Raw genomic sequence first — 72,089 nt, 5'->3', positions numbered from 1 at the left:
GGGTCATATGAGAATGCATGTGTGAGGTGGAGACTGGAAACTCTGTTCCTTATCACAGGGCTAGACAGAAAGGAGTGAGACTGTACTTAACAGATTTAGACGGTCAGTGAAGCCCAGCACCTGGACAGAGAGAAAGAAGGGAGGAGAGTCGTATCTCAGGTTACAGTGCAGCCAGCCCAGCCTGAATCTTCGAGATACAGAGGAAACCTGGACAGGTCAAGAGTGGTGGAGAAGGCAGACCGAACAGCTCTATTTATGATTCCAACAATGTATACGTTTCTTTGTATACCGATTTTTGGAATTGTCACATAGCAGAAAAAAAAGGCTAGATGTAGATGCAAAGATTTAAAATGAGTTTACTCATGCATAACTCTGATAAAAGCAGACCACCGGCTGCTTTTTAGTGTTTTATGTTGGAAACACATTTGTGCAGCGCTGCGCTATACCTGACACCTTCTGATCCCGTGGCTGATGATGGACTGCGAATCAGCCAGTTAATTTAGGCCAGATAAAAGCCTCTCATCTCCGCCGAGGTAGATTACTGTAATAGCAGCCTTTCTCATCTTTTGATCTTTTTTACTGCTGCGTCGGTTCATTTGCATGTGTCAGAGATACAGCTTTATTTAGGGCGCTTATTAATGGGAACAGGAGGGATTCTAGATACTAAAACCTGAGGCAGATTAGCACTGACCCCCCTGGATCTCACATGCTGTTTCTTCACATACATTTTTGAGCATATTATCTGTGTGTGCAGGTACACACTAACATCCTATAAAACTGTAAATACACACAAACACACATACATGAGTAAGGTGTACACAGACACATATCAATTAATAACGCTGTGTGTGCACAAACAGTATACAGAAAAGAACCCACAGCATATTTAGAGACACAGATGCAGACACACGACAAAACACACACTTAAGACAAACACAAATATTCCTTCATGCCTGCCCCTCACTGACAGCATGTTGGACTTCTAAGCGTTCTCTCAGGCCTCGGTCTGTCATCTTCCTGTCTCTCCTCGGCTGCTTCGCTCCAGCAGATATGGTCGATGTGGACGTGTACTTTGTCCAGATCATCCGTGAGATGAGATGAGAGGAAGTGGGAGGTATTGTTCTTCCTGTGGCGCTAAGCCCCTGGGCGATTACCCTGTCAGGAGGGAGAACTCAGCGCCGGCGCCGACTGCCACAAACCAACGCTAAATCCCAACTGATCGCAAAAGAGGCCGATTTTACACTTTAGATTCCTCCCATCTCTTAATGCGACCGATGAGGCAGAGGATCTTCGCCTCTCCCTCATCTTATCCGCCGCTGCTATCCTCCTCAGCCGGTGGCGTCAACCCCTAAGCTTGCGCTGCAGGGATAAGACTCAACGCCTTGTCAGGCCAGATCAATGTGATTTTACAATGCAGTCCGAGAGCGGGGCCCATATAGCCAAGCGTGGCAAAACAACAGCACATATCCCCATTCACATGCCCAAGCACTGCTCAAAAGTGACTCTTACCACCTCTGTGTATCTGGCTTGCTCAAATAAGATACCATAATCTAACAACAATGTTGTACACAAAACCTGCCAACTGCATCTCCTAAATCTGACTACCTCACACATACCTGCACTATCTCCACCCCTTTCCTCTCACAATCTTTCAGTTTATCACAGGGGTTGATCTCTCTGAATGCCTCATTGAACTCCTCCATCGGTTTATCTTATCTATTTTCTCAGAAACACTCCTTGGGACAGTTCTTCAAATTGTCAAGTCTTTTTTTCTTACAGTGATCACCAGAGGATACTTGCCCTGAAGATGACACTATCATGTGTGTGTGTGTGTGTGTGTGTGTGTGTGACAGAGGATGTTTATGTTATAGAGGAATTAATAACAGCATGGCAGTTATGATATGGCATAATGCAGTCAGTGATGCAGTCAATAACATTATAATTAGGGTTTGTATATTACATTTTATATTACATTTCCTTCTGTGAAAGACTAAAAAAGGAAAAGGTTTAACTGGAAAGAAGGCTCAGGGGCAGATAGACTGAAGGTGAAATGAGAAATAACAGAAATATTGTTCCCCATCAGAGCATCCAGCTGCATGATGACATTCTCCTCTCTGCCAAGTCCTCCGACCTATTTCCTGTTTGGGTTTGATTATCATATAGGCCGCGCTAGTATATCATTCCCTCCCTCTCTTCTCTTCTTCTCCCCTTTAGTTTTACGAGTGACAGTTGGGAATAAAGTAGAGCGTAAATCTCTGACAGTAATAAAGCTGCTCAGGCCAATGTTCCTTCCTAATACTGGTTCGTCTCTCCCTCATCACAAATTTGTACTTTTTACAAGACAAGCCCCGACTGCCTTTCATTGCTCCCACTAAGTCATCCTCAAGTGTCAGCTCTCAATCCAGGTTTAAGAGTATTGGGAGATCCACCGTCTAGCACAAATACATCCTAGAGAGTGTTAACACACATCACAAATACATATTCGGAGTGCGCTCACATGCTAGGCCCTACACACAAACACACTTCTAACAACTTTAGAGGCACACACACACACACACACACACACACACACACACACACACACACACACACACACACACACACTTTCCCTCTGCCTGACCACATTCCTGTAAAGGGCGATCATGAATCTTGGCCAGGAATCCGTGTCCTCTGCTGGTAAGGCAGCCCATGGCAGCACTCCTATCCCCATTAAAGTCATCCCTGGGTGGGCAGGAGAGCCCCACACCTCCCTAACCCATCCATCAGCCAGGAGGGAGTGCTCGCCTCTGCTCACTAGATCCTAAATCCATCTGCTAGCATGCAGCACCACACACACACACACACACACACACACACACACACACACACACAACCTAACCTGTCCGAGGCCCACAGGTGTCAAAACATGCACTAACTGCTCCAAACACAGCCAACAACCATCTAATTAGTCAACTGCTAGATAGTGCTGTCAAGTGATCAGCTATTCAGCTCCTGATGTATTACTTACAAATTCTTTTTCTACTCATCATGTATAGCAACTAGAAGGACATAATGTCATTAATTCTGGAGCTTTAGGAATAATCACAAGAGCAGCATGTGATTCATCTTATAAAGCAGTCCCAACACACATTGATCGCAAAGGTCCGATTCTTGGCCCAAAATGCCCAGGCATGCCTCTGCATTCAGAAGCAGTTTCTATTGACACCAAGAGACCTGGTGGGTCTCAGGGGACTGAAATAACTCCCCAAATCATTGCAGCATGTAATTCAAAGAAAACTGCAGTCAGATTGGTGCTACACTGACTCAAGACGCTTCTGGCTTCTGGAAATCTGGCTTAAGAAAAAGTACACAAAGGTGCCATTTCTATGTTAAAGTGAGCTACTTTAAGACACAACTTTTGCCATGAAAGCATCTGTCGCTCTAATTTTGCGGCATGTCCCGCACCGTCGCCATGCGCCAGCTTTCCTATGCCTTTTTTTTGGCGATTTGAATCGGCGTCGGCATCGGCTCAACAACCAATCCATCTGATTGACTAATCAACTGTAGTGAGGAAAGCAGAAACTGTGAGAGCGCACACAAGGCTCTTCTCATCTGATCAATCCAAAACACATAGAGCTGTCAAAACTGGGCAAAAATGACGTTCGAATGTTCCTTATAAAATTTTTTTGCACATTATGTCCATAAGATGGCAAACGTAATGCCGATACATAACTACTTGTGTAGGTATATTTATTTCAACATATACATGTCTTTTAAAAGATCTACATACCTTAACATTACAAAATAAACTAACGTCAGTAAACTAATGTTCTACCGTGAAATATAGCAACGTTTGTATCCGTTTTCCCTTTTTGATTAATGAAAAGAACATACGTGATAGTTGGCTGTCGGCTGTAGTCTTGGAAATATGTGAATGAGATCAGCTATACTGTAAATTTGGCTGTATTAAAACACACTATAAGTGATCACAGAGAGCAGGAGGGGACAAAATAGGTTTAACCAGCTGAGATTCAGCAGAGTAACAAGGCCATTTGGCCTGTCCTGACCAGATATTGGCTGTGATGCACATGTGTGCAGTTTGCCTATTGACTAAAGAGGAAGAAGAACACATTTAACCATTTTCCAATCATCGAGGTAGTTGTTGAAAATCTCAGTGAACGGCATTGGATCTCCCGTGACAATGCTTGTTCACTCTAGGAAACTAAAAATGGGAACCCATGATTCACAGGCTCTAAAAGAAGCCCTCAATCAACTGACAGACAGAGTAAATTACCCTAATTTCTGGCAGAAGCACCAAACATCAGTTTTGACAGTAAGTATTTCACTTATTTACAATTTTTCTGACGAGCCTCAAGAGCAAACAACATCCCACTAAAACCCCACAAAATCAACTCAGGGACTGAATTCTTTTAGTAAAAAATGGATCCCTGGAGTATAAGCTTGAAAAACACAGAGTCATTTGGATGGTCATTTCGCCAGTTAGAGCATGTTAGGTCAGACAAACACAGACCCTGAGGCTGACACAATGTCAGAGGCCAAAGACTGAGGGACTCAGTAGTGTGCAGGAAAACCCTCCCACATATAGTAAAAATGCAATCTGTAAACAATAGATTAGTTCAGTAACATGGGTTTTGTGGGGACATGGGTACCAAATGCACATATGAACACACACAGAATGTCAGCACTCCCCCAGTTGATCAGTCTGTTTCTCACAGGGGTGGGACTGTGGGAACCATTCTGTCACTTCCTGTGCCCGCGGGCCTCAGCCAATCGTCATCAGATAAGAGCCACAACTTAGCCAATCAGAGCTAGGCCCCAGCTTAACATGGTGGGGCAGGGGACGCGATAAGGACATAACTTGCCAGGGAAAATGTCTTGATCTCAATTGTACCCCCTTCAACCCAACCCTCTCCCCCCTTCCCACCAAAATAGTTGTTTGGAGACAAGGTTTCTTTTTGTCTTTTGCCCATAATTACGCTGCCTTTCATCTGCCCCCCTGTTCCCCTTGACCCCTACTCTGGGGTCAGTGGCCAGGATATCCCACTCTCTTCAGGCCAATAATGTGCCTTTTAGGGTGGATGAAGAGGGGCATTCATGCCAGGGCAGACAGGAGAGCAGCGAGGAGAGTAATCACTCCATCACACTCTGCCCCCGTCTGTCCCAGCTCCTGCCCAAACACCCAAACAGCTCGCCTCACTCCTTACATCAAAGACCTGGACCCGGACTGCAGCCTCAGCTTCAGCCCTGCGCAGCACAGAGAGCGACTGTGTCACCAGTCAGGGAAAAGCACAGTGGTTCACCAATGCAGTTGTTATCAACGTGGAAATCCCCTTGAGAGTTTTCAGAATAACATTTGATGATACGGTGAATGAGATTGCTTAGATTCAAAGAATTGAACTAACTCGACAATTTACGTGGAAGCACACTTATTCCACGCACATACTGAAAGCTAAAAACTTCAAACAGATCTTTAATAAATAGTGCCAGAGACCTGCACAATGACTCATTAAGGAAGTGTGTGAATCTTGGGGAATTTTCCATTAGTTAGACCTTGGGCAGTAACACAGACCTTACATACATTAGCATTGTTCCTGAGCAGCTCACAGATGGTGGGCTGGTTTATAAACTAGTCCCTGGATGCTGTCTGAGCAACACTAACTGCAGTCAGGTTATGTCAACATTGTGAATGTATTATAAAGTGGAGTACGCCAAAAGAGTGTCACAGCATATCTACAGCATGTCTATGTGTATCTGTCTGGTTTTACTTTACTGTAAAATGTTGAAGGGCCTCTCTTGACCCTGCATGCAAAGAACAATAAGCAAAGTGTGGGGCAGTATCTTAAAACATTCCTCAAAAAGAGTTCAAGAATGACTGGAATTCTGCCAAAATCTTCGGTCAAAATCCCTGCACCCTCACTGATACATAGACCAACTCTACTGAAATACAGAAAACTCAAATGTTAGCTCTTACAAGTACACTGCATGGAACCAATACTTGCTTTTCCTCATATTGTAAGAAATTGGAAATTTTCAATGTAGGAGATTCGTTTTAGGTTAGTTTTTCTTAGGTTATATTGTTAAAGTTATTTCAGTCAGAATTTGAAATAATTGAAATAAAACATAAAGGATCACTGCACTGAACAACATCAAGGCCATAATGCTGTGGCTTCATTAGCAGTGTGGCCTTGTGCAGCCACCGGCCTGAATAGACCTCAACCAGTCTGCCTGCAGCCTACCAGCCTTTAGAGTTTCACCGTGATCAATAGCTGGATTAATTGCTGAAAGGGCGGGGGGAGGAGGAGAGCAAGGAGAAGGAGGAGGTCGTCAGAGCCTCAGGCAGGGGAGGGTTTCAGAAGGTGGGGGTTAAGATGGTGCTGACAGGCAGGGAAAGCTGAAGGGATTTAAAAGGCAAGCAGAGGGGAGCTGGAGTTGGAGCAGTAAGAGCTGGAGAAGGAGCTTCAACCCTCCTCCACCCTACCCAACCCCAGGTCACCTGGCAGCGTGCAGGGCGGCGGGCCGTCAGATTAGGATCTGAGAGGGGGAGATAACGAGTTTATTGCCCCCTGGACGGGGCTGTTGGAGCCAGGGAAGGAGGAGAACAGGCCAAGCAGGCCGGGGTGGGAGGCTGAATGGTGGTGGTGGGCATTTGTGTTTGTTTTAACCTGGGGAGATAGATGCAGCCAGGCAGGGTCTTTATGCAAGAGCACCCCAGCAGGGCAGTAAAACACATAGGCAGCATGGTTAGAATAGCAGCAACACCACTCATCCAACAGTTAACAGTTACAGCAGCTCATCCATCACAGCCTCGACACACACACACACACACACACACACACACACACACACACACACACACACACACACACACACACACACACACACACACACTTGCATATGCGCATGTGCTTGGAGACACACACATGATTCAACATTATGTCTATGTTTTTCCATGGCTTAGTAAGTAGCTACACAAATTGATTGTCAAGTGCTCAGTGAACTGATATTGCAAATACTTATAACAGTTGCCATTTCCTCCACTGTCCCAATTTGTGTGGGTGTGAGTAAATTCATATCCAAACATATCCACTATGTGTACTTTCATGTTATCTCCTGAGTTATTGGAAATGGGATAAGCCTGAACCCATTACAAGCAAACACAGAATAATGTATGAAATCTATATGTATTTCACACAGCTGTGATCTTTGGTCACAGAATTCTGCGCACGTATTGGGAGCCTGTATTAGCTTTGGGTGTCTGGCCCAGGCGCTGGAGGAGAGATAAGGGGTGCGGATATGAGAAATATGAAAAATAGCACTGTGATAGGATGATCAGTGAGAATGAGCAATATGGGCTGCGGTGACAAATGGGACAGGGAGCCAAAGAGGAGACCAATGCAAAACGGCATTAAAGCCAAGGACAGAATGATTTTCCAAGAGGTGTGGAGATGAAACATACCTTCTTAGAATGAACAGGTCAATAATAACCTCCTGCTATCAGTCATTTAGTCATTTATTCTATTTCACATTTTTCAGTTTCAAGTGATCTTTGAGAAGCTGTTTGACACTGAAACAGAAACACACTCAGTAGCACAAGTGCTGCGATTTTGCTACATGGATTACAGTGTACATATTAAGAATTTTAACAGTCTACAATGTAATAAACTTCTCACAAAAGAGGAGTATAAGCTAAAACACTGGCAGCATCACAAAATACCTGCTTAAATTCTTGCTTCTTAATACATCTAATTTTTACAAAGATAAGATTACATATTAAACGTTATGTTTGGGTGTTTTTAGGGAACAATCCTACCAAACAATTGAAAATGGACAGATATCAGCAGCATCAAGAGATATAGGATGAATAGCAGATCCTCCTCCAACACACAAACCCCCACTTTCTCTTCAACACTATACACACACTCAAAGGGATTTTGTTGCCCTGTGGAGCGGCACGTGAGCAGCCCTCTGTCAGCTGTGTTTGCAGTGAGGCAGGCGAGGGGCACCCTGCACCTCCGAAAGAGAGTAGCGACCCAGGGAAATGGGGAAAAGGAGGGGTGCTCTGTGGAAAGGCCAAGGCCTGGAGTGGAGAGAAAAGAGCGTCCACAAAACAGCTTTCCTTCAGAGAGAGAGAGCGAGAGAGAGAGAGAGAGAGAGAGAGAGAGAGAGAGAGGGAGAGGAGGGGGCTGTTGGAACAATGCCCTTCAGCTGCAGGTGCAATGGCTAAGACCTTGTGTGTGTGTGTGTGTGTGTGTGTGTGTGTGTGTGTGTGTGGGGAGAGAGAGAGAGAGAGAGAGCGAGCGAGCACTTTCTTTTTTGTGTTAATTGAGCTGATCTGTTGTCTTTTCGCTGCAGCAAGTTTAACTCACAGCTGATTAACATGTGGCCTTTCGGAGCTCCTGTGTGTGCAGAGTGTGTGTGTGTGTGTGTGTATGTGTGTGTGTGTGCAGAATTACTGAGTGAGCTCCATTGCCAGTGTGAGTAGAGTAATGACACTGGCACAGGGTGTGTAGACACAGGCGAACAGAGAGTGTTAACTTCATTTGCACTTGTATGGAGCACAGGGCAATGGTTAACACATCTGAATAAAGGCTTTATGCGCTACATGTCGTGCAATTGGAAGTGCACAGAGACGTCACTCAGACACTAGATTAAATAGCATACTCAGAAGATTAAAGGCTTTATACCTAAGAACAGTGTAACAACAGGGCATTCAGCTCACCTACTGTATTTACCAACACAGAGTCATATTACTATTATAACAATGCATCACTTCCAACACCATCATTTCATGATGCAGAGGCTTTGCACCTTTTTTTACACAACTTGACTGACATAAAAACTTTATATTAGATGACAGTTATTGTGACCACTGGAGGTTAAACAAAAACACCTTGAGTATTGTTGAGTTTCACATCAAAACACTTTGGCGACTGAACTCATTAAGGTCGGGGGTCCTGACGCCAACGGTCTGTCCCTGACAGCAGCCCCATGGTGAGAGATCCTGATATTCAGACCCCAGCAGACTGGACAGCCCTGTTTGGACAACTGGTTCCTATCCTGCACTCACATGAGGCATTGCAGCCACAGGAGGACGGCCCTGCAGCCTGAGGGCACACCATTGCACACTGGTAGAAAGGTACCTATGTACCACCCACCAGCTTTAGAGGTGGTCCTCACCTACACACACAAGACCAGAATTTGTGTGCATAAACAGTGGGTACATGCATGTCAGCTGTAACTCACACACACATACACAGTTAACGCGCCTCAAAGTGAGAGCCCCAGGGCCATTGGCTGGGTGCTCAGACAGCCCCAGTGAGGCAGAAACACAGAAACATGTGTTAAGGCCTTAAAGAAGACACTCACTTCACAGAGGAGTGCGTCCCCTGTTCCTCCCCCATCCCACACCTCGGCCCATCCCTTTCATAGGAGATTATTGGGAGAGAGAGAGGAGCAGAGGGTAAAGATGGAGAACCGTGATATGAAAGAGAACGAGCGAGAAAGATGAAAACAGAAACAGAGAGATTTTGCTCTCCACCCCTCTCTGCAGATATTACTGCTTAATTAAAAGGGCAGCATGTGCTAAGTATTATTCCAGCTGAGATCTCTATCTTCAGCCTATGTAATAAGATCTTCAGCAGGCTTACAGCTAAATTTTCGAGCAAATTTCCTTCCTATTCTTTGCCCTTATTTCCTCTTGGCCTATGTGTGTTTTGTGCTGTCGCGGCAATCTTTTTGCGTGCCTACATTGTGAGTGTGTGTGTGCCTGAGCCAAGCGGGACTGTTTTGCATGTTAATTAATGTAATATTTTGTACACCACTCGGGAGCGTTTAAGTGTTCTCTTGAATGTGTTCCAATTAAGAAACATCCCTCAGGCACAATAATGGTTTGGACACACTGAAATGTTCCCATATTTTTACATATTTGGTAGACAATGAAGAACGTGAACAAAATGCGGTGTTTACATGCCGTGCAAGTGTTAAAAAGATGTTTGGTTTCTGCGGAGTCCTACAGAGTAGCCATTCTCCCTAACTGTCTGACCCACAGCCAACTCTCTTCGTCTCCATCTGCTCAATATCTCGACGATGATTCGCACCTGCTGCTAATGCTGCAAATCTAGAGATGGTGGCTGACTTAAGTGTCAGGCCGCATGCTTTTAAGTATAATAGTAATAGTAATAGTTCAACAACATTTTGAAGTATTATTAAAAAACCTGCCTTACACTGCTGAACTACAATATGCTGGAATACACCACAGATCTTGTCCATACAAAAATCACCTTCAAATCAGTTCATTTTATGAAGGAAAACATATAACACACACTCACATGTACACACACCGTAAGCATGATTGCCAAGTAATTTGTGTATCATGGCTACTGGAGGGGTAGCCGTCAGCCCCTTTTGCATTTTTCCAAAAGAGTGGCTTTGGACTCACATTCAATCATCTGGTAAATTAGTTTAATCCTGCAGCAAATCTGTCCCTCTCCTGGGACGTTTCCAGAGGTGTCAATCGGAGATAAGGCCTGTGTGACAATAAAGCTACCAAACCACGGGGCACTGCTCTTTAACTCTTCCATACATTCGAAGCTATTTGATTTATGGGAGCAGAAAGACAGTCATTTCCTTTTTCATTAAACTGTTAAAGTAAGGAAAGAAATGATGTGGACAGTCAGTGTGCTCGACAGAAGTGTTACCTTTACCAAATTAAGTAAGATTGCAAAGCTTCTGTATGCCAGATGAGGAAAAACACACTGTGCAAGACATGGAGAAAAGTAAGAACAAACCCTTTTAATTAGAATCACTGTAATACTCCTAAAATATACCATCGACACATGCAGTGGGACATGTATTTAGTAATTAGTTTATAGGGGCCTTGTGGTGCTTTAGGATCTTCTTTTCAATCTCTGGTGGTAGAGCCAAAATTCCATTTACAGTCCCATAGCGTGCTTTACTATTTTTTTTTATATTGAGTGTTAAGGGATCTTTAAACATTACCATCCACAGCAGCTGGACCAATAATATACAGACATTCATCAAAGGCATAAACAAGCATACTATCAAAACCTTAACACACACACACACACACACACACACACACACAGTATGTCTCTGTCTCACTTCATATTATGTAAAGCCTCTGCAGATCACTTCTGCCCTCTATTGACTTTGAATGGGACTGCAGCTGCAAAGATATTAAGTTATGGACAGTTGAATTAAACACAATCTAGAGATTACGTTTTTTTTTAGCATTGCTTTATAGAATCTAGAGAGTCAAAGTACTACGTCATTAGCTGCTTAATTAGTATTGGGAGCACTGTAAAAGAGGAACAGGAAGAGACAAATGGAAGTCCTCTGTTTGACTATTAATTATGACTTATAGCATATTTATTATTGCACAATTATGCTATTTAAAATAAACTGCAGTCACCCTTATTTGAATTTAATATTTTTTTATATTCAATATATGAGGGACAACCTCTACTAAAATAAAAACAATGCTGAAGACAGACAAGTCTGACAACAGATACTAAATATTGAATTCATATTATTTTAAATATAAAAGATAAGCACCTATTTAAAACTATAATTTAGCATAAATTCAAATTTCTAAAAACTATCAGGTATTACATTAATTACAATAAAATTTGAAATTTGGTAAACTCCATGACCAGCCCCGAATACACTTCAGTTTATCATCATCACAGCAATGACATTTTGATGTAGTAACTACAAATACTAGGAGAAAAATATTCAAGCGATCTATTAGCCACTGCATTTTTTGTTGTTCTTGTATTAAAAAACTAATTTCAGTAACTGAGTTTTCTTTTATTCTGTCACTACTGCTGCTGAATAATTAAAATGCGGATGCAATCAAAGAGTGTTTTGCGTTACTCTATACTAGCGCACATCTGCACAATAAAAACAGACTCTATTCAAACATGCGCTCTAAACCTATAAAAGTTTCCACAAACAGTGAGCAACTGTGAGAGAACTAATGCGTTGCTGAGTGGCATAATGGAGTGGAGGAGAGCCAGTGATTTAATGTGAGTCATTTTAACATTAAAACAAGTGGGACACAGAGGAAACGAAAAGAGCAAAAGTGGAAAGGAAACTTCAAAATGCTCTTTGAGGAAAATGAGATCACAGGCTGCAATTATATAATTCTTGTCAAGTGATGGTGGCGATAGCCTAAGAGGAATGCACACACACACACACACACACACACACACACACACACACACACACACAAATAAACTCTAGTGAGAATAGCCTCCTTGACTGCATTGGAAAGTTATGGGGGTCACTTGGGGGTCAGGTACAGGAAGAGAGAGTGTGTGTGTGTGTGTGTGTGTGTGTGTGTGTGTGTGTGTGTGTGTGTGTGTGTGTGTGTGTGTGTGTGTGTGTGTGCATGTGTACGTGTGTGTCAGGCCCTGAACACTGGGCCCCTGATAAAAGCACTTCTTCTGATTTCCTCCTTTGGTTCTTGTTTTTTGTCCATTTGGTCCCTCTCTTTCTAGTTATGATGAAAGTCAAAAAGCCAATCATTCCCAAGTGTTCCCTGATGCCAAGTGCAGATTTGAAGTGGGAGCATGACTTATGAAGTGTGTGTGTTGTATGTATGTATGTGTGTGTGTGTGTGTGTGTGTGTGTGTGTGTGTGTGTGTGTGTGCTTCAGTGTCTCAGGGCTTTGAGAAACAGTCAATCTTGATATGGCTCCTTCACATGGACTACAACACAACCGCATGAATACAAACATACCATATATAATGAATAGTCAGCTATAGGATGGTGCACTGCTTCCAGAGGAACGCTCAGAATGAACCAAGAATTCATACTGTGGCCTACATATCATGGAAGCACACATCTCCACATCTCCTAGTTTACAAAACCCATTTACAACACCGGGAGGGACTGGAACACAAAGGTTCCAGTCTGAGCCCTCGTCATCCACACACCCACACACACACACACACAGACTGGTGGTGGGGCCAGTGGGTCTGCTGCTAGGTTCCCAGGGAGCCTCACTGGTCTGATGGAGGCACTTTGTCTGAAGCCGGTGCAGACTACAGTCGACTCCAGAGGAGATGCCTATCAGCTACTGGCTATGCTAGGGCCTGGAGGAGAGAGGTAGTGTGGGTGAGAGAGAGAGGGAACTACAATACAAGATGCTGAATGAAAAAATAGTCAGCACCAACATAGAAATCAGAAAAAAAGTAACTGCTCACTTAAGACAGAAATACAAAATCCACACCAGCCTGAACTTTTGAAGGCCATATGAGGTTAAGACAACTCAGGAAATAAACATTTGGTATGAGTTGTGTATGCCAGATATTGACATCAGCGTTTTACTGCGACGGTCAAACGATTGGGATAAATCCCTCAACGGATGAATCAAGTTAAGGAGCCCAACTGCTCTCCATAGCAGATAACAGTAGCAGTGGAAGCCATAGGCAAGTGTTGACAGGCAGAGTGATGTATACTGAAACTGAGGGTGAGTCAGGTCGGTGACATACTTAAGGTCAACAAGGAGCGTGACCTCTCCAGGTGTGGCCTCCTCTTTCACCTCCAACACATCAGGCACTCCACACTTTCTTCATCCCTGTTTTTATCCTCCCAAATGATCTCTGACGGGTTTAAAATTACAAGTATTTACAATATAGAGTTAATCTTTCACTCTGACAGGTATTGTAAGGTGCTGAGCAATGATAGGGACAACAAAAAGCAGATACAAGGATAAATGCAAATCATTTCTGCCATATTTTTCTCTAATCTGTCTCTCTCATTACCGAGGCAGTGTGGGGTTATGGATTGGGTGGGTTAGCTGGTGTAGTGGTAGACAGATCTAATGTGTGCTGTCTGCTGCATGGCGACTTCTTAGTTAGAGTATAAGGGCGCAGAGTAGGGGGGGTGGGGTGGGAGGGGTTGGAGGGAGTCGCACCGTGACCCAAGGATCTCCACGGCCTCTGTCAGCGGAAAATTAGATTACAACAGTCAGACCAGAGGGGAACTGAAGAGGGGGCGTCAAGCAGTCTAAATATGGAGGGCTCAGTATGTCCATAATCACTTTATACAAGTTAGATGAACCAACAAACTTATCTCCTTCCTGCTGTCCAGATTGCCAATGCTGTTGTCAAGCGTATGTGTGTGTGTATGTATGTGACACAAATCCTCTGCAGTCATTGTACCTCTGCGGTGTCCTTTTACAGTGAACCAGACAAAAACAAGTTTACAGTGAAGCAGTGATATGTCTGAATGGATGGTTTTGACACGGTAGCAGCCAAAACAGGCCAATTCAAATGGTGCCATTCAGAATGTAGCCATTCTGAGAAACAGGCACAAAACATGAACTGGTACGTTTGCTTGGATTAACATAATGGAATGATCAACTCAAGGTGGAAAATCTATTTTCTTTCTTTTCTGAGATCTCAAAAGACTTACAAATGTTTTTTTCCCCCCACTAGGTTGGATTATAGGATACATACAATCATGTGGCTGCTTATGTGAAGAAAGACGATCAACTTTTGCTTTGAAAGGAATCAGTTAGATGTATAGTCTGTCAGGAGACAGAGAGTGAATAGGGGGGAAAAACAGGAAGGAGAAGTCTGGTGGGAAGACACTGGCAGCGACTGGAAGGTGGCAGCAGACGGCAGTGGTGACGAGAAAGGGAACAGAAAGAGCGGGAGGTTGGCTGATGGACAGAGACAGAGCAGAAAATTGAAGTACATGTAACATGACACAAATGGACAAAAGTGTTTAGCTAATGATTTATTATTAAACAGAGCAGGCAGCCCTCCCCAGCCCGATCCCCCAGCCTAGCCCAGGCTCCGGCCCTATTGTAGGGAGATGGAGAGGCAGATAAGCAGGGCTGTAATGGTAGTCAGATGGCAGGTGGGCCGGCCGAATCCGGGGTTAATCACTGCTAAGTGCTGTGGAGAGGGGAGTACACGGGGCCTGGCTGAAACACTGTATCCTGGGGGCCATTGGGAGGACAGGTAAGTCAGCCCAGGTAACTCACCTCGGTGGTTCAGAGAGACAGCTGGACTCTCACACTGGATGGCTAATGGTGTTAAGTCAAGAGAGTCGCCACAATGATATTACATCACAACACACTCCCCTCTGTCTTACTCTCTGTCTTGCTCTTTCAAACCATGTTAGGTTCTTTTGTATGTGATCCATCCTGCCTTATTGCTTGGAGCATTTCCGAGTAACACAAGTGATTTAATCTGTCTGAGAGGAAGGAGAGAACACTGTGTAACAGAGTAACAAAATAGAGAGGTCTGTAGACCTTTAAATGGAACTGTTCTAAAGCAAAACAAAACAACTTAAAGTAGTTTTTATTTCACAGGTGGATGAAATGTGTATAACATTTGGATTTAAAACATGATGATAATGAAAACCTGAGATTTCAAATACTGCCAGACCAAAACTGACATCACTATGAAAACCCATTTCATGTAGTCCCTCTTTAGTTTCAGTTCATTCACATTTTTACATGGAGTGCCCCCTATCTGTGGCTGTCTCAACACTCTGAGCTGCATTTGCCTGAAGCGGATATCAGACTACATGAAAAAAACAAGTGGCCTCTCCTGCAACAGCATGAAATGCAGGCCGCCGTGCATTTAAACAGGGGATGACAAACCCATAATGAAGGCAGTAATTGGAACAACATTTCAGGTCCAGGGTGAACGTATTGCTCTGGTTTCCCTGCTACCATCAGGTCCTTTTCCCAAATCATTTCCAAACGTCCTGCAAAGGAAAGGAACACAACTTTACAGAGCAGTGACTTCTGATGGGTCATTTCTGCTGGAGACTGCAGTCTGCGTGGAGGTGGGCCTTACTTAGCCCCTAACATGAAACAGGCTGCTACTCTGGGCTACATTCAGCTGGAGACATCGGAGGTTTTGGTGCACTGTTACTCCAACACACATGAGCTGGAAATAAAAGCTGCACAAAAAGAGCCTGCACTGCATGCAATCTGCCCTGCGATAACGGAGATGTGAGGAGGAATAAATGCACACATACAAGGACCTCCTCAATTTCCACTTTAACGCACACACAAACACCTTCATCTTAAAACACAACCATCAACCGTATAGCTAGCCTATTCCTCTGCCTGTTCCCATAAAATGGAGTCGTCGTAAACAACAGATGAAGTCATCTTGTTTTGAAGAAGCGAAGAGGAGAGGTCAAGTTGAACAGAGAGCCTTAGTTAAATCATCTACTTGTAGTAAACAGTTGAGAGGAACATCTATCAGCCAGGCACGTGCCGCTGACAGTATAATAATAAGGTAGCAAGAGCTGGAGCGTGCACTGAAAACAGATGAAGAGAGCCACTTCTCTCCAGAGACAGAGGGAGAGAGAAAGACGGAGAGTGAATGAGGAAAGAGAGGACAAATAGAAATTGAAAAGTAGCTCATCACCTTTTCCATCAGCATGGCGGGTGGTGGCGGTGTGACTGAACACAGTAACACTGTGGACCCTGTTCATAATCACAAGGTTACTGTTCATTGTTGGACGTGACCCGGAGGACATGAGTGACAAGGTGGGCAGCCGGACACTGTGCTACTTTGCGGATAATTACCTCATGACGACAAAGTGAATTTTGATGTACAGTCTCCCGTTGTAACGCTTTAATGACCTTAGAGCTGGTATCTATGCACGTCTGTGTATATGTTTGTGTAGAAAATGCCTGCGCACACTCAACACATGTACACAGACACTAAATAAGCGCACACACTCTCTCTCTCTCTCTCTCTCTCTCTCTCTCTCTCTCTCTCTCTCTCTCTCACACGCACACACTAGGCTTCAGCCAGCCAGTAGACTTGATGTCAATCAAGTGGGTGTCTAATTAAAAGTAACAGGAGGAAGCTGCTGGGGACAGCTATCGCTATCGGACTCACATTTTCATATGAATGGCCTTTTTTAATTAAACTGAACAGCTAATAAGCCTCAGTATCCAGACCATGTAGCAGTTTAACAGACAAAGAGCCACAAAGAAAACACACATACACACACATAGAAAAGAATGGGGGATGAGAGGTAAAGACAGAAGGATGAATAATGAAGAATCAGAAGCAGAGTGATGCATTGCCTTTGAACCTGTTGGCTCTCCTTTGTGTGTGGAGGCACTTTGCCAGCAGCTATTGTTGTCAACAAAGTTTATTTAGCGTCGTTGATGGTATTAAAGAACACAGTCCAACAGAATTTGCCTTTGCCATGAGACGGGGAGAAATGAAAGAGAGGTAAAAGAAAGAGCACAGAGCGCTATCGCTTCCTTAGATGAAAAGGAGAGTCTACAAACAATTTGGGCACATGTGTGCTAGTTATTCTGTCCCACAGCTAAGGATAATTATAAATGTATTCGACTTAGGGTGACTGGATCAAACATAAAACAGCAATACAACTAAACCAGCTGTCTTTATTTAAGCCAAGAAAGGCAAAACAATAGGAGTATTTTGCCAAGTGATTTGGGGTATCATACAATTAATTGAAAATGAAAAGTAAAATGTCACTGTAAAATCCAATCTAGTTCCATCAATGGATTTAGCAGCTATTGAAAAAAAGGAAAAGGATGACAACATAATTCAGTGACATGAATTTAATGCTTAGTGGCATGGTTATATGATCCTCAGAGTTGTTCTGCCACACTCTAACAATTACATTTAGCAGCTCCAACAAATAGCTTTGTTCATGAGCCAGACATAATTAATGTGTTGATCTTCTTCTATGTGAAATAAGCAAGCCACTCAAATCTGGTATTTCTGAAAAAATGACAGATTTTCTTCTTAACCATCCCTCCCTTCTCATATCAACAGTGTGTCGGCAAATGTACATAATCACACCAGGTTGCCAAGATGTGTGTGGAGAGAGAATGGGGACAAAAGCTAAATAAATGGGATGTATGATTCCCATACTGCAAAGATTTCTCTGTGGAAGAGATTATGGTTCCGTTCTAACAAACACGACAAATCTCCATTTTCCCAACCTTTTACAGCAGATAAAGGGGCTTGGATCCCTTTTCCACACTAAATCCCAGATCAACTTCTCCTTAGCTATTCAAACCACCCAGCAGGTTGTTTCTAAAAGGCTTGAAAGTGAGCCTAGAGATAGCCAGCTCTGGCATCTCAAATGAGCTCTCCACGCCGCTGTGATGTGCGCTCGACTCGCTAATTCGCCCCCTTTCTTACTCCTTCAGAAACTTTTAACATCATGACCCCGAGAAACATTTGCAAACTATAACAATAAAATTAACTTGTAATGAGCAAAATAATTGCACATCAAACGCTGCTCGATGGTGGAGCGCAAGCTTGTAAGAAAGGGCCCAATTTACAGATTACATGGCTCATGACTACCAAAGTTCAAAACACAGAGAAATTGGTTGTGAAGTGAGAAAAAAGGGTCCTTCCAAAACGACTCCGAAGCATACTTTAAACTTGTGTAATGGATACGCTGCGGGCAACTGGGCAAATTTACCATGCAAAGAATCTCCATTCTGCACGCAGCACTTCAAAGGCGAAAGGAACTGAGTTTCAGGGAGCCAGTGGGCACAGGGAAAGGGGGGGAATGAACTCGAGATGCACATTTGTCTCCTGGAGTGACAGAAATTGGCGGGGGGGTGTTCAAAATGAGAGATTTAGCTGATCTAGGGCAGAGTAGTAGTTCAGTCAACACCACAGTGCTTCCTCACTTTTCAAAAAACAGAAGAAAATCATAAAATAGAGAGGAGAAATGATGAGAAAGTGAAAATGGAAGGCAAGACGCACATCAAAACTCAGAGGGGACTGGAGACATTTTTTAAGAGCAACAGAAAGAAAGAGTGATAGATGGTACAAGCGACTAGGCCAAGTTGTTGTATTTTTCTCTATCAGGCAGCGGCCTTTTTTGTCGCGTTGGTAGAGGAAGTAGGGAAGATTACATAAAACTCAGATAACACGCTGGACTGTGGTGGACAGCTGATATCACATGCCAGGGAAAAATGTCTGATTTTCACTAAATAAAAACCCGGTGTGAAGGGCTAAAGCTACATGGTCCTCTTTCTGTTCAGCAACCAAATTAAGTAAATTGTAGTTGTTTTTTTTCATTCCTATAAAACTTCTGTATTTTGTACAGTTGTTGCTAAAGTTATTATCAGTTATAACTAAAATACTGAAACAAGGTCACAGAACTTTTATGCTAAAATGTTTAAAGGTCAAATAAAAAAACAAAACACAAATGTTCCTCAGACAAATCGCGTTGCTATTTACTTTGCTGTCTCAAAATGTTCAAAAGAGACATTTTCTTGGCCATGATGTTTTGTGCTCATTTCTCACACTGCCTCCGCTTTCACCCCTCACTCATTCTGCCTCTCCTCCCCGCTCTCTCCCTCACAAAGCAGTCTCCTTCTCCTGTTCTGGCGCCTTATCTGATGGGAGCTCCGCCACTGTTTGCATAAAACACTGTTTATAAGGGGTTGCATATGTTAAAACATTAAAACACACACACACACACACACACACACACACACCCACACACTATTGCTGCATGTGCACACGTACAAGTTGAGCTGTTCTGACCTTGCTAAAGCTGTGCAACTGACGTGCAGTGGATTTGTTTAAATAAGGCTTTTTCTTTAATATTGTCAAAGAAAAGGGTAATACACCACACCACAGACAGTTAACAGGATTATTAAGCTTTTACCCTAATACTTAAATAGTTTCAAGTTAACTGATTTACTAATTTATTTTACAAATAATATTACACTACCTCATGTTTGTTATTAATGTAGATGTACCTATGGGCTGAAATATGTGACACCAGAAACTGAATTTGAATCATTTATATTTGAATTTGAATTGCTAAACTTGAATAATTGCATTGAAAAACTGAATCTGAATAGTATAATTTGAAATTGAATTTATTCGTTGTCCAATAAAATTTGATCCTCACTGAAAATTCAACTCTCTATGTATTTTCACATTCAGTTTTCACAATTCAAATTCAAGTTACTGTGACAGACATCCAGGTAGTTGAAGGATGAAGGAAGAGCAATTGAGCGCACAGGACTCCTCTTCGGCCAATCAGCACCTACGTTTTGGAGCACAGTTCTCGCTCCCAAATCACCCACAATCCTATGCGCGCGGCTTTGCGCACATAGGATCACCGTTAATGTGTTACATCAATGTAAAGCTAAACGCTTTACAGTGCCCATATTATGAAAAAATCACTTTTTCTGGGATTTGGGGTGTTATTTTGTGTCTCTGGTGCTTCCACACACATACTAACTTTGAAAAATAACCATCCATGGTGTTTAGAGTGAGATACGGTTTCTGAATGTGTCCTGCCTTCAGTCTCCGGGTGAGCTGTTCAAAACTGGCACGGCTTGTGATGTCACAAGCCGAAATGAGCTGGCTAACCGCAACCATTAGCTCGTAGCGTTAGCATGCTAACGCTAATGCTAACGCTAGCATGCTACCTCGTTCTCAATAGCAAAGCACTGCTACAACACACACAAGTTCACCATAATCTACAAAAGAACTACTTACACGTGCGCCCTCATTTAGAAGTCTCCCAGCTAATCCTGCCTTGTAACTGACCGAAGTTGTAGAAACAGCCTTTCTTTTACTGTCTATGGAGCTAGCTAGCTGACATGATCTACATCTGAGCTACTGGGCATGTGCGGTGCAATCAAAGATAGTACAGAAGAAGAAGAAGAAAAGAGGTCTCACTCTGTAGCTAAAACAGAGACCAGCTGAAAAGAGGATCTGCAGCAGTGAGAGAGAGCACTGCAGTACAACAACAATATGGTGTTTTTTGAAAATTAAACCATGTAAACCTATTCTGGTACAACCTTAAAATACAATTATGAACCTGAAAATGAGCATAATATGGCTGCTTTAATGCTGGTACAAATTGCTATTAATAATTAGGTAGATACATCCCGAGCTAACGTTAGGCTAACTAAACCTATTATTTAACATTAGGCTGTTAGCTGGGTTGCTGTCTTTTGTGCCTTTTGTGTTTGTAAAGTTTAATGTCCGGTGGCATTTTCATCTCTTTTTATATGCCGTTACTGTATATGCGTAACGTTAGCAGAGATTTAGAAATTGGTGTGTTTATTAGTTGTAGCTGCAGGATGGGAGGTAAAGCTGCACCTTGTTAACTTCACTAGCAACGTTAAACGAAAGCTAAAATGTATGAGTAGTTTCCCATGTAAGAAGTATAACGTTCCGTAACGTTACGCATTCATAACGGTAAACATCTTTTTCTTGTGTTTGCTGTCTTTTAACAGGGACTAAGGAACAAACGGAGGCGGTCACTGAGGATGGAAAAGCCACAGCAGCAACTTGGCCCTGGTTTGCCAACATGGATGAGGCATTAGGGCAGTCTGCACCAGTCTGATTGCCCCAATCCAAGAGGACAATCCAAGGCCAAGTAGAGCAGAAGATCTTTGCTTTGATGATAGAAATTAAGACCGAACCCGACCGAACCTGTCGGGTCCCGTTGGGTTCAGTCTTAATTTCTATCATTTTACACGGGCTCGGGCCAGGCTCGGGCCAGGCTCGGGCCAGGCTCGGGCCAGGCTCGGGCTTGCGCTCCGGGTTGCGCAGTAAATGAGCGGTCAGGTGATGCGTTTGGATTAGCATGAAAATGAATGCTGAGGTGGTGAAACAGAGGCTGGCCTCTGCAGGACTTATTTTATTTCTGTGTTCCAAATTCCAAGTGGCCTATTGCCTACGTTAGTCATGAATAAATTATGTTAAAACATGTATAAATTCATTCTTGACAAAAGGCAAAAGACACACACATTTGAATACTGTCGGAGTTAGTCCTCCGGACCCGCTCGCGGTGTGAAGCACATGTCCGCGCTATTCTCCGACATGCACTCAATCACTGCTGATGAATCACAGCCTTTTGTACAGTCGGGCTGTAAATGGGTTTGGGCTTTTAAAAAGCTGTCAATCAAAACGTACTCAAATTCTGTCGGGCTCGGGCCTTGTCGGGCCAAACTTTTAAGGCCCGATTACAGCTCTAGGGCTAAGCACTGCACTAGCATCACCAGAAGGGAGAGATGAGGAGGAGGAGAGGGAAAGCAAAAGACAAGAGAGCAGAGAGACAGAGGCCAAAGAGAGATGTTGAATAGATTATTTGCTATATTAGAGATTGGCATTCAAAAAATAAATGCATTAAATTAACTGGTTTGTCTGTGTCTTTATGTTTTTGGGTGTGTATATAATATAAACTGTTTTTCAATGTCTATTTTTCCATCAAATTATGACCTGGACACAGGAAACTTCTAACTGAATAATTATATTCAGATGCTACCTGTTTTAATAACTTGTTAGGTATACAAGCTCTAAAAAGACATTAACGAAACGTGTATATTTATTATAACATTTATTCAAACATTACTATATACTGTACACAAGTATATTCAACATGAAGCGGCGATCAGACACAGCTGCCGATGATGGGGTTGCTTCCAGACTGCAGACAGAAGGAGAAAGCTTTAGGTTAGTCCAGTAGTTATCCAACCTGATTAGAATTGTATCACAAGTATATTTAAGCATACTGAAACATGAAGGTACTTCATGTAACTGTGTAGTGGTGTAGTTTCTTCATCATGGTCTTAACTGACAACTGTTGACCATTTAACACACTTGCACCTACCTTTACTGTGTTAGTGGGTGTTTATCAATGGTGTTGTTATTATGACTTTTCTTATGTTGGTTGTAGCCTTGTAGCTTGTGTGTTTACAAAACTATTTAACCTTTTCTCACTTGCAGTTTACTGCATATCATTCTGCCTGTGGTAGCTCATTAGCTGGTAGCGTTTACCTTGTAGTTGCTGATCATATTTTGCGCCGCATTTGTTTGAAAGCTAGAAGCTACTGGACAATTAGCTAATGTTACATGTATGCAGTAAACTACAAACTAATGAAAACTGTTAGCTACTGTAAGCTTAATGTAATTAACATTAATTAATGCAATTCTCCTTACCAGTAAGTATGAACTCCCACAAGTTTTTAATTTATTGACATGGGATAAATAAGAGAACACGACTATTGCTTACATTATAGCCTATCAGTGTCGGTAACGTTACATACCTTCGCACGTTGCGGGCAAAGTTGCCGACAGAATATTCTCCTCCTGCAAGCAGACTGACGCTGATTCACCTTCTCCATCTCAACAAAAAATTTAACAGCACAGTTCACAGTTCCACCTCCATTTCGTCCAGTGTTTTGAAATGCAGCGCAGAAGTGAAGGCGGGAAAACATTTTCAATGACGCAATCACGCAATGACGTGCACTTGCTAGCCTTGCTCCGAATCAGCACCTACGTTTTGGAGCACTGTGCTCCAAAACGTAGGTGCTGATTGGCCGAAGAGGAGTCCTGTGTATCTGCGCCACTGAACTCTATCTATCGATCTGCGCTCGATTGCTCTTCCTTCATCCTTCAACTACCCGGATGTCTGTCACAGTAACTTGAAATTGAATTTTGAGAACTGAATTTGAATTGTGAGAACTGAATGTGAAAATATATAGAGTTGAATTTTCAGTGAGGATCAAATTTTATTGGACTTCAGTTCCAAACGAATAAATTCAATTTCAAATTATACTATTACTATTATACTACTACGATTCAGTTTTTCAATGCAATGATTCAAATTAAACAATACAATTTCAAATGATGTGATTCAAATTCAGTTTTTCAATGCAAATATTCAAGTTTAGCAATTCAAATTCAAATATAAACGATTCAAATTCAGTTTCTGGTGTCACATATTTCAGCCCATAGTGTACTGTCAATATGACAAGATAAAAGAAACAGTACATTAAGTGTTATTACAGTTACAATAATGAGGACTTGTGCATCAACTTTTAAAGTCTGATAAGGCAAAAGAGAACCAAATGGGCCAAACACATTGTTTTGCCTAAAAAAAAGGAGTCAATAAATAGTTGTTTTTTTTTGTGGTGGTGAGCATGTTATTTAAACTAATGTATTTCAATGGGAAGCATCTTTTGTGATCACAGCATGATTACGGTAGCGAGTAGTATGAAATGCCAAAACTCTGCGCAGGGAGGTTGGTTGGGGTGGTGTATGGGTCAAACAAGACAGGACTTTTACCCCAGAGACCGGGGATCTTGTCTCGCATGTGGCGTTTCCTTTCCCTGTTGTTCTTTTCCTAAACCCAACCGTCCCGTTGTTGTTGCGCATCCCCCAGAGACCGCGGATCGTGTCCCGGCGTGTGACGTGTCCTGTCCCCGTTCTTCTTTTCCTAAACCCAACCTCCGTATAGATGCTTCCCATTACGTGCTGACCACCACGAAAATAATTACATAAACGTGTCCTTGTACACAAATCAATAGATTAAAAATAACGTGACCATTTCACGAACTGCCGTGAGACCGTGTTGGACAAACGCCCGTCACGTTTCTAAATCCCAAAGTGACATCTTCAAATTTCTTGTTTTGTCGAACCAACAGAGCAAAACCCCAATGTATGAATGTACAACAACAGAGGATAGCATTAAATCTTCATATTTGAGAATGTTTTGCCTTTTTGCTTGATGAACGTACTTAAGTTATTCCTTCGTCTTTAAAATAGTTCTTGATCATTTTCTCTTGATCAGCAGTAAATATAGGAGCAGTCTCAGAAGTCATGATTACTTACATTTCATAAACATTTTATTAAGTTTACTCTGCCCTTTTTGAGAAAGTAAAGGGCAGTGATAATTGCTGTGGCAGCAGCTCACACAAGCCATTAGTCTTTCCATCAGTCTCGCTTAATTTTTCCCCCCATTTGCCGTGTGAGTTGACCGCTATTGTGCTCATAAAAAATTCTGCCATTTATTTTCTCTGAAAATTAAGTTACTTCTGCAAATTTACACTAATTTACTAAACTCAGGCTGCAGCCATTCAAAAGGCCCTGCTGTTTGTTTAACATGCAACTTGAACTCTGTGACTTTTACGTCAACTCTTCCTCCACCCACGACCCATCGCCTCCCCTTCTCCACCCCTCTCTATTCTTAGATCCTCAAACATTGATCAATGGTCCATGTGGTTCAAGCCAGGGACACCTTTCCCTGTATCGGATTCAAATTATAAACCAGAGGGGATATGACTAGTGAGATACATCAAGATGTGGGTTCGATTAGTCAACCCCAGCTCTTCCTGAGGGGAGTTTTCCTCTCAGCTCACACCCCTAGAACATGACTCCTTAATATCCTAACTCCAAACAATGGCTGTCTATGCTTTGGTCAGTCAAATCAACGTGTCTTTTCCTGTGTGGACAGAGCCCTTTAAACTGAGCAGCCAGGGAGTACGGTTCCCAGAAAGTTGAGGAGTGAGAGTTGTGTAGAGATTGGAACGGGTGCTGTCAACAGAGACGAGCATTTTGCCCTGACACATGACCTGACTACTTCCGGGTCATGTCGTGATAGCCTTCCTGAAGGTTATTCGGAGTGCCAGCAGTGTTTCACATGACCTCAAACACATCACATTCCTCAGGGCTAATATCATGAAGCCTCTTTCCTTGCTCTCTTTCTCCCACACACACACTTTCACACCACTCACTTTTGCCCGCTCAAAGTCTGCTTATGTCACATCCAATCATTCAGTCAGTCTAACCACATAGACAGAGGGTCGATCATTTCTGTTTGATGTGTGAACATTAGACTGGGGTGGGGTTAGTGTCAATAGCTGAGTCATGGGGGTCAATGGAGACGATGGCGAGTGCAGGGGTCTTAAACGCAACGCGCTTTCTTCGGCCACGCGTGACAGATTATTATTATCATCATTAGAGCTGAGGGTACGCAGCGATGAGCTCATGATGAGATGATGGTGCTCATTTGTCATGTCTATGAGGGGGAATAACATATCCACTCAACAAAAGTATAAAATGCATCAGGCTGTAAACATATTCTGTGTTTATAGTGAATTATTTTCTTTGACAGATAAAAGTTGAGTTTTCAAAGATGCAAGATTCTTGGCTATGCAGCGAAACCGGTAGTTTCCTGTTAACAGGTGAAGGCTGGATAAAATGGATTCAATCTTCCATCGTGGTATATGAAATTTTGTATTACAAAAGTGATATATATATATATATATATATATATATATATATATATATATATATATATATATATATATATATATATATATATATATATATATATACACACACACACACACACACACACACACATAGTTCTTACACACAGTACAGTAGTAACTTATCTGGAAATTAAATTAAGAAACAGTTTATAGTTAAACCAAACGGATGGGAATGTCTAATTTTGGATAATTCAATGAATTACATGAAAAGCAGGATACTTTTAACATTGATGCAAAATTCCTGTAAATCCATATATTGCCATAAAGATGTCTTGCTAATTGATTTTCAACATTGTCTGCAGTGGTCACTCAAATAAATCTAGAAATACAAAATAATAAAAATGTATATTGCTTTGTTTATTTAAAGAGCTGAAACGATTAAGCGATTAATCCATTAGTAGATCAACAGAAGATCAATTGTAAACAATTTGCGGTTTGTTTTCAATCATCAGAAACTCTTTTGGGTTTTGGACTCTGGATAAACCATGTAGGGCTCCTGGAAACCATAATGGACCATTTTCCCTATTTTGTGACATTTTGTTGACAAAATGATGAATCAATTAATCAAGAAGAAAATCTGCAGATTAATCGATAATTCAAATAATTGTTATTTGTGGTACTATTGAGAAACAAGATGCCAAGTGTTTTACAGAAGACATACAACCAAGAACAAAATAAAAAATAAATTAAAAACATGGATAAAATGAAATACAATTATAAAACATGACAAGTATGAATTAAAAAAGCAAAGAAATACAGGCTGAACAACAATTTAATAAGTCAAAAATAATATATTTCTATAAAGGATTTAGAGATTGTTTTTAAAGATTACCTTTTAGGGCATTTTTAGCCTTTATTTTTGACAGGACAGCTGAAGACATGAAAGGGGAGAGAGAGGGGGGGAATGACATGCAGCAAAGGGCCGCAGGTCGGAGTCTAACCCGGGCCCGCTGCGTCGAGGAGTAAACCTCTATATTTGGGTGCCCACCCTACCAACAGAGCTATCTGGGCGCCCAGGATTTAGAGATTTAAAAAATATCTTACGTAGATTAGATAGATTTTTTTATAGTTTCAAACATTTTGTATTTTAGTCTGCGTCCAGACTCGCACAGAGCCTTTAAACCTCTGAGTGAACCCAGACTCAGTGCTCAACTTTCAGCGGATACACGGGGAGTAGCATCTGGATCCATTAGGGCAGGCTGGGGGTATTCCAATGGTGCACCGATGTCATGTGATGGGTTCTCACAGCTCAGACACTCTGCTTCCCTAAAGCTACAACAGGAAGCAGAATTTAGGGACAGACTAATGGACAATCATTATGCTTTCTGGCTCCGTTCACTCTCATTTGTTCTACTAGTGTGAGAACATAGAGCCTCTAGCCCCCTGGCACAAAAAGGCAGTGGTATCTGCACTTTGTTCATTATGCTGTACAAGTGATAGCCCATTTTCCCATTTGTTGGCTTTTATTCATTTTAATTCATCCTCTAGTTGAGCCATTTCCCCGGCCGCTCTGCTCTGCTCAGTCTCCAGGTCTCTACTCAATCTCTTAAATCCCCTTTGATTGGTGGAACTGAATGAAACACTGAATAAATAAAAAAACAAAGTTTCCTCTGAACTAAACCATCATTAAATGTCACTGTCTTCAAAGCAAAAATCCTCATCCATTCCCCCTGTCTTCTCTGTTTTTTTTTAAATGTGAACATGTAGAGGTGGCATTAATGGAGGCAGCTAATCAAAGCACAGGGCAACTTTAATTTTCTGTTCTCTTTCAAAATTAGATAACCCAATATTGTTTGTTAAAATCGCTGACAGCATTCTATCCTCCTGTCTCAGCACCTGTCCAGTCTGACTCAAATGGACCAGAATGGAGAAAAGAAAGGACGGGGTACAGGCAATATGGCTACAATTGTTAAAGTATGCTTGAGAGACAGCCAAAAGAGACAGACCCACCAAACTGGGCCAAAAGAGAGCTCGCTGAATGGTGTGTGTATTTAGGGGGCAGCAAGGATGGGAGATGTCAACATTTTTTCTTCAGAGTGCCCATCTCCATTTGCATAATTTCCATTCCCCACGAGCAACAAAGAAAGGAAGGAGATGCTCAAACAAAAACCAAATTGACAAGGGAACAATGGTGGCCTGAAGGGTCATTTTAAGGGGGCTAAAATTCCCTAAATCATGGTTTAATATTTTGTCAGGCTAGTTTTGGAAAATGCTATTTTGCCAGCGCTCAGTCAGACTGCTTTGTCTGATTTGACACACAAAATACATTAAACCTGCATGTTCTTACATAATCCAAAAAAGAAATAAAAAGAAAACAATGCCTTTCATTTCACCTGTCAGTATCCGTTGCCTTTGCTGAAACCAAAAATGAGCAGCAGCAACAGATGAAAGGCAGAGAGGATGGTGGACAAATCAATGATTAATGCTCATCCCTCCAAAGTTGAGTTTGAGATGCATAATTCACCAAAGACCACAACCCCCATGTCACATCAAAAGAGTGTAAAAAAAGACAACAGGCCGAGGAACTACAGCTCAGATGAACAGCTGCATAAAAAGCACACACGTTCGCCAAAGGTTTGGCTTAACTGGAAAAGTTTGCAAATTAGGTCAATATATAAAGAGGGGTAATGAAAAAAATGCAGATAGTTGTGGTTGCTGTATTAAGAGTTTGGTGAAAGCTTTGATGGTTAAAGGGACCCACACAGCTGGAAAAGGGGCAGGTGTAGGGAGTGAGAGGACTGATGTGAGGGTGAATGAGCAGACAAAGATGGATGATGGATGGTGTTGATACAGGAGGCAGCAGCCCTGCTTTATCTAGGCAGCACAAGCCAGACCTGCCGGGGTGATGGGTGGGCTGTCAGCCCTTTGTTTATGGACCACTGCCCATCTCCCATCTCCTATGTACCCCAAAAGCCTAGATCACTCAAAAATAGCTACTACCTCACCGCTCTTGGTCTTTCCATCTCTGACTGTCTTCCTTTTTCATTTTCATTTTGTCTTTCCAAGTTTGTTTCACATGTACAGTAGAATGAACTATAAAAGTGTAAATTCAATATTCATACTTTGGCTGGCAACTGTGAAAAAAATATATTACATTAATTGTAAAATTTTAACTGTTGATAATGAAATACGTCTTTGAGACATTTAAGTCCACGGAGGAGGAAAGAGAAGACCGAGAGAGGAGGGGAAGACGTGAACCTAATCCAACCATATCCCCACGAGTTGCACGCTTCCAATTAATGACTGGTTGGTTTATCAGTCTCCGACGGGTGATTGCTGTTTTTAATCATTTTCTTTCTCTACACGGTTTCTTCCACTCTATCAGTTCTTCCCACTCTTATCATCTAACCCCTCCTCACGCTGTCTCGCTTCCCACCCCTTCTCTGTTCAGCACTGCCTCTGTTTCATCATGTTTCTCATGGAGCCCAACTCTCACGCTGTGTCCAGCATTAGAGCTTGGTCCGTATGTTAAATAAAAACATTGACGTGTGAGTTTAAAATCTGCCTATTGTTGTTCTTCGACCACCTTCCACAATGAATTATCCGGCTCCACATCCCATCGGAATTAAAACTCCGAACCAATTGTGTGATCTAGCCTAAATAACAGAGACACTAAAGTCAATTCAAATAGTGGGACAGAGATCCATGCATTGACCCACAGTATTGAAAGTTAGATTAAGTTTGAGTCTTTGGCTCAGGACAACAGAGGGTATGTTTAGGCCTTTTCTCCTGACTCATCCAGGAACCAAGCTGTAGTCCTCTGACAAAAATCAACAACCACCTTCTCTTTCACCTGCCTTTGTTAGTGTGATTGATTTGGAGACCTGAAATGTGCCTGTCACGTTGATCAATCTGTCCACTGGACTGGATGGGGGGGTTCTCCCCCAGCCTGTTGGCATAGTAATAAATAGGGGGTGACGGGCTGTTGACAGAGCAGCAGTTATGGCTTCTTTAATTTGCCCGACACCTCACACTGACAGAGACTCATAACAAGGTGACACAGCGTTGTAATGGTTACGCTCAGTCACCTCTTTATCGGGCGGAGAGAGAAAGCAGAGGTGAAAGTGTGGTGTGGATTTTTTGGGTCTGTGTGTGTGTGTGTGTGTGTGTGTGTGTGTGTGTGTGTGTGTGTGTGCGTGCGTGTGTGTGTGTGTGTGTGTGTGTGTGTAGAGGCTCACTGATTCGAGGTTGCCTCTCCTCCCTCTGGTCAAGGTGTTATTGAGAGGAGGGCTGTTATCTCTGTCCATGACGCTGCCTCACTAACGGGAGTACACCATCCCTACCAATCCCGGCGAGCCGAGCAGCATGTCCGGGTGGGTCGTTGCTAGCCACATCCTCCTGGGTGGGCTATAACTCATCTCAAGACGGGGATAGAGCCTTATCTCAGTCCCTCTCCACAGGCCTGCTCCAAACCTCCTCTGTCTTAGGGAAAATATTTTCTAGTGCTCCTGTGTGTGAGTTATAGTACGGGTTAAGGTGACTGAATAGGCCTGTCTGTTTGGGTTGTCTTAGTGAATTTATGTCTGTGTGCGCAGAGGAATGTGTACTTTTATACAGTATGTGTAGTTCTGTGTAACTGAAATGTATTCACCATGCAAACAAGTTGTGTGTGTGCTCATCTTAATGTATCCTATCCCATAAGGTGAAACACTATTGTCATAACTTATTTTATCACGTGAAGGGCATCGTTACAGTTGCATCTGAGGGTTGCCCCCCGCCTCCCTCCACAAGCACATACGCCCCCTCCCACCCACCTTCCCCATCCACGCCTCCTCTCTCTGTCATCTCAGCCTATCAATCAAAAATGTATTAAGTCCGGAGTCGGGGCCGATCAAAGGCAGAATTCCTGGGAGGAGAGCAGATAAGGCCTATCTCATTAATAAGTGCTTTACCATCGTAGGAGCCCACGCGCCTCGCCACACCCTGCCTGCCTCCCTTTGATATCTAATTATCCATCCGTTTCATTCTGTCAGGGAGGGAGGAGAGGGACGACTCACAGTGTCTTCACAACCAAATACTGTTACGCATGTGTGTCTGTGTGTATCAGGATCTGGGCAAGGGGCTGCACCAAAACATCATGACATGCTGCAAATCCAAATGTTCAGAGAGTGGCACATGTAAACAAATGCAAATAAGATGTTCTTGCAAAGGCAACTGGGCCCACGTTTGTATGGCACCCCTCCTGAAAAGCTGTCATGCATATACAGTAGTGTGAGCCTGAGATGGAGAGAGGGATCTATTTTAAAGAGTGTAACACTAAAAGCTAACTGCTGCTGAGACTCGGAGGGGGCTTACAAATCTACCCTTTAACAATCTGTAGGAGCAATGAGCTCTAAGAGTGCAGACGGATAAGATAGTAGTGTGTGAGGAAAGAAACAAGATATTAAAACATCAGGGTAAGATATTGGGGAAAGGGGACAACGGAAGGAGTGCAAGGGTTAAGAGGATTTTTAAGAAAGGCTGGCTAAAGACTGGTGAACAAAAGAAGAAGAAGAAATGAAGAAGGAAGGGAGAAGCAGAGAAATGAGAGAATGGGAAATGGGAGAGAGAGAAAGAGCAGGGCATTCTTTTCCCTTCTCTCCTTGGTTTTCTGTAAGAGTAGCTCAGAAAGATAAGGCTAAAAGGTCCGTCAGTCTGTTGTGGAACAATCCGTTCTGTGTCTCTCCCCTCTTTCTCTCTCTCTCTCTCAAGATACTGTCTTTCTCTCTGTCTAATGGCACAACTCCGATTTCTAGCGATGCCTCTTGTGATATGGCTCATCTCTGGTGGCATGGTTTACTGACATCACTTGTCCAATACAATATACTCTCATCCCATGAAGAGCAAACCAGCCGCAAGTCTAACGCAACAGAAAAATTCTGTGAACACTTTGGGCTAGTTCTCTTTATTAAAGAACAAACTTTTAACATAGCTAATATTCAAACTAGTGTCATTTATTTATATGAAGAAAGACTATTCAAAGCAACAATAAAGGGCTGAAATTATGTCTTCATTTAACTGAGCCGTTCAAAACCCTCGTCCCTAATCGCTCAAAGCAGAGCTCGGAGACAAACACAAACTAAGGAGGATTTAGAAGAACAAAACCGACACAAAACACAGGCCCACGTGCCTAACAAAGACTCCAAAGTCTGCCTCCCCATCCCATGTCCTCTTTTAAAAAGAGACCTTCATCTCTTGGTGTTCCTGTTATGAAGAGACTTTCTTCAAGAGGAGAGAGGAGGTGTGTCAAAGACATGGGTCACAATGTTTACAAAGACGACTTTAAACCCAATCATAGCATCCCCCTGCTTTTAGTTCCTGTTTCATGGGATTAAAATTAAATGAAAATAAAAAACAAATTAATTTATGGCTGAATAACATATTTTTCTGTTTTAAATGGATGGGTTTAAAGCGTGAAAGGGAATCTACAAAGGCAATAATTACAGTCGAAGAAGCAAATTAGTTTCTTAGACTTTACATTTTATTATGTATTTCTAAAGGAAATTTTGATGTAAATCCAGCAAACAATGCAATCATCGAATATTATTCAGAAAGACTTAAAGTCTCAGTTCTGAAGTTAAGACACCAGTTAATCAGTAAATAATCAGCTGTGAATTCTCTCTCCCTCTCTGGCGCTGACCTGTTGTGAAGTTGCCTGAGGGTTTAAATAACTGTCTGGTGCCAGGCTGCCTCACCCCAAGGCCTTGTGGGAGATGAAGAAGAGGTCAGCAGAGGAGGGAGGGAGTATGTGTGTGTGTGTGTGTGTGTGTGTGTGTGTGTGTGTGTGTGTGCGCGCGTGTGCGTGCGTGTGCGTAGCCTGTACAGGCAGATACATGGAAAGGCAGGGAAGTGGGAAAAGAGTGTCAATGGAAAGACATGGGAATAGGTGGAAATAGAGATGAGCAATCATGGGACCTAGATGGCTACACAACAGAGCCACACCAGGAGCAGAAAATCATGTGATAAAGATGCCAAATTGACCATATTCAAGCCAATGGCAGATTCACAATAACAAAGCTTATTTTAATCAAATTTGGACACCACCCATATTGGCACCTTCTCAAATTTAAAGCTAAGCAAATTTAGGTGCCATATTTTTTACAGCAACTTAAAAAGTAGTTATGATGATGATGATTACATAACAACACACACGAACAGGACCACAGCTAAAACAGCCTTTCCCCCAACCTCTACACTTAGCTAGTACCTTTCTCTTGAAGCACTACTGTGTGTGAGAGAACACATCAGACCCACGAGCACGTAAAAGAGAGGTCAACCCGCTGGAGTGAACCTCTGCCTGGGTGGCACTGCCTACACCCCCAGATGAACTGGTCTGGTTGTGATTTGGTTCTGCGGACGCAAAGACACAGCAGATTCTTCCTTCATTTGCTTTTTTGTTCCCAGGATGCCTTGGCTAACGTGGGTTAGCACGGGGTGACAGAGAGGTCAAGGGGGCTCCAGTCGACTGTGGCCTGAGGGAGAATACTGGGGAGGGATAGCAGAGTGGTGGTTGAGAGAGAGGGGGGCTATCCCTCAGGAGCCTGGCCCCTCCCAAATAAAAACAAACAAACAGAATGGTCCTCTGATCTAATCTGGCTGGACTAAAGCCCTCCAAACAGACTGCCTGGAGCAGCTACTACACAGCGGCATGTCCTGCCCTTACAGCAATTTAGAAGTACTGTAACTAGAATAACTTCATTTTACAGGATATTTCCATCGAGAGTAAAAATGGATTGAAACTCATTTACATGAATACTTTGGATGCATTAGGGGCTAGTTACAATATTCTCTGCTTTTAACTGGAGATTAATGCTCACTTCTAAAGATTGAAGACACGGGGCAGGTTCAACTTCTTTACAGATGTTACAACAACTATTACTGTAAGTACTGTTTATATTTACTGACTGCGGGGAAACTAAGCAGTTTTTCTAAGGCTACTGCCTGGGAAAGCCAACATGTTTGGCTCTTTGAATACTCACCCTAAACATTCCTTCTGTTTTTGTGTTTTGAAGCTTTGCTATGGTTTTAGACAGTAGACTAAACTTCTCAGTGGCTAACTGTTACCCCAACACAATGCTAAACAAATTCCTCTTCCTCAGTAGTGCACCCACCAATTGCAGCGCAGCGTTCTGTCAGCTGACCAGCGAGAGAAGATGAGGGTGAGATTAGCCCAATCAGGGGTCAGGCTGAGGTTATCACAACCACTCCAAAACTAAAACAGATGGAGAACGGAGTGCAGCACGACTCAACATCTACTGTCGGACGCGTATCTTTAGGCCATGTATTCTCCTGCTCCAATGGACTGGAAGAATGTCAGACGTAGACATAGTTTTAGTTTTGAATTCTGGGTCAAGTTGCTTAAACAAAATAGAGTGTGGATCAGCAAGTCTGAGGTGTATGATAAGAACACATGATAAGACTGGTAACTCATACAGTGGTTAATGCTCTCTGTCCCTCTGAGGCACGAAAACAACAAAAGATGCTAAATAAAGCCCACACACTACCAATCTTTAAATGTTTCTTTCTGTATGTTCATGGTCACACAGATACCTTTTTAGATAATTGTACTGACATTTATTATCACAGACACCTAAAACAATTTACTTTTGAATAACACTGAGATCACCACCTTTTTGAGTCCACATTCTGGTCCTAAATATGTAAAATACTGTACACACAAACAGACGTGAAGCAAGACAAGACTTTTATTTAAAAGTATTTTTTGTGGTTGTCAGGGTTTTTAATAATCACAGATATCCATATTTTCATGTTTTAGTAGAATAGACCTGTCATTACTCTTTTACTGTTTTTATATGTTTTTATATGTCCTGTAAGGATTATTTATTGTATGCACCCAGTGGAGTAGCGCTCCTAATTTCGCTGTATTGTAAAGTACAATGACAATAAAGGCTTTCAATTCAATTCAATTCAATTCAATTCAATTCAATTCAATTCAATTCAATACTCTTATTTTCTCTTGCTTTCTTGTGACAATGCAGACCTGTCTTAAACTGGCCTCTTGGGAGTACAAATAAAAACGTGTCTAGTTTGCCCCAAACATCTTTCTTGTTGCCTGTCAGTCTGCTCTGGCTTTTTCCCCAGTTTGTTTATTTTTGCATAATTGTTTGCTTGTTTTCTCCATTATCTCTCCATCTGAAGTTCAACTCCCTGCAGTGATGCACATAAGGCCCCTCTCAGTCTATTTCTTGTTCTTTCTCTCACCAACTCCTTGCACCTAGATGAGATGACAAGAGGACCCAAGACTTTTGTCATGATGGAAAAACAAATACAAAACAGACGAGATAAAATGCTAGAAATATGTACAACATCTTATCACAGATCCTAATCGTTTCCGTGTACGAGTGGAGGGTGGCCGTGAAGAGAGCCAATGCACGTGAGGGAGTGAAAGAGGAACTTGAGAATATCCTCCCTGTGCGTTTGGCCTGCGCCTGACTTCAGAGCTAAGCCCTCTCTCAAGAGAAGGTCAACACCAGGTTCAACTTTTCACCTCGGCAGCCTGAGAGAACACACTAAATACCAAGGATTACGCCATGGTGCGCTGAAATATCGCCTGGCATACCTCAGAACAGACCTGCACATTTCAAAACCACAAAATGCAATAATGCATTTTCGATGTAAATTGTAAATTCAATTTTGGTGAAACACATTAACTCACAAAGTCAGAAGAACATCAAAAGCAACACCAAAGCCCAATGTCAACTACAGTGGCGGGGAGTCCATGACCCTTAATATAACTTTTGGGCACCATGTCTAGTGGAACAATGTGTGTGTGTGTGTGTGTGTGTGTGTGTGTGTGTGTGTGCGTGTCTTTATATACAAGTTTGTGTGGGTATGGCGATGTCAGCGTCGGTCAGGTGTAACTAAACAGACAGACACGACAGACAGACAGGCAGACGGCCGGCTGGCGTCAGCGGCCACACGCCTGTCACGACACACCACACGCCAAAGAGCCGCATACCGCAGCACCCACACTGCGTACACACAATGAGTGCTCAGTCCCTCGCATCACGCACCAGCGGCAGCAGCAATGTGAAATATTCACACAGGAACAACAGGTAGAGAGCCGGGCAGGGGAGGGGTGAGACCTATGAGGTGAGGACGGAGGAAAGGGTTTAAGAAAGTGGGGTTGAAACGGAGGACGTGACATGGAATAATAACTTGTGACAAACTTCAGACAAATGTGTCACAAACACAGCTGTTTGAGAGCGGGCATTTTTGCATTTTCAAGTTTTGCATACTACAAGAACAAACTTCTCCTGGGACAGCTGTTTCAGAATGCAACATTTATTTTGAGATTTACTTACTAAATAGCTGTCAAAAATTCTATAGTGAAGAAGATGTCCTCGGAAATAAACAGCGTTCGTTTTAGAAGGATTTTACAACTATTCTTACTTTCAACTGATTGAATGACTAATGCAATAATCCTCAATAATCATAAGATGGAAACAATTCATCTGTTGCACTATTAGTAGTTAGTTTTTCAATTGTGAATTAATCAACTATTTGTTTGAAATAATTGAGTCATCATTTATGAATCACATTTGCTGCTCTTCTCTCTTTTGCAGGATTTTAAATTGAACGTCTTTGGATGTTGACTGTTGGTTAGACAAAATAATCAGTTTCACAATGTCACTCTGGGAACTTATGATGGCTGTTTTTCACAATTTTCTGACATTAAACAACAAACAATAAATAGATTAATTAAAAAAAAAAAACAATCCTTAGTTGCAGTGCTAATCACAACTTTAATTCAGTCACTTCTACTACACAAACTATTGCAGTAGTTTCTATGTGGAACTTTCTAAGTAAACTATTGCTCTTTAAAATATAACTTCAACACACACAATACACAAACATAATGTTCCTGTGCTTTATACAGACTGAAAAACTACAAAGATCCTTGGAAAAAAAACATTATTTATCTCACAGTAGTCAACCCTGACTATGGGACCTGAGCTGAGCAGCACTACAGATGTTTTACAGCTCTCTCCCGCCCTCTAGTGGAGTAGGAGGAGACCTACATTACCTCCCTGCCTTTGCTGCACAACCTCCTTATCAAAACAAAAAACACTTTTCCACTGGCTTTTTTCTGCAGTGGGAAAAGTTGCAATTGACATTCAGTCCAGGGACAAATGACTCTGCAGTAGGCGCGGGTATTTATCGGCTCTGGATCCGATCGGCAGTGATGGAAACAGGACATCCGGGTAGATACGCTAACCAAGTTTTAAAGAGTGATTGCAGTCTCCTGCGAACCATACTCATATATTCTGGTCTTGCCCTAAATTAACAACCTTATGGACGAGGAATTTTTGGCACCATAAGCAGAGCCTATGACCACATTATCCCCCCTAACCCTTTGTCAGCCATTTTTGGCATTTCCCCTGACGCTGACCTCCCTGTTGCACTGAGGCGGGCCCTGGCGTTTACATCTCTGCTAGCCCGGAGACTGATCTTGTTCAACTGGACGCTATCCCGCCCCCCCCCCCACTAGAGCCCGACCAATAAAGGATTTTTAAGGCCGATATCGATACAAATATTTGGTGATTAAAAAATCTGATATTCCGATATATCGGCCGATATATATTAAAAAAACAAATCCAGAAACGCGTAACAAAAACATAAACAGATTTCCCTAACATTAGTTATTTGAAGTTATTTATAAGTCCTCACTAAATTAATATGATAATGCAGTTTAAAAATAAACTTGTTTGTTTTATTGTCACAACAGAACATTAAAGTTCTGATAAATAAAATGTATAAAAATACAAACTTAAGATATAAAACTTGGGTTAAACACGAGTGTTGCCAAAAGGGACGTTGTAGAGCGCCCTCTGGTGGACAAACTACACAACGCCAACACTCAGAACATGGTCGAAGGGTGTTTCGTCCGTTTTTATTTTATTTTTTAAATATTCATTTATCGGCCATTATAAATGCCGATACCAATAGTTTGGAAAATGCCTAATATCGGCCCGCCGATATATCTGTCGGGCTCTACCCCCTACACACGACCGTTGGATTAAAGAGGTGCTCGACAACTTGAAGCTTGAGAAGCTCAGATCTTCACTGAAAGGCTCTATCTCGACATTCCTAGAGACACGGAACCCTTTCCTAGAACTCGACTCCGTCAGTGTATCCCCTGACGCGGAGGACTGAGCTCCTTCTGGACTGCTCCACTTGACGCCAAAAAATAGACAGGCTAACTTGTCTCCTGGTAATGGGAAAGGAGTCTATTTGCTATTTTAAGCAGGTTTACCTGTGTTTATATAAAAAAAAACTGCATATACACGCTACTTTTGATGGAAAAGGGTACAAAGTATGTCTGACCTGATGTTTCTAACCTTGTGGGGATCTGGGGGATGAAGAGCAAAGAAATTAATGTCAGCCATGTGTGTAGAAGTCGCTTGAGCATTTTCTGCAACCAGGGCCTAATGGAGTACAGTGGGGCCCTCTTTAGCTATTGCCGACACCCTGAGCCCCGCACATCTGGTGTTAATCAGCAAAGCTTGCACAAACACACACATACAAAGAGACAGACACACACAAGCAAACACTTATGCAAAGATCCCCTTAAATAAATCCCTCTCAACTCCTGAACTTCCGACATGACTGGGGTCAACACACTTGCCCTGGATCTATTAGTACACACACCAGAGCCATGTAATAAGAGAGCTGGTGAGTTGTTACAGTACAGTTAACACACAAACACACACACACACTATTTTAGACTCTGCATAGGGGCAAGTACAGCACATAACTAACCATGCATGCAACACACACACACATCTAACTATAAAGGAAGGAATCTCTGTAAGTGAATTTTGAAAGTGGACGCCCCGAACGGGCACTGCAATAGTACATTCAAATGAGGGATATAAAAGGGGGACAGAGACAGAGAAAATGTGTGCTATCACACCAGTCACTACACTACAGTCAGAGTGACTATAGTCGCGCTTTGCCAGTCCGTCCTCCAAAGCGCGCTGCAGGAGAGTCTGGCTACTCCACATAGCATTCGGGGATGGGATGAAAACGTGCTCTGGTTTATTGGCATTTCTTTGAACCAATCGCAATTGTCTTGGGCGGTGCTAAGCACTGGAGAAAAGCCGCGGTGCCGCTGCAAAATAGGCTCGGAAGGAACTTGTTTTGGTGGAACGTGTGTACGTTTAAAAGTTGTTTTAGTCATGCAACAGAAAACTCAGATTGGACAGATAGTCTAGCTAGCTGTCTGGATTTACCCTGCAGAGATCTGAGAAAAGGTTAATCATAGTCCTCATAAATCAACCGGAGTTTAAAATGCCAACACAAAGGAAGCCCAAGGCAACGGATATCCGGCCTAAATGAGTGAAATCCGGCGGATTTTCCGGCAGCAACGGCGCAATCCCGGAAGTGGAACGTCAAGGATATAGACTAGAGTGACTATAGTGCAGACTGAATGACCTGATAGCTGACAAGGTAGAGCTCAACCATTTCCAAAGGCAGGCGATAGGGGTTACATTTTTACCCTTGCTAAAAATGCATCCACTAAACAATAAAGCTGTGCACAACAAAAACAAACACACACCACACCTAGGGCTGCACGATATAAGAAACATATCTAATTGTGATTATTTTGACTAATATTGCAATTGCGATATGATTCACAATATTTCATTGAAAAATATATTAAAATGACCATGGTGTGATTAGACCTCTGCTCAGGTTGAAGGTGATCCGGAGTTTGAAAAGAAGATAAAAAAAGAAGAATCAGGAAGATCTTGATAATCAATTTCACAGAAGACATTTTGACAAATCACAGTAGGAAAAGCACAGTCAAGTATAAAAAATAACATTTATGAGGGCTGAACTCTAGCTGCAGCTCTAGTATTGTGCATGCTGTCACACTGGGACACTTGAATAGCACAGAGCCATTGTTAATGTTATTAGTAACACCTGTGATCATCTTAATGTGACAACTTATAATGTCTGCTGTGAAAAAGGTCTACTGTACAAGCCCATGCAGTCCAGAATGGACAACTAAAGGGCGTTCAGGGCCTTTAAGTAAAAGCTTTCTATTAAAACACATTAGCAGATGTGTTACTTGTTGTTAAATTTACAATGAGTGCCACCTTTTTATCCTAATATCTTTTGGGAAAACAATATATTTTTGAAGCACAACACCCACATGAAATTCATTGAAAGAGAAACACACCCGTTTCCTTTCCTGACTAACTACTTGCATGTAGCTGTGCCAGGAGTACATGCGAGTACAGTACATAATGGTCAAATGTGTCTTAATTTTGGATTATCTGTCAATAATGATTTTTCCACTTTCAATAATTTGTTAAGCATACATGTAAATGAAGGATTAAAGACCAAAATGCAAATGGCATTACTAAAGTAATAGTATAGTAACTATAAACTTACAACAGCTGAAATACAGTATAGCCTGCCCCATACTGTATAGTACTATACTGTTTATGTATAGGTTAGTGAGCTCTTGGTGAGCACATCGAAGAGCACTTGGAAAAATATCATACCTCCGTCCGCAGGTTTATTCGATACCTCTCCTCAGGTAAGGACCACAGAATGTAAAAAAAAGACAAAAAAAAGAAGAAGGTGAGGACAGGTGCGGTTCAATCTTCTCATTACCATGAAGGGCTACACATACTGTACAGAGATGTTTGTGTTGGCAAAGTCATTTTTAATATTACCCCAACTACAGTGAGTGAGACAATCTAAACAAATGGTTAGGTTAATTTAAATGTCAGTCCTACGTTGTTTTATAAATTCAAAACATTAACATTAGCTAACTTGAATTGACGTTAACGTTAGCTAGTTAGTTAACGTTAGTTTTGAGTAATGTTAGCGGCTTAGCGCTGCTGTACAAACTCATCGGTTAGTCGTCCTTGTTGTCTTTTCGTTAGTAAAAGTGAAATACACTGTTTGAAAATACTTATACTAATAAAGCAAAAATCTCACCTTTGTGTGCTTTGTTAATTTCCGAGTGCACCGGCGTTTTCTTTACCTTCTTTACCGTCTTCTTTGGCGGAGCAGCAAGCCGTAATGACCTCACTGCTGCCCCCTGTGGCCATACACTATTCACAAGTTCCTCTCTACAACATGCCCAACAACTGCCGGTAATTGTAAAAATGTACAGCTGGGAGATAGATGACACTGTTGTTTTTACAGTGACCCAGCTCCAAACTCAGCTCACCACCTGTGCTGAGTCCCTCATGCTCCTCCATAGATCCAAGGAGACCAACTTCCATGTCTGCGAGAAAGGGCCGGTGCAAGAGAAACAGGACAGTGTGTTCAGGCTCTGTGCCTCCTGCCCTCAAAGCTGCTTCAGGGGGTCTCCAGCCATTAAGTCTCAAGCAAGCAGCTTGGGCTCTTGGGCTTAATGAAGTAGTACTCTGACTTCAAATTAAAACTTTTTCCAGTTATACTGAATTGATCAGTTTCCTAAAAGCTACGGCAATCAAAGGCAAACTGGTGTACATATGTATTTATTGTAGTCACATACAGAACCAATGTCAGTTATTGTTTAAAAAAATCAAGAACATAATATAATGTAGACTTTCAATTTCAAGTCTAAATTTTATTACCTGTAAAAAAAAATTAAAAATAAACATTTAAATGGCTGCGTTGGTTTGGACTTATGTAATTCTATGACCTACCATATTTTTATCTTTTTATCTATTACTAAGACTTCGTTCTGACTTTCAGAAACCGCACACATTGTCAGTAACATTGTCATTTTTAGTAAGTAATGTCCAGTTATGTTTTACAATCATAACTTATTATTTTGTTGTTTGTTTCAGCATGCGTGTAATTTTTAAATGAAGACACACTGTGACTCAGTTTAATCTGCTCTCTCACCATAGTAATGTGGCTCCAGTACATTGCAAGATTTAAAAAGCAGCCTTAAAAAGCCCTGACACAATGTAGTCTGAGCCCCCTTCCATCGATGAGGCCAGCAGGGAATAATTTCCCCATTCATTACATCCCTGCTGAAGTACTTCTGCCAGTGTCTGTGAAAGAGATACAAAATAAAACAATGATGAGGGTGTATAAGCAAGAAAGAAATGCTCTTTCACCTTGTATGCGTTGTGTGTGTGTGTGTGTGTGTGTGTGTGTGTGTGTGTGTGTGTGTGTGTGTGTGTGTGTGTGTGTGTTTGTGTTTAAAGTTTATGAGGCATGTGCACCTGGTCACGTTAAGTGTTTGTCCCTTCACATACATGGTGGCATCTAATTTTTTCCTGTACCTCACCTGGACGCAGATCTGTCACCTCAAACACAACCCCATGGTAGAACTTTTTCAAAATTAGGAATCAGCAAACATAGCTACTCAATCTATGCATCGTTATATGAAACATTCTCGCCGTTTTCTACCTGGTAGACCATGAACCGAAGTAGACAAGTGGTGGCTGTCCAGGGTGTAGAAACCCAGGTAGTCTTGTTGGTCGAGACGTCTCTTCCAAACCTTTGTGTGTCTAATGAGCATAAATGTAACCGAGTGCCTCAGCATCACTGTCAGGCTGCAGTTCTTAGTTAAGCTGAAGTCCATACCGGAAGAGAGACAAAGAAGTTGTGACCAATTAGCTTACAGCAAAGTTCAGATTATTCTGTTTCTTTGTGATTCACAGAAGCCATGTGAAGCAAGTGAAGATGTATTTGTCAATGTAATTTAAGTATAGTTGAACTCAGTTTTCAGTGTAGGTTTGATAGTTTACATTTGGTTTTGACCTGTAGTTTTTACTGATCCTATTTTTTGTTTATTAAGATGAAGTATTATTGGTATACAAGTTTGTTTTATATCACTACAGCTGCTTCATTGTGTGATAAACACAAGAAATTTAAAATTATTTTTGAAAATGTACATTCATTTTTAAAAAGCATTTTTTATCCTGACACGACCAAACTACCTAAATATATAATTCCTTTTATCATTTCAGTTTAAAACAAGGCAGTGTTACTCACTTGGTTTCTTTAATAGAAGCTGTATCAGACCACAGCAGCTTGACTTGCTTGCCATCATGGAAGACTGAGATGTCCTGAGTGCTCACCTACCTCCATTCTCACCCCCAGCTTTTGGTGAATGATACCCAAACGGCCAAAGTAGGTGTTGATGTTACCATCTGGAACAACTTTCTTCTTGCCAATAATTTGGCCGTTCACCACAAAGCCTGGAAATAATGACAGGTTTGAGTTTGTTGTCCCTTCTCACGTTTCTCACAAAAAAGAATCCTGTGCTTGTTTTTAGAACAACTGAAAACTCAGGGATGAGCTGATTTTGGGTCTCCGACCAGGTTGAAAATTGTTCTTGGTTTGTCGTTGATGTTGGTGCACAGAGCGTCATCTCTGTCTGGTATCTCTATCATGAAATGAGGATCTCTGTCCACTGCTCAAGCATCAACAACTCAAGTTTGTTATTTTGATGTTTAAATATGATTGGCAGCAACTAACACTATTACATTCCTTAGTGCAGCAGTGTAGAGCCTACCCTGATGTCTTCAGTATTAAATACTTGATACATATGTGGTGGATAAAATAACATTTGCTGTGATCGGTGTGTGAATGTGCATCAATGTTTATCTGATGAGCAGGTGGCACCATGTATAGGCCCCAGTGTATGAATGTGTGTGTGTATATAATGTGAATGGTGACTGTAGTGTAGAGCACTTTGAGTGGTCGCTAAGACTCTAGAAAAGCGCAATATAAATGCTGTCCATTTACCATTTAACATAGAAAATGTTCACTAAATATGAAGCTATATAAAGGAAAAAGCACCTTAAATATCACAATTAATACATTGTACCTTTTTGTTTAATCCATACAAAAATCGTAAAATGACAATTCACGGTTTTACGTGGTGTTGAGCGCGGTGTTATGAGCGCGGTGTTATGAGCACGGTGTTATGAGCACGGTGTTATGAGGTGCTTCCTGGTACTTCCTCCTTTTTTAGACCCTGCCCTGCTTTCAGTATTAACCTAAGTAGCACAGGATGTATGTAGGCTATAGTAGGTTTATAAAGCAGTGCATCCATGTCTCTTTCTTGTTTGACAAATTGTAAAATGTATTTAAATTGGATTTCTAGTCATCTGAATTAAGTGCACAAAAAAAGGCATAAAAGTTGGTAGCACTTGTTTTCCTCTTACCTCCACTGTCTTTTAGTTTCTTGATGTAGGCAATGGCTTTAGTCACATTTTCCTTTGTTGCTTTGGTAAGAGAGTCCTTCCAGGTGATAATTTTACTATCAAACAGGATGAGAGCAAAGTGGTCTTCTTTGTTCTTTCAGAATGGCGACCATTGCATCCCGAGTTTGCAAAGGTTCCCAAATCCACATGAAGATGTATACACAGTGATGCATACAGTATGAAGCTTATCTTCACAAAAAGTATTTTATCTGTGCAATCTTTCTTCCACTCACTGATCCGCTCCTGTCAATCACAAATACCACGTTCTTTGGGACTCTGGCCAGGTCAGGTGGAGCAAAAAAGTGCACAAAGTATCAGTTGACAATCTGAGAGGAAATACAGCATTTGATTAAGACTAGTAGTGAAATAGTTACACAAGGACACTGCTATGCTTACCTTCAAACGGCTAGGGAAGTAAAACTAGGTTTACGTTTTCATCTTAAAGTTAATTCGACAATCTTGTTAGCTATTTCCCAGAGCATATTTGAGTTAGGAATTAATGTAAAAAGAGGCAGTGCTCCTGCAGGTTAATCTCACGACATATGCTTTAGGTAACATTACTGAGTTTTATATGCTGCTGCAACCATCAATTTCCCTGCGAGGCACAAATACACTTGTCAAAGGTAGAGAAAGACATGATCTATGCTTACTGTCAAAAGTATTGAGTTTTGACTGACATGCTGAAGTTAGTGATGAAGGCGGTCTTGGGCAGCTCCACTTCAAAGGAGATTTCCTGGGAAAAGTTTGCTTTGTTCAGAGCCTTGGAGGTCATGACGGTGTGTGCGAAACGAGAAGTCACAGTGCAGTCCACTTTCACACTGTACACCATCTGAAAGGATGTTACATTATGTCTCATAAGATTGTTACCTGAAACCTGTCTGTCTGCCTGCCTGCCTGCTCCATTCCTGTTTCCCGTGGACCCTCATTTAATTATGTTCAGACTTGCCATCCATGCCAGTAAGCCTTTGTATTTTCATTTTTGCCAATAAATCACCGAACCCTTCCTGTCTGCCTAGTCTGTCTGTTTGGGTTCTCCTCCCCTTGTTGCCAGAATTCACCAAATGTGACAAGAAGAGGAAAACTTGGCATGCCTGTTGAGAAAAATGCTTTTTGAAAGCCATCAACATAAAAAAAATCTAAATCAAAAACATTATATTATAGAAAGACCACTAGCTTGGGGCGACCAGCTCACCCAGTAAGAGCGTGCGCCCCATTTAGGCTGAGGCCTTTGTAGCGGCCCGGGTTCGAATCTGACTTGCGGCCCTTTGCTGCTTGTCATCCCCCATCTCTCTCCCATATTTCCTGTCTACCCACTGTCACTCTGAGATAAAGGGGAAAAGCCCCCAAAAATAATCTTAAAAAGAAAGACCAGTAGCCACGAGAACTGGCAGCTTATTGTATTGTTGTCTCTCTACTCAATTGGGGCTCAGATGTCATGAGAAATGTCCCCAAATTATTCATTCGGTCACAAAACTGAGAGAGGTCACTGTTGTGTAAACACAAGGCAAGATGAAACTTTTAAAGGACGGAATAAAATGCAGATGGACAAATCATTTCCAGCATGTTTATTGTCTCCAGCAAAGCAAAGGGGAGACAAACACATGCCAATGGACACCGCAGGGGGAAGAGTGGAACAAGTGACATCTGTAAGCAATGAGGTTTTTTAGGAAATGTGGACTTACTTTGCAAACAGTAACAATACCACTACTGTGAAACAGACGCTACCAGTACCTTGGTCTCGTGTGTATTGGATTATATCCAGGTTTCATAATTAATTTCCCAATGATACATTAACATGACTGTATAAATTCCTTGTTGTTAGGAGAGGTCCTACCTCTGTTTTGATTTTACAATATATATCAATATCAAAATTGAGTCTGTGCTTCGTTTCTGTAGAATTAAAAGAGACAAAAATATGTAGTTTATTTTCACAACCAAAACTGTCCTTTTGAGTTTTGTAGCAGGGTGAAATGAACATAGCATAGTACTTTAAGTGAGTAATAAGTATTTTAAGCTGAGTACCTATATTGACCTGGGGCCCATAGCTTCTTTGGTCTCCTAGAACACAACATAGTATGCCTGGTTATTGAGAAAGGTACAGCAGGATTGGAGAGAGATGTGCAACAAATGAATGATGATGTGCCATCAGGCCCATCACTACACTTTGTTTGTTTGATGTTTCCCTGAATGTTTCTCATTAGTTCCAGTGTGGCATGATAAACCCAGATTTTCAAACAATTTTGTACCAGCACTCTATCAGTAGTCCCTATCTGAAGCATCCATGCTTATGATTATGATCTTCATCATTTTCATTAAAGCAACATTGCATAACCATTTTACCTTAAAGTAACAGCTTCAAAATCATTTAGACACTGACTTGTAATAGGGAGAATAGTGCATCTGTCATTCCCACTCTGTGCCCAGATTGCCTGTTCTCGCACCATGTAGTCTCGTATTGCAAAACCTTCCTCCTAAGCGCTGCGGAGGAGTGTCTGGCTAGTCCACACAACATTCCAGGATGGGAAATAAAACATGCTCTGGTTTATTGGCATTTCTTTAAACCAATTACAATCGTCTTGGGCGGGACTAAGTGCCGGACAAAGCAACAGTGCCTCTGCAAAATAGCCTCGGGAAGGAACATGTGCTTGTTCAAAAGTTGTTTTAGTCGTACAACGGAAAACTCAGATTGGACAGATAGTTTAGCTAGCTGTCTGGATTTACCCTGCAGAGATCTGAGGACTTTGGTCACCCTATGCTAACTGCAACATTAGCTAGTAAGCTCAGTTAAGCAAGGTTTATGGCTGTTGTGTTCCCGGTGCGAGGATCGCGAGCCAAAAAAATTACTTCATCACATCTTTCACATCCCACGTGAAGGCTTTGTGGCGAGTTGCTGGCACCTCTAAATTGTTGTAACTCTGTGCACGCTGCACATTACATTTCAACATGGTTGGCTGGAAAGACTGGCCTAGCAAGTTCACCTGTACAAGCATCTGTATTATTTTTATGTAGAGAACACAGGGAGTTAAATGGCCTCAAATCCGTGGAAAGAGAGAGCCTCCACACTGGGAAAAGAAGAGGCATTTTGCTTGGGTGTGGAAAAACATGAGACAGTGTTGGTAACATTGAGATGCGAACAGTAATTTTGACTTGGAGGTAAGCAGCAGTAACGTTAAGAATTGGAGTAGTAGACAAATGTAATGTTTGGAGGTACGTTGGTGTTGACCATGGATGTGTTTACCACTGTTGCCAGGCAGCCAGCTTTCCTTTACTTCTGCTTTCTACTTCTTCTCTACTACTTCTTGCTTATTCACTAATTATTTTGTTCGTACGCCCCCTGGCATTTTGTAGAATACTGCAACGGACAATGTGTTGAGCATAAACAGCTCTTTGCATGCACATAGCTTGTGCGCCGTCTGCAGAGGCTCGCGTCACAGTGTCACGTGTGAGTATAACCAAAGCTTTAGCCGTGTTGCCAGGACTGGAAGCTCAGGGTATTGCACAGAAGTATAATTTATAATCTAATCAGTTTAATAAGTCTAATCAGAGCATCCTAGCGTGGTGCGTTTCACGAAGGCCAAGCCAGCTTGAGAGGTGCGACTAGGTCGAGCCAGGCTGAAGGAATTCGGATAGATGCGCGTTCACGGCTTTCTTTAACAGACCGCTGGGTTGATCACAGATTTACTGATGCTGAAAAGGAGAATACGCATTGTGCATATACTTTACACAGAGTGAGCAGCAGCTTCTTATGGAAGTATGAAAACTTGAAACACATTACGGTATTTGTAAAAAATGAAACAGCGAGAGAAAGCGTGGCAGACAATCGCAGACCGACTAAATGCGTAAGCAGCAAGCAGCAAAAATATACATTTACTGACCACTGTTCTGAATTGAAACTATCATAATCATACCATTCAAGGAGTTAGGCTAAGTATTTGCACAAATGAACAGTTGTACTATTTGCCTTAAAAGTGAGCAGAAGACAGCCTAATGTTACGCAGGAAATTTACCATGAAGATCAATTACAACCACTAATCTACAATGCTAGACTATGATGCGTACATACCTCTCCCTCTCTCTCATATGGGCTAAATATAAATTACCTAATAACGTTAACTTCCACTGCTCGCTTTTCAGGCAAAGTGTACAACAGTTCATTTGTGAAAATAATTAGCCTAACTCCTTGAATGGTTTCATTTAAGAGAAGTAGTTTGTAAATGTATATTTTTGGATAGGCCGATATCATCCAGTCAGTCCGCTTCTGCCATGTTTTCTCTCACTGTATAGTTTGCTTCTTTTCATATTATATGCTTTGCTTCCTAGTAGACCTATGTATGGACATAGATAAGACACTGAAGAAATTAGACTCTGAAATTTAGAAACTATAAAGATAATTAAGTGATGAATGTAATGCACACTATAAACATGACTGTAACACAGAGTAGGGCTATTTCCCCCCAGCAAAATATAAGGTCAAAAACCATTGAGGTGTCCTCTCCCTGTTTCATGAACGTAGGCTACTGTATGTACAGTACTATATATATATATATATATATATATATATATATATATAGTTACTGGTCCAGTGAACTAAGACTATAATTGTATAAGGATGGTACAATTAGGATAGTTTTTTACAATTGGACAATCCTCCCAAATTATAGTCCCAGTTTACTGGAGATAACACAAATTGAAGAATATGCCAAATAAAATGCACATGGAAGGGGAACATACATGATCATTTGTTAAAGAATACAAAAGTAAATAAATCAACTAAAATAATTAAAGGTGTATTGGTCTGCCATTGTTAGAACTACTAAAACGTGTATAGTACTTTATATATTATCCTTCATCACTGACTTCATTTAAAACACTGTTTTTGCTGTAATATACAGTATTCATCAAACTTCTAACAACTATATGTGAACAGCAGTTTTCATACAGCAATATAATAGTAACAACTGTCACATGAATAATTATATAAATAATGGTCACAACTTTAAATAATAACGGTGCTTAACTGAACAGCAATATGCACTTGTTGTATTTTAATGCAGGCTAATAAAAATAAGGTCAAACCACTGCTGAGTGAACAGAAAAGGCCCCAGGATCCATTAATTCTGACTGTTAGCCTGGTCAAGAGCAGGCTAGCTGCACAGAATAAATCTCCATTGTAACTTAGGTGCCTCTGCTTTTGTGCAACCAAGTCAAGGCTAAATGCATCCAGGATAACTGATAAAGCGAGGCTTGACCTAGTCTAATTGTGCATCCTGGCTTGATGCATTTCATGAAGGCCAAACCAGGCTGAGGAGGAGCGACTAGTTTGAGCCAGGCTGAAGTCATTCAGATAGATGCACGTTCACCGCTTTCTTTAACAGACCACTGGGTCAATCACAGATTTACTGATGCTGAAATGGAGAATACGCATTGTGCATATAGCCTACTTTACACAGAGTGAGCAGCAGCTTCTTATGGAAGTTTGATGAAGTGAAATACATTATTTGTAAGAAACACAGCCGCTGTGATGAAACAGCGAGAACAAACGTTGCAAACAATCGCAGACCGACTGAATGTGTAAGTAGCCTAAAAATAGACATTATGTGATTATAACATTCAAGGAGTTAGGCTACTAAGTAATTTGCACACATTAACAATTGTATATTTTGGATTAAAAGTGAGCAGAATGGTTTCAGTTAAGAGAAGTGGTTCTTAAATGTATATGTATGTATGTCATTCAGTCCGTTCGCTATTGTCTGCCACGCAATTTCTCGCTGTTTTATTATAGCGAGTTTGCTTCTTCCTAAATGTGCTTTGCTTCCTCGTATATATGGACATAATAGATAATTAAGTGATAAACTCAATGCACACTGTAAACATGACTGTAACACAGTGTATTTACACTGACGACCGTGGCTGAGAGGAGGCTGCTGTCCAAGCTTGGATAGAGGAGTTAGGACAATTCCAAGGGCCCATGACTGACAGGGGCCCCAAAAAATAGGTAAAAACTAATATAAAATTATTAAACCATCATCATTCAGTATATATATTTCAAATATAATAATAAAATGAATGATCTCTTTGTTTTTTCTTGTTTTTGGCAGTAAAAGTATATCCCCATTGACCAAAAAGTAAACATCCATATAGCCCGACCACCCCCCTGTATCTGCATGAAATGGTTTGGTCCTGCCATAGCGCATTCAGACTCAGTGACGGTTGTTGTCGGTACACGATCCGTTCTGCCTGCACGATCCGTTCTGCACATGCGCAAGATAATACTGTTTTACGTATCCATACGACCTGCACGATCTGTTCCACGCTAGCCTATGGCTAGCCTCCACCGGGAAGCTAACGTTAGTTTAGCTAACAGCTAATTCGGCTAACCGCTAGCTGACAGCTAGATTCAGTCTAAAATAACGTTAACTCAAACTTAATGGGAAAAGCAGGCTACAGCTAAATTAAGACTTCACAGTAATAACAATACAGACAAGTATTGAGTGATTGTATTTTAAATGAGCACAAGTAAAGTAGAACTGACGTAACAGCTGTTATATATGTTAGGTGTTTGTTATATATGTCAACGTTTATTTTCAAGTTTTATTTTGAGGGTCTTTTAAAGTTATTACATGCTGTCTCAGCTAGCAGTTAGCCGAATTAGCTGTTAGCTAAACTAACGTTAGCTTGGCTGTCGACCGGAAGCGTGGAACAGATCGTGCAGTGTCGTAAATTCTCGTACAACCGCGCATGCGCTAACATTTTGCGCATGTGCAGAACGGATCGTGCAGGCAGAACGGATCGTGTACCGACAGTTGTCACTGCCCGATGTGAGTTGAGTGCCGATGTGAGTCGCGCATGCGTCACTTTGCGACAAGTAGCCTACAAGATGCTAACGGCTTTTTGAGCTAACGCACAGTCTATGAGCTAACGTTAGCAATCAAGCAATCATAGATAGCTAAAACATTTTGGAAATGACTGCTGCTGCTGGCTACAAGCTAGCAATCAAACACAATAAAGGCTGTCACTTAATGGCGTTTTGAGCTAACGTTAGCAATCAAACAGTCATAGATAGCTAAAACGTTTTTGAAATGACTGCTAGCTAAAAGTTAATCAAACACAACAAAGGCTGTCACTTGAATGGCATTTTGAGCTAACGTTAGCAACCAAACCGTCATAGATAGCTACAACGTTTTTGAAATGATTACCATCTTCTGTTATTGTATGTAAAGAGAAACGTTTATTATTTTATAGATTTCACAAATTTCAGTATGACAAACAGTTAAATCTGAGCATGCGCGACTCACATCTGCACTCGACTCACATCGGGAAGTGACAACGGTGTTTAGTTGCAGCGAAGAATTTCTAATATGGGAAGAAGTTCCACTCTCTCGTTACTTCCGGCTTCTGAACTGGTTGCAGTTCCACCAGAGTTCCATATAGGGGGCGCTCACAGGCCAGTGCAGAATGAATGGGACTCTATGGAGCTATACCCCTCAAAAACACTTTTCTCAGGATATCATTTTTTGTCTAGTAATTTGAATGTTGCATTTGAAAGGGGAAGCTAAGAAAATACACACTGCTGGGTGTTAGATTTTTTTTAAAGTGGCTTTTTTGTTCTAAAAAGCCTTTTAAAATGTCAATGACGTCATCAGATATAAGGCCAGAGATTCTGCTTTACGGCGAGCTCTGAGTCACTTCCTTTGTTCTCTCGAGGCATCGACAACACAGCAGACAGGTTAGACTCTCCCTGTCAATACACGTGCTAGAAAGTGGTTTGCTAATGTTTTAAAGACCACGCCGAAATATTCACTCTGGCATTCTGGTTCTGCTTCGGATGCCGTCAAGCGGGATCTCCGATCGTAATCAGTCCTTCACTGACCAATCAGCATTCATTAGCAGAATGCTAGCGTGTTATGGGCAACAACGACTCAACCTGTAACAAATCGAAAGGGCATAAGTACTCGTTCATTCAACTTTCGACCTATAATCCATGTTGAACTTGCAAAAACTACAATCAAATCTGAGATTTCTCATCGACAATCAGGCGAAAGAGACAGATTTAGCCGTCTAGCTCCATAGGGTCCCATTCATTTTGCACTGGACCGTGATCACCCCCAGTGGAACTCTGGTGGAACTGCAACCAAAGTAGGTACAATGGGGCTGAATAGGGAGTGGAACGGCTTTCCGTAGACGGGCTTTGGTTGCAGTCAGTAGATGCACCAGAACTACAGTGACCACAATGTTACCAAGTAACGTTAAATCAAAATCTGGTTTTCAAAAAAAGATAGAGAGAAAAGAGAGAGAGGAAAGACAAAGGAAAGGGTGTCAAACTGTAACCCAGTTTTTCACCAAGAAAGGTGGGTAGCCTATAGTCTGTGAGTGGTATTAACCTGTTGGCTTAGCTATCTACAGACTAGTGTTAGCCTAACATTTAATCACCATTTAATCAGTGCAGGGAAACGTTTATCAAGATATTCATATTAAAGGAGAACTCCGGGCAATTTTTACGTTAATCCTGATCGCTATAAGTATGTGAGTACTGTCGATAGCAAAAAAACGAGCCGAATCGGTGCTAGCTAACTGGAGCTGCTGCAGCTAATGCCGAGAGCTCCCACTTAGCTAAAACTGCAGTTTTGGGGGCATATCATAAAGAGTGCCTTTGTGCCTCTTAACAGACACAAAATGCAATTAAAATGTCTGTGCAACATGAACAGGGCCCTTACATGACAACAAGATGCGTTTTCAACTCAGAAATTGTTTAAATTCACCTACCCTGTTAGCTGCTAGCTGCCGTCTGGGATGAGTGAGTGTTCAGCCAGGTTTCGGTAATAAATCATCACGCAGCAGTTCCCTGTGTATTTGTAGCATATATATCCATTTTGTGTGCGATCCATCTGGCGTTGGTGAATAGTAGTCTCTGCAGTGGTGAACTGTGTGTTAGTTGCCTTAGCCAGGCTAGCAGGGCCGACCGGCATCCTTCTAATTCCTCCCCGCTTTCCTCACCTTCCGCGGCCGACGACAATCCACGGGAGCCCGCTGGTCTGGTGGATGTCCTCCAGAGGACAGTTCATGCTTTCATGGCGAAATTTTTGCGGCGAAAAAAGTTTATTTCCCCCTCAAAAATAGGTAATTGAGCACTGTAGTGGTATGATCATATCAGTGACTATGTAACTACATGGAAACGGGACAAATGATGCCTGGTTCTTGTAAAGTAACAGCGTTACAGAAGGCTGGCTGTAGTCTTGCGCTGAAGTCCCGTGGGATTTCAGTTGTAGCAGGAAAAGGTAAACAGCAGTGTGCAGATGGAAGCGTGGTGTGAGAAGAGTGAAGAGCGGAGGTGTTCACAAGGGAAGAAGCTTGAAGTAACCTATGGAGCTAGAGTTAGCCTTCAGTAACGCCATTACTGTACAAGAACCAGGCATCATTTGGCCCGTTTCCATGTAGTTACATAGTCACTGATTACATGATCATAACCACTACAGTGTCAATTACCTATTTTTGAGGGGGAAATAAACTTTTTTTTGCCGCAAAAATTTCGCCGTGAAAGCATGAACTGGCCTCTGGAGGACATCCACCAGGCCAGCGGGTGCCCGTGGATTGTTGTCGGCCGCGGCAGGTGAGGAAGGCGGGGAGGAATTAGAAGGATGCCGGTCGGCCCTGCTAGCCTGGCTAAGGCAACTAACACACAGTTCGCCACTGCAGAGACTACTATTCACCAACGCCAGATGGATCGCACACAAAATGGATATATATGCTACAAATACACAGGGAACTGCTGCTTGATGATTATTACCGAAGCCTGGCTGAACACTCACTCATCCCAGACGGCAACTAGCAGCTAACAGGGTAGGTGAATTTAAACAATGTCTGAGTTGAAAACGCATCTTGTTGTCATGTAAGGGCCCTGTTCATGTTGCACAGACATTTTAATTGCATTTTGTGTCTGTTAAGAGGCACAAAGGCACTCTTTATGATATGCCCCCAAAACTGCCGTTTTAGCTAAGTGGGAGCTCTCGACATTAGCTGCAGCAGCTCCAGTTAGCTAGCACCGATTCGGCTTGGTTTTTTTGCTATCGACAGTACTCATATACTTATAGCGATCAAGATTAACGTAAAAATTGCCCGGAGTTCTCCTTTAAATCATTGTCCCTGCCCCCTTTAGCAGACTTAACAACAGATGAGTCAGCAGCACCCCAGTCTCCCCCTAATTGTGCCCCTCCCTGTCCCAGTGAAGAAAGTGAGCACCATTGTGTTCAATGACATGCCAGTTAGCATCATTGCAGGGAGTCTGTGGGGATTTCATTAATAATTATAATAATAATTAATTTTGTTAAGAGAATTTTCCATTTTGTCAAATTCTATTACTAGTATTGAACTACAAGAAGCAAGACAGTTGGAAGCCTTTAATTAGAGTTATGTAAAGCTTTTGATGGGACAGTTAGTCCTAGAGATGTGGTGACAACAGCTGCGCAGAGGGGGCCCAATTTGATTTTTTTGTCATGGGGCCCAAAATTCCTGTCAGCGCCCCTGATACTGTACATTTGATCTTTTATATATATCTACTGTAAATTTGTATATTTGTTTTTAATATATATATTGTCTGTATAATATATGTTGTTTGTATATCTGGAGTTTGTAACAATAATAATTTCCCCCTGGGATTATTAAAGTATTTCTGATTCTGATTCTGATATTCATAAGGTCAAAAACCATTGAGGTGTCCTCTCCCTGTTGTTTCATGAATGCACAGTATGTACAGTAGCCTCAACTATATTAGTTACTGGTCCAGTGAACTAAGATTGTAATTTGGGAGAGTTGTACAATTAGGACAGGTTTTTATAATTGTACAATCCTCTCAAATTATAGTCCCAGTTTACTGGATAACACAGATTTTGTGCTGAGAATGGCAAATAAAAGGCACATGGAAGAGTACCATACATGATCCTTTATTTTTAAAGAAAAGAAAAATAAATAAATCATCTAAAGAGATCTATTGGTCTCTGACCAGTCATCCATTGTTAGAACGACTATAAACACACATGTAGTATAGCACTTTATATACTGCCCTTCATCACTGACTTCATTTAAAACACATTTGAAACTTTATCAGCCGTGTTTTAACCAGTTATTACCAAGACAAATCCACAGCTGCATGACTCTCCACAGCACAGGCATAGCTGGGAAACAGGAGAGCCTCTGCCCTGGCATTACTGAAAACAAGTGTGGGGAGAATTTGAGGCATGTGGGGCTCAAGTCTTCCCATAAGAGTTTTACTCCACCCACAGGAGAAGGGACCTTCTACCTCTGCAACTCTTGTTTGAGTCTTCATTGAGTCAGTGTGTGTCTTACTACTAACCAATATGCTCATCTAATCAACACTTGTGATCCTGTGTGTGCGTGTGTGTGTGTGCGTGTGCGTGTGTGTGTGTGTGTGTGTGTGTGCGTGCGCGCGCGCGCGCGTGCGTGCGTGCGTGCGTGTGTGTGTGTGTGTGTGTGTGTGTGCGTATTCACTGCACATGGATCACAGGTCACATGGATCTTGTGCTTATCTCTTTCATGAATGTATTTATTTCTTCTCAATATGCTATGTGAATGAGGTTGGTTATATCATCACAAAGTGTAAACCACTGTTAGGTGTTGATATTTCCTGTAGTTGAACAATAATCAGAGCCACATTGTACACAGAGGACTTTTTTTTGTGTGGATTTTTTGACCATTAAGACACGTTTCACCAATTTGTCACAACTAAGATAACATTGATTTGGTATCATGTGGTTTAGGAATCCTACAGTATACCTTAAATGAACTTTAAAGTGGCCATATTATGCTCATTTTCAGATTCATAATTGTATTTTGAGGTTGTACTAGAATAGGTTTACATGGTTTAATTTTCAAAAAACACCATATTTGTGTTGTACTACACATTGCTGCAGCTCCTCTTTTCACCCTGTGTTCAGGTCTCTGTTTTAGCTACAGAGTGAGACCTCTCACTGATGTAACATCTTTGTTGGCAGTCGCACATGCGCAGTAGCTAGGTAAGATCACATCATCTAGCTAGCTGTTTGTCTCTACAACTTCAGTAGTACAAGGCAGGATTAGCCGGGAGACTTCTTCTAAACGAGAGCACACTTCCAACTTTGCGTGGAATACCTGCAGAATAGGGACATGTAAGTAGTTATTTTGTAGATTATGGTGAACTAGTGTGTGTTGTAGCAGTGCTTTGCCATTCAGAATAAGCTAGCTACGGTTAGCCTCCTTATCTTGGCTACTGACGTAGAAAGCCGTGCAGATTTTGACCAGCTCATCCGGAGACTGAAGGCAGGACACATTCAGAAACCTGTATCTCACTCAAAACAGCATGGATGTTTTTTTTCCAAGTTTGTATGCGTGTGGAAGCACCAGAGACACAAAAAAACACCCCAAATCCCAGAAAAAGTGATTTTTTCATAATATGGGCACTTTAACAGACCTTTTCATCAGAATTGCACTGCTTGGAAACAATTTGGATGCCACTTTACTTCCTGTCAGCTCCTGACTTTAGCAAACACTTAAACTAGGAGTAAAAATGCAGGGTGTGCCGCCATTGTCATCATACAAGGGTTTGAAATTAGCAAGCTAGTAGACTTAAGTTAAACATGTCTTTAGGGGAAAATGGAGTAACCAAAGCAAAGGCCTGATACATATTAACTGAACAGTCTTTTCTGACATACTAAACAATGTTGCAAACAATGAAACACTGAAATGAAATGACTGAATCTAGCTTGAGTCCATCTTTAAGAACTGTGCCCCATGTAGGCTATTTCAATACAAGTGATTGCTGAGGCTGTCTCCCAGTACTTTTTGTACTGTTTATCTTTGGGTACAAGAAGTCAGAGCATTTATGGTGTAAGTACAGGCAGTTTTGAATATTTATTGTGTAGACTTTGATGTGTAACTTGTCTTTATACAGTTTTAAAAAGGCCTGACACAACATAGTCTGTTGCATCTCCATCGATAAGGCCTGTTCCATTACTGTGAATGAACCAGCAGGGAACATTTTCTCCGTTCTTCACATCCCTCTGGAAGTCTCTCTGCCAGCCTCTGTGCACCAGGACAGAAATGTAATGTAGAGCATTTATTCATTTAGGATACACATTGCATGCAAACTCTTCAACACTGAGATGGGACACACTTATCTGAGGCATGCAGCGTACCTGGTCACATTGAGCTCCTGTCCTTTCACATACATGATGGCGTCCGGTTTCTCTGGGACTTCACCTGGACGCAGGCCTGACACCTCATATTCAATCCCATGGTAGAACTGACCTGGAGGACGACCCACCATTTAAAGTAAATATCATTTTTAAAATAAAATCCTTCTGGCCATGTATCTCTCCACCAGTGATAGTTACCAACTAAAACAATTGGAGTTTATATTGTAATGTCAAAAAGATTTTTTTAGTATTTAGTATTAAGTATTTATCTGTTTGTACTGTATGAAAGATGATTCATGCAGACAATTGTTTAAATCTGGTTTTGGTTCAATAACTACTGTAAACCACATTTTGCTGCAAAACATCACAAAGAACATTAAATAAAATCATTAAAAAGAATAATTAGACAAATCACAACGAAAATCCCTCCTGTGAGGACCTGTGAATGCCTCATATAAGGAAACTATCCAGGTTAATTTGAAGCCACAATATTTGTGTTGGCCACTTGAGTGGAGCGCAACAAGCTGTAATTATTGATACGATCACCTTATAAAGCTATGGCGAACATGTTAGCAAACAGCTGCCTGTTTACACATCCATTAGAATCAAAGAAACGTTAGCTGTGATGAATGTAAGTCCAATATTCACTCTCCTTTCAGCTTTGTTTTTGTTTCTACCAACTCCTGAGGAAAATATCTGTCTCTTTACCTGCTAAATGCTCTACTATTTTCAACTGCTAAATGTGATTGTCTGCGTTTGATGCTCAGCAGGTAGTGTGCAGTTTTTTTTAATAAAGCTTTTGTACTGAAAATAGCTCCCTACTGCAATTGAAAACAACACTATGACAAAAGGTGAGAGTGAACCAGAACAGTAATGTTGCAAGTGAGCTATTTAAATTAGCTCGATCGCCATGTGTACGTCCATAGTAATCCCCGTCAGTCGGTCCTGAAACGTCAGTTAGATAGTAAATGCTGTAAACATATTCTTTGAAAATCTTTACAATCATTCACTGAAAGAACCAAGCCGGCCTGCCTTATTGCATGATTCAAATTTTCAAAGCTAGGAGGTTGTCCTTGTTGTTTCCCATAGCAAAGGGATTTTGACACAAAGATAGCAGATTGAGGCTTGTCAGGCTTATCCTGGCAATGTACTTCCATTGATCCAGAGACTATCATCGGACCAATCCCCAAACAAAGTGGCAAAAAACCTGGTTATTTGTCTGTTGGCTGCCAATTTATTTTATTATTATCGTTTTCTTTTTTTTGTCTGAGAAACCCCAGAAAATTTTAGAAATGCAATCCATATCACTTGTTTTGACCTGCTGTTAAACTTTAAACCATGCAATCTACGTGTGTGTCATGTTGTACCTAGCAGGCCATGAACAGAAGGGGACAGGAGGTGGCTGTCCAGCGTGTAGAAACCCAAGTAGTCCCGGTGGTATGGGTGCTTCACCCATACTTTGTGTAGCAGGACAACAAACTTGACAGAATCCTTTAGAGTTACTGTTAGGCTGCGATCCTTGGTCAAGAGAAGATCCACACTGGTGAAGAAACAGGGGGAAAGAGATGACAATTATTCATCCTGAACTGGATTTTATATTTCATATTACTCATGTAGAGAGATAGTTCTCTGGGGTCCTTACTTGAGTCCTTTGACAGAAGCTGTATCAGACCACAGCAGTTTGACCCATTTTCCGTCCTGGAGCACCGAGATGTCCTGAGTGCTCACCTCAAGCCTCACCCCCAGAGTCTGGTGGATGATGCCAAAACGCCAAAAGTAGGTGTTAATTTTACCATCAGGGGCAATCTTCTTGTCTCCGATGATCTGGCCATTGACCAAAATACCTAAGGAAACAACAAGTTTAACTGCATGGTATGATATACTGGCACATAGATTAGAAGTGTCCAAAATCTTGGTCTACAAGGAGTATACATGTGTAGTAAAAAGTCAAGGGGTAAGAAAGTCATGATGATAATCACTGACCTTGTTCTGGGTCTCTGACCAGATTGAAAATGGTTCCTGGTATGCCGTTGATATTGAAGCACAGTGCGTCGTCTCTTTCAGGGAGCTCTATCATGAAATGAGGATCTCCATCCACTGCGGGTGACACCGAAGTATAATGACAGTAATAAACAAAGTGGATATGATTTTGTTTTTGGTATAGTGTTGGTTCAACGTGCTAAAGACAACATGTTGACAAGACTAATGGCGTTTTTCCATTACGTGGTATCTGCTCAACTCTACTCTACTCGGCTCGACCGCGGTGCCCCGTCCTCCATTTTCCATTGCAAATTTACTACTGCCTCATGCCTGAGGTGAGCGTGGCTGGTCGTCATAGCGAGGCCACAGGAAACTGCCGTGACCTAACGCGACACACACACAGAACGTCGAAGGTGTGTTGTTTTTGACTCTCGGCATGTGGCTGTTGCCACTGCCAGAAGAAAAATTTTGTTTCAAAAGAAGCAGGAGGCAGCAAAAACAAACCACTGCTGGCTAAACTATTTAAAAATGGCGGGTTTGTTCAGGACGCGATATTACGAATCCCACTATGGCCACGCCAAGACCCACCCTTCAGTAGCATTTGTTGGCCAGGCGTCCATGCTTACGCAAGGTAACGTAACCCCATTTGTACAGGTCCTATCCCCTGACCAATCGGCTATCCTAACCTTAACCACTCGAGGTCAAATGCCTAACCCCAACCAATCAAGCTGCTTCGTAGGGCGGGTCTTGGCGTGGCCATAGAGGGATTCGTAATTTTGCGATTAGTGACGATTCTCTCTGACCAATCAGTAGTCTTGGAACCTCAACGGAGGTGATCCTAAAAAAAGTACCTGTTAGCAGTGTTGGGAGTAACGCGTTACAAAAGTAACGCAATTACAGTAATGTATTCCTTTTTGCTGTAACGCAGTAATATAACGCATTACTAATTAAATTTCGGTAATATTATACTCGTTACAATCTCAGTAACGCGAGTTACAATGCATTTTAACGCAACATTTAGTGGTGCATTGGTTTTTTTAAGAATTCACCAACACCGCGACACATTTCTTCACAGGAAAAAAAAAAAAAGCCGTATTATTTTCCTGTCGCTGTATTCGATGGTTGAGATGACTGCAGAGACAAATACATTTGCGAGATGGATATTATTTTCAGGAGTTATTACGCTGCGTTGAAGTGAGCTGTCCTGTTTCTGTTCCCGTGGTCAGAGCCAGAACCAGAGACGGTACGGACAGCATGTTTGTCCCAACAGGTGACGGTACGTCAGCGGCTGACAGATATAAACATGTCGGGAATTAATGTTGAGGCTTGCTACACGTAAATATCATTGCATTTTTATCAGCCGTGGAGAGTAACTATGCCTGTAGTGGAATGGCTTCTAATGACGACCAAAAGCGCTTGTCTTTTACTGTGACCATTTACCGTTCAATATGTTGCAGTTTTACAAACAAGAAAGTGAACAACTTGAGCCTGACGGACATGTTGCATCTCAGTAAGCTAGCAAGAGTAGGCTACACAACAGACAACTTCTGTGTAGCTTACTTCAAAATAAAAAGCTCTTCCTGTGACGGTTCGCAGTAAAACTAAATTACTGTTAAATAAGGTTGTGTAGGCTACCTTTTCACAAATCAGCTGTAAATCAAGTACTGTAAATAATGTTAATAGTGAGTTTTAATCACACTATAATTGAACATTTCCTTTAGAGTGTTTTAACCTAAACAACATGAATTTCTTATTGAAGTGCTATAAACAAACATTTTACAACAATGCCATACTTTTGAGTATTTTTATTTTCTCCTACTTGCCTATTATATGTTTTACTTATCCATTTTGTATAGCTTTAGTTACTTTGCATATGTATATTAATTATACAAAATATGAATAATGTATTATGTATTAAAGTGGATAAAGACGAGACTTTATTGATCCGGTGGTGAAATTCACAAGCTAGCTGCCAAATCAAACTTCCCCTGTTATTTTGGTGAAAGTAACTCAAAAGTAATGCAAAAGTAGTGTAACGCATTACAATTCAGAGACAGTAATATTGTAATATAACTAATTACTCTCAAATGACAGTAACTAGTAATCTATAATGTATTACATTTTGGAAGTAACTTGTCCAACACTGCCTGTTAGCAGGTAGGGCCTACCAGGGACTTTTTTTTGTAATGGAAATACAAAAAAGGTGAGTAGAGTCAGGGCGAGTTGAGCAGGTACCATGTAATGGAAAAACACCCTAAGAGTCTACAGCAATGCTAGCAGCTCTCTGAAGCTGTACCTTTGCACAGCTGTGCTCTTAAACTAAACGCTAACGGCCGCATGCTAACATGGTCACAATGACAATGCTAACATGCTGATGTTAAGTAAGTGTAATGTTTGTCATGTTTACCATTTTAGTTTAGCGTGTTAACATGCTAACATTTACTAAAAGCCACTATGCACAAAATATAGCTGTAGATGATGTGAAGGGATGTCATTAGTTTTGCAGGTATTTGGTCATAAACCAAAGTATCAGATATGTGAAAGGACTATGAGTATCTGTATAAAAGGTGTGCCAATCTATCTAGTAGATGTTGATATAGTAGTTGAGATATTTCAATGCAAAGGTAAAGATTTTGACCTTACCACCAAAGTCATGATAACTCATCCTCTGAGGACCATTAATGTATGTATTAAATTTCTTGGCAATGTATCTAATAGTTGTCAGGATGGACTGACAGGCCAACTGACTAAAAGACAGACATTGCCATCACCTGAGCCATGCAGCTACCATAGCTTAAAGTGTACTTACCAAAATATGTGGGTTGTGCTGGCTGCTGGTAAGCATAAGAAGGGGGTCTATATTGATGTGCTAGACACAGGAACAATACAATTCAAGTTAAAAGCAATACAGTGAATTAACCTAATCCCAGAAGTCTTTTTATGCTTTACGGTAAAAAGTGTCTTACACACTCTTTCTGCTTGTTGTCTTTGCTCTGTCAAAAAACAGATGGACAAAACAATTAGTATATTCCACAGTTTAAACTGGAGCACCAGCCTCTGCTGGTATAGTTGAGTAAAAATAAATAATATTTATAAAAACAAAATTATAATAATAACATGAATCTAACAGACAGTGCTGCTTGTCAATGTATTACAGTAAGGTTTTGCTTTTTTAGAGAAAAAAGATTGACAGCAGCCGTGTTCAGGAAAGCCTGCCCAGTATCACTTTTCAAACCCTCTCTTTCCTCCCTTACCCTCAGTCAGTTTGTCAGCAATGAAAGGGCTGTCTGGTCCGTCCTCAGTTTCAGGCTTGGTGACCACCATGGAGGTGAGCGGGGTGACAAAGCTGTAATGCAGAGACATTTCCAGTGCCTTGGCTGTGGCATTGGCATTCTCGTCTTCGGTACCCTTCTTGCTGCAAGAAGGAAAATATACTTAAGTTGCCACATATGACACTGGCCTTTAGGAAATCACCATGGAATCTATAAATTAATATTACAAGATTTATCATGGGCTCTCAGACGATAACAACTATTTTAAAGGTACAATATGTAACAATTCTGCATTAAAATGTCAAAAAATGACTATACCTATGTTATATATTTTGTTGAGTGGTGTACTTATACTATCCTAAATGTTTCCAACAATGTTCAAACCCAGAAAAAACTGCTATTTTATTTTAATGATACAGGACGTTTCATTTAGACGCCTGTCAGTGGCGTCATAAAACCTTTTACCTTGTCGGTACACGATCCGTTCTGCCTGCACGATTCGTTCTGCACATGCGCAAGATAATACTGTTTTACCGAGGATACGACCTGCACGATCTGTTCCACGCTAGCCTATGGCTAGCCTCCACCGGGAAGCTAACGTTAGTTTAGCTAACAGCTAATTCGGCTAACTGCTAGCTGACAGCTAGATTCAGTCTAAAATAACGTTAACTCAAACGTAATGGGAAAAGCAGGCTACAGGTAAATTAAGACTTCACAGTAATAACAATAAAGACAAGTATTGAGTGATTGTATTTTAAATGAGCACAAGTAAAGTAGAACTGACGTAACAGCTGTTATATATGTTAGGTGTTTGTTATATATGTCAACGTTTATTTTCAAGTTTTATTTTGAGGGTCTTTTAAAGTTATTACATGCTGTCTCAGCTAGCAGTTAGCCGAATTAGCTGTTAGCTAAACTAACGTTAGCTTGCCTGTGGAGGCTAACGGCAAGACCGCTACAATCAGCTAGCGGTTAGCCGAATGAGCCGTTAGCTAAACTAACGTTAGCTTGCCTGTGGAGGCTAACGGCAGACCGCTACAATCAGCTAGCGGTTAGCCAAATTAGCTGTTAGCTAAACTAACGTTAGCTTGGCTGTCGACCGGAAGCGTGGAACAGATCGTGCAGTGTCGTAAATCCTTGTACAACCGCGCATGCGCGAACGGATCGTGCAGGCAGATAATGCCACATCCCATAATGCCACTTCACGACGTCGTCCGTGTTTACATCCATTGTTTTGATTGAGAGACCCCTAGCGGCAGACAATTACATATTGTACGTTTAATGAGACTAATGGGAAATAAAGATTTCCAAGCTAAAGCAATTCAGGTCTCAGCTTGAGTGAAATGACTCAAACAGACCTGTTCTCCAGTAGCTGCTGGATGGTGAGGTAGGCCCACAGACGCTCTGTGAAATCCCCGAAGATGTACTCCTCATCTGGGTATATCTCGTCCCAATCCATAGCAGTGGCCTGGCCCTGTACCTTGAAGTCCTCCTCAAACTATGACAAAAAATAAAATGAATGAATTTCTAAGAAAAACGAAAACACGTCTTCTTTCCACCTCAGCATTGTCTCTAAATTTCTGCCATTTCCTTGTCCTTACCCCCTGTCCGAACACTTCCACCATGAAGTTGTCCAGGTCATTGTTCATCACCCGACCGGCCACCACTATCTCTGAGCCTTTAAAAAACTGGCTGTAGTGATTGGTAGTCAGGGAGTCCACTGCATTGTCAGGATAACGCAGGTCCACTTCTGAAAGCAGAGTGCTGGCCACCTCCTCATAGAAACCCTGGAATAAATGCGTCCCACATTATATTACATCTATTTGTCCATCCATCCATCCATCCATCCATCCATCCATCCATGTATGTAATAGTGATTACATACAGTAATTGTGGAAGAATGTGTCATAGCTGGTATTATTTAGATTTAACTTACTTACTAACAAAAATCTAAGTATTATCAAAAATATATTCCACCTGAAGTTGAACAGCTGCATCTGAACCCTCAAAGATTCTGCGGGCCACTCCCTTGTTTTGTTTGCTCATCACATCCAGGAAGGAATAATCCACATCATTTCCGAATCCAAGACAGAACAGAGACATTTTTTCGCCAATAGCAGAACGAATATTCTCCTGAATCTTAGGGAGGTGATACTCTCCTTCAAAGACACAACATGCAGAAATTGAATGCTAAATAAAAAGTGTATGAATGAAATGTGCAGTATATCCTACAGTATGTACACACTATGCATGCTCACCACTATTTGGCATTCCATCAGTCAGTAAAATAATCATATCGGTGCTTCTCTCTGGGAGCTTCTTCTCTTGCCTGTCTTTGACCAGCATGTTGACACCTTCCAACACTGCATTATTGATATTGGTAGCTAGAAAGAAAATACACAACACATTGTAAAATGTATAGTCTATTGTAGACAGCATATTTCTATCATTTAGGGAGTTAAGATGACACTTGCATCCCCTTTGTTGTATCATTCTGACAAAGTCCATTCCTGCAGCCACATTTTCCTTGGTTGCTTTGCTAAGTGATGTTCTCCAAGAATCAGTACTGTCATCAAACAGGATAAGGGCAAAGTGGTCTTCCTCGCTGAGGTCTTTAAGGATGGCCAGCAATGCCTCTCGTGTCTAAAGAGTTACAAAGTCAGAGGTCAAAATGTGTGCATGTGGGCAATCAATAAATTAGAAACACATTAACTCTCACCTGTTCAATCTTTCTTCCACTCATTGATCCGCTCCTGTCAATCACAAACACCACATTCTTTGGCACAGTGGGCAAGTCAGGGGGAGCAAAGAAGTGCACAAAGTATCCGTTCACAATCTAAAGGGAAGCCAATCAAAGAGCAGAAATATACACAAAACAATTACAAAGCAACATGAAAATTGCAAGAAAAGTAGTTGATTCATTTCTGTCACGGGACGACCATCCCCTGCACAGTGCCTTCATAAACAATAGCAGGAGCAATGGCTTCTATTGCCAAAATGCTCCACTTATGGTTCAGGATGTCTTCTGTTCCTGCATCAGTTAGACTTTTTACTATTTCACTATTTATGCATTCATTGCATGCAGCAATTTCTTATCTTGTAATTGTCTGAATACTGTACATTGGCACATTTACACTTTTTGTTTTCATGATCTTGTTTTTAGATCAAACTTTGATCACATACTTGGCTTTTAATAACTCTCTTGCTGCTATTGAATTATGTATTTCTCGTCAAAGACTCTGCCTGGTGTTATCTTTTGTGTAAATAACTTATTGCTGTGTATGTCTGTCTGTGATAGAAAACCAGGTTTCCCTTTGAGGATTGATAAAGTTTATCCTATTCTATTCATGTTGTTGGGCAATCTAATTAATCAATTTTATTTGACAATGCAGCCTCCAGACAAAGAACATTACAGGGATTCTGTATAGTGTCACATGTGAAGCCATATTTAATTGTGCATTCAGCAGATACTAGTCTTGCATTGTCAGACCAATCTTAAGCCGATACTAAGTACAGTATGTGTCGAAAGCTGACCTGAATGTCTCCAAGGCTCTTTGCTCGGTTCACATCGTACTTGATAATAAAATCTCCGTCAATGAGTGTTCCATCACAACCTGGACACTTCCTCTGCTGCTCCATCGTTGGCGAGAAAGAGATGTGTGCCTGACAATGGAATACAATACCAGTGGTTTAGCTTACTCTTAATTCTTGGGTCAGTCATTTTATTAAATGTGAATAAAAGGAAGTAAGACCAAGATAATTTTGAAGAATTAGAGACAACTTCTTACAAGGCCTGTTGTAACATGTACCTTGTTGCCTGTGACACGTTTCTCCACCAGGGGGAGCAGCTCATTGGAGAAGAAGGTCGCATTGGCATCCACATAAGAAATGCCCTGAGGCTCATAGATGTTTGTCACAATCTGTTTTCATACACACACACACACACACACACACACAGGCAGATATCATTTGTAAGGTAAACCAACTGTGCCTAAACTTGTTATTTAGCTGTAGAATGACAGAATACATATTTGCCAGGACATATATTTATCAGGGCCCCTTTCCTGTTATTCTCTTAGACTCCACATCTATGTCCTCTCCATCTTTTCTCATGTATAGGGCCTCACCTTCTCACCATGACTTCAATAACACATTATTGTATGGAATACATTTGAATTGAATATATGCAGGCGTAATTAAACTTAAATCAAAGTTGTAAATCATCAGATACTACAAGATTATCTGAAATCACCAAGAGACAGGATTTGAACATGAACCTGAAACTCCTGGATAGGTTGTTTGGGTTTAACTCGAGTAAGAATCTCATACTGGCCCAGTTTCCTCTGAAGGAGCTCCTCGTAGGTCATAATGAATGTCACGTTACTTTCAGCTGCGATGTTGACAGACACTGAAAACTTCTCCATTTTTCTTCCAGAAGCCCTGTAATGAAACACAGATCATTGACAGCCTCTATGTTAAAACTATCCATTTGGGATCTTTACAAATCCATAAAAATGTAGATACAGTACCATATAGAAGCATGTTTCTTTGAACATATATTTTAAACTGTGTTTATGTATTTTTCATCTTGACTGACTCACTTGACCAGTCCAGCAGTCCGTCCAGAGGAAACAGCCTTCTCATACTGTTTCTTGGCTTTCTCTTTCTCCTTCACCTCCCCAACATATATCTGACCATCAATTTCCCTGTGGGGCACAAAGATGGAGAACGACATAATGCAACTTAAGGAAGGTAAAGTAACTGCATCAGTAAGATAAATCATCTTTAGAGCACGACTGGTAAAAAAAAAAAGTAGGGATAAATACTGTCACATGCAAATTGTCATAATGCAAGAATGTGGACAGAGTGGAAATCAGAATGGAGGTAGACGAACATGCTGAAGTTAGTGATGAAGGCGGTCTTGGGCAGCTCCATTTCAAAGACGATTTCCTGGGAGAAGTTTGCTTTGTTCAGAGCCTTGGAGGTTATGACGGTGTGGGCGAAACGATACGTCACAGTGCAGTCCACTTTCACACTGTACACCTCCACCTGAGACAGAAAGAGAAGGAGGAAAAGATGGAAATATTGAAACACACAATAAATAGTGAATATGGAAAGCCTACAACACAAGCACTTCACATACATCATTGGTATACAGTGAATTACTGTATTATCTGCCATTTTTATGTTGTTTCAAACTGAATGCTGTTTTGCAGCTGGGTCCAGTCCAAAGGCATTCTACGCCGATTGGTGCCAAATAAAATTATAACCGCTTGAAACATTTTAAAAAAGACATTATGTCACTGATTCCACCGTGGGAGTGTTGTGTGAGACAGATTGGGTGAGGCAACCTGGGTGGTGTATGCTCGAAGCAGGGAAAGTGTGGACATTAGAAAAGAAAACTCCTTTTCATTCAGTTAAGTTTAAAGTTATTTATTTTATTTGCTGGTTCCACAGCCTGCCAGTAAAGGACAGATATGGTGATTACTGTACTAGAGTTTTTCCTTTCTTCTCCTTTTTATTGTGTGTTTAATTGCCCTTACAGAATACATAAAGTTGTATTTAATTGAATGTTTCCCATCATCATTATCATCAATAGAGATACAAACAGATTATTTTCTTACCGTGGCCTCATTTGTACTTCTTTTCTGTAATAAAAACAAACACACAAAGGAAAAGGAGATTTGGAATTTTGAAATTGGAAAATCAAAATGTAAGACAATTTCAACTGCCACTGTTATATAGCTTTATGCTATTTAAAATATGAATTACCCATGTACAAAATAGCCATATGCATTTTATTTATAAGAATTATAATGTAGCAAAAAGATGCAACTTTAGCACATTTTCGCCATAATATGAAAGGACGGTCTGTCGGTAAATAGTTTCTGGCAAGTACCTGCAGTGATTTGGCAGCTCCTCTTGTCTCCTGAAATACAAATACAGCAGGGTAAACTAACATGGTGCCAAGATATTAGGAAAGAAAATACTGGCATAACATGATTTACATTCTGTGTCACACATAAACATTCAAAGAGTAGGAAATAGCAAACTAGTTCCGAAGGAGTGCAGTTTGTTATGTAGAAGAAAACAGACTATTTCAGGGCTAAATCAGGAACCACCAGATTAAAATTAATATCTGTATAATGTGATTTCAAATTACGATCAGAGTAAAAAAAGGTCAGTGTGTGAAGTTACCTGCAGAGCTTCATGGTCCCCGGAGATGATCAGAGTGCCCCGGGCCAGGCCGGGCAGCCAGAGGCAGGCGCTGGTCCACAGCAGCAGCAGTCCAACACCCTGTCCAGACATGACCAAACTTCTACTGAACAGCGGCTGACTTCACTGCTGAGAAAAAAGCTCTCTGGCCAGGGGGAGGAACAAAAACTGTGTGTGTGTGTGTGTGTGTGTGTGTGTGTGTGTGTGTGTGTGTGTGTGTGTGTGTGTGTGTGTGTGTGTGTGTGTGTGTGTGTGTGTGTGTGTGTGTGTGTGTGAAGTTGCACTTTGCACACTTATGGATTCTTCTTGTCCTTGTTCAGGACCATCCCGCCAGAGCAGCAGGCTGAGGCTAACAGGCCACCACCATGCATGAATACCAGGAAGTGGTAGGCCTAAGTGTTGATGAAGCACAGTCAACATGATAACAAAAAAAATATAAAATCTCCTTTTAGAATGCAATAAATGAAAGCATCGCAGAGTGGGAAACCAAAATTGCAGAGAAGACTCAGAAACTGATATGTGACTGATACAAACCTTATACGCCTTTGTGAACAATATTATGTGTTACTTTGGTTTGGTTTTATTTATGGATATAGAAAGACAACAAGGGGGGGAGGTGATATCCAAGGGATAACATGTAAAAGTGAAAAACACTTGTTTCCAACATGGTCCCTGATGTAAGAGAAACGAGACATACAACACATGCAAAACACATACAGTCCTTCTAAGGTTAAAACAATTAAAAATAAAAAAAACTACACATCAAAATACCAGATAAAACACCATGAACTACAAAAGCAATAAATTACCCTATCCCCAGTCTAGATTTTATTTTCACTTAATTGTCTATTTTATTCCACAAGTAGACCCTAACTTTACCTCTAAAATCCCTTTATGTTGCTGCCATTTTAATATGAAGTGGAAGACTATTCCATAAAATAATTCCTGTATAAAAAAACGATTTTCTTGCTTCACTATTCACACATGGCACCTTACATGAACGGACACTGGCCCTAGTCTCATGGGCATGTTGAGTGTGGACCATCAAAATCTGAAAACCCAAATACTTTGGGGCTACACCATTAATAATACTGTACATATGATTGAGTTTAAGTTGTTCCACCCTAAGCTTGACAGGCAAAAAATCAACCCTCTTAAACTCATTTCTTCCCACATGATACCTAGAAGGTTTAGACAGTATGAAGCGGATCATATTATTTTGCATAGTCTGGCGTCTCAAACCACCTACGAAAGATCAAATAATATTAACAGTAAAGCGGGATTTATGCTTCTGCAGGGGCTCTACGCAGAGCTTTCGCCGTAGCCTCACAGGTGGCCTGAAGTTTATACTTGTGCGTTTTGTCATGTTGTTTATGGAGAAAGAGAACCCGGAAATGAGTAGAGGGAAATGCGTGTGCTGTGTGTGGTGTGGTCTACTTATATACTGTCTATGTGTGTGTGTGTGTGTGTGTGTGTGTGTGTGTGTGTGTGTGTGTGTGTGTGTGTGTGTGTGTGTGTGTGTGTGTGTGTGTGTGTGTGTGTGTGTGTGTGTGTGTGTGTGGCGAAGTGATGATATGACTATGCTTCCTCCGCCCCACGCAGGTGCCCTAATTAAGTGATCAAAAGAAATGTGTTCGAAATAACTATACCTCTTTACAGGCATTTTTATTATATATGTTAAAAGTCTGGATAATATATGTTGTTTGTATATGTATATGTTGTTTGTATACCTGGAGTGGTAGCAAAAATAATTTCCCCCTGGGATTGTTAAAGTATTTCTGATTCTGATTCTGATTCTGATAAAAAAGCAAACCTAACCGTGGGTGGGAGTAAAAGCAGCTGCAGCATTAGAGCAATGACCATGAAGTTAATTAAGAAATAAAACAATATGATGCGGGCAAGAATAAATGGTAGCCTATTTAGATTATGTGGGGAAAACGCGCTTATTATTAAATGACTTAGTTAGATATTATTTATTTTTCTTCGCTCAAGCTTGGTCGTATCTGTCCCTGGTGGTCTAGTGGTTAGGATTCGGCGCTCTCACCGCCGCGGCCCGGGTTCGATTCCCGGTCAGGGAACGCTTTTATCACAGCGTCGGGGTTGTACTTATTCAAAAAAAAGAAATAGTGAGGTTGGGAAAATAATCTGACTTGTAAATGTAATGTAACATTGTGAGGGACAACATGTATGAAAGACAAATTATTCAGAACACCCTAGTCTATTAATATAGAAATTGATTTGGTGATTTTCTGTAAGAGGGTATGTTCACAATCAAATATAATGCAAATAAGAGTAATATTATGATTGTCAGAAGTAGGGAAGCCAGAAAAGTAGTATTTTCTGATTTCTCCCATGAGGCTAAATACTTAAGCCATATAACCGATGAACTAGACGATAAGGACAATTACAGACAGTGTTGAAAGTTGTATGCACAAGCAAACATGTTGGCTCTTTCTAAATGTGTTCAATGATTGTGAAAACCTCTCTTTTTCAAGGTTTTTTTTTTTTTTTTTTTTAGCAACCTGTGGCGTTGCTACAAAAAATGTTCACAGTGGTTGTTAATGTTGGTGTACCCACCTGCTCTGCTGTAATACAAAATCTTATATATAGATGTAGACAATATGTGTAAGTAATCTGATTCTGTAAACTATATTATATTGCTAACTTAACCGACTCTGAATGTCTAGAATGTTCCAGTCTGTGTGTAAATGTATGATCACTGTGGAATGTCTTTTGTGGATTTTTATTTATTTATTTATTTATTTTTCATTCATTTTTCATTTCATTATATTTTTTTCCTCTTTCCTTTTCTTTTTTGTCTTTGTGTTTGTATTTTATTGTGCTATGGATCCCCATGCGATATGCCCTTAAAGTCTGAATTGAATTGTAAAAAATAATAATATTATCATTATTAAATTACAACAGGAAATATATAAATAAATGTTGAAATTGATACAGAATTGCTTTATTAAATGCCTAAGGGCATGAACAAATAAATACATCAATAAATAATTGTTGGTAATCACTATGGAAATAAAAATCTTAATCTAATTGGGGTTTTTTATATATTTTATTTATAGCTTTTCTATTTAACAAACAAGAAAAAGCACAGCAGAACATAACAAAGCAACCCACCCATAGACAAGCAAAAAACAATAACAATAGA

The 72,089-nt window shown here is 41.2% G+C and overlaps 2 protein-coding genes, 3 long non-coding RNA genes and 1 other non-coding gene across 6 annotated transcripts in view; 2 read left to right on the top strand and 4 right to left on the bottom strand.

Moving 5' to 3' along the window:
• Window positions 1-14,737: 14,737 nt before the first annotated feature.
• Window positions 14,738-41,285, bottom strand: LOC118495332. Its single transcript, XR_004897708.1, has 2 exons — window positions 41,054-41,285; window positions 14,738-15,750 (listed from the first exon to the last, which is right to left on the bottom strand). It is a non-coding gene; the product is annotated as an uncharacterized LOC118495332 (long non-coding RNA).
• LOC116035285 lies at window positions 22,365-23,526 on the bottom strand. Its single transcript, XR_004101321.2, has 2 exons — window positions 23,087-23,526; window positions 22,365-22,467 (listed from the first exon to the last, which is right to left on the bottom strand). It is a non-coding gene; the product is annotated as an uncharacterized LOC116035285 (long non-coding RNA).
• Window positions 41,286-57,139: 15,854 nt separating the features above from the next.
• LOC116035245 (inter-alpha-trypsin inhibitor heavy chain H3) lies at window positions 57,140-69,057 on the bottom strand. Its single transcript, XM_031278237.2, has 22 exons — window positions 68,906-69,057; window positions 68,607-68,636; window positions 68,332-68,355; window positions 67,602-67,756; window positions 67,309-67,413; window positions 66,985-67,147; window positions 66,517-66,627; window positions 66,242-66,370; window positions 65,427-65,543; window positions 65,182-65,350; window positions 64,966-65,091; window positions 64,685-64,866; window positions 64,309-64,494; window positions 64,066-64,205; window positions 62,690-62,850; window positions 62,402-62,428; window positions 62,245-62,304; window positions 59,439-59,552; window positions 59,098-59,299; window positions 58,823-58,995; window positions 57,456-57,567; window positions 57,140-57,342 (listed from the first exon to the last, which is right to left on the bottom strand). The coding sequence occupies exons 1-22, from the start codon at window positions 69,014-69,016 to the stop codon at window positions 57,204-57,206; spliced, it is 2,736 nt and encodes a 911-aa protein (XP_031134097.1). The 5' UTR covers window positions 69,017-69,057; the 3' UTR covers window positions 57,140-57,203.
• On the top strand, window positions 60,156-61,790 carry LOC116035273. Its single transcript, XR_004101315.1, has 2 exons — window positions 60,156-60,295; window positions 61,597-61,790. It is a non-coding gene; the product is annotated as an uncharacterized LOC116035273 (long non-coding RNA).
• Window positions 69,058-69,424: 367 nt separating the features above from the next.
• stimate (STIM activating enhance) overlaps window positions 69,425-72,089 on the bottom strand; it is a 28,995-nt gene continuing 26,330 nt past the window's right edge. The window contains exon 12 of the mRNA XM_031278272.2: window positions 69,425-69,435. The gene's annotated coding sequence lies outside the window, so the exon portion shown is untranslated. The remainder of the gene's footprint in view (window positions 69,436-72,089) is intronic.
• trnae-cuc lies at window positions 70,930-71,001 on the top strand. Its single transcript has one exon. It is a non-coding gene; the product is annotated as a tRNA-Glu (tRNA).

The sequence above is a fragment of the Sander lucioperca genome, chromosome 6 (genome assembly GCF_008315115.2).
Source record: "Sander lucioperca isolate FBNREF2018 chromosome 6, SLUC_FBN_1.2, whole genome shotgun sequence".
Classification (NCBI taxonomy): Eukaryota; Metazoa; Chordata; class Actinopteri; order Perciformes; family Percidae; genus Sander; species Sander lucioperca.
Note: the sequence above shows the minus strand (reverse complement) of the source record. Positions and strands in the feature narration are given on the sequence as shown.

Excerpts from the sequence above, each read along its gene's own strand:
- LOC116035245 (XM_031278237.2), bottom strand. The coding sequence starts at position 69,016 with ATGTCTGGACAGGGTGTTGGACTGCTGCTGCTGTGGACCAGCGCCTGC. Across the intron at positions 62,429-62,689 it reads TGCTGACAAACTGACTGAGG|AGCAAAGACAACAAGCAGAA; the intron begins GTAAGGGAGGAA and ends GTTTTTTGACAG. Across the intron at positions 62,305-62,401 it reads ACAACAAGCAGAAAGAGTGT|CACATCAATATAGACCCCCT; the intron begins GTAAGACACTTT and ends TCCTGTGTCTAG.